This window comes from Pseudorca crassidens, chromosome Y (assembly GCF_039906515.1).
Source record: "Pseudorca crassidens isolate mPseCra1 chromosome Y, mPseCra1.hap1, whole genome shotgun sequence".
NCBI lineage: Eukaryota > Metazoa > Chordata > Mammalia > Artiodactyla > Delphinidae > Pseudorca > Pseudorca crassidens.
In genome coordinates, this window is record NC_090318.1 from 16,661,937 (window position 1) to 16,718,915 (window position 56,979).

The 56,979-nt window shown below is 41.3% G+C and overlaps 1 protein-coding gene across 4 annotated transcripts; it reads left to right on the forward strand.

The window, feature by feature from the left end:
• Positions 1–3,187: 3,187 nt before the first annotated feature.
• Positions 3,188–40,631, forward strand: LOC137217815 (immunoglobulin-binding protein 1-like). Of its 4 annotated transcripts, none has more exons than XM_067724775.1 (6): positions 3,188–3,415; positions 3,800–4,093; positions 12,898–13,093; positions 14,667–14,746; positions 15,443–15,555; positions 38,754–39,029. In XM_067724775.1, exons 1-6 carry the CDS (start codon positions 3,225–3,227, stop codon positions 38,888–38,890), a joined length of 1,011 nt encoding a protein of 336 aa, XP_067580876.1. In that variant the 5' UTR covers positions 3,188–3,224; the 3' UTR covers positions 38,891–39,029. The 4 variants fall into 4 exon arrangements, with proteins under 4 accessions (XP_067580876.1, XP_067580878.1, XP_067580879.1 ...); XM_067724777.1 differs by having other exon boundaries at positions 13,012–13,093; XM_067724778.1 differs by lacking the exon at positions 15,443–15,555 and having other exon boundaries at positions 38,754–38,946.
• Positions 40,632–56,979: the final 16,348 nt, after the last annotated feature.

The window sequence follows — 56,979 nt, forward strand, 5'->3', positions numbered from 1 at the left end:
CCAGCACCTAGAACGGTGTCTTGCACATAGCAGGCATTCAATAAATACACGTTGAATGAATTAATTACCTACCTTTTGTTGCATCCAACTGTAAGTTCCAATAACAGTGAAATGCTTCAAATTCCCTACACATCCTATCACCATTCAAGACTCAGTTTTGGCATCATCTCCTTTGAGATGTATCACTCTCAATGTATCACTATGTATCACTATAAAATCATATACCACTTTACATTGACTTTTTGTCTGTTTCCCTCACCTGGCAGTTAGAGCTTTGGGAGCAAAGACTATGCATATTTATATCCCAGCAGCTAGCACAGTGGTTGGCATATAATAGGTCCTTAATAAATATTGAATTAAACCAAATGCCTCCTTATTGCTTGCAGCACATCAAGTCTACACACTTCTGGCTGACTCCACATCCTCCATAATGTGGGCCAGCCTACTGATTCAGCCTTCCTTCCTTTTACTTTTTAGCACAATCTGTTACATGTTCATTTCCCCTTTCATTCTTCACTGGGTCTGTAATTTACCCCCTCTTTTGTAGTATAGTATAGTGGTTGAAAGCATGGGCTGTGGAATAGGATGTGGATTCAATGCAGTTGGGTTCAAATAATGTGGTAAGGGAACACTAAAGGGCCAGTTACTTTAACCTCTCTGAGCCACAATTTCCTCATCTGTAAAATAAGGATATAACAACACCTATTTCTTAGGGCAGTTGTAGGGATTCATTGAGAAAATGCATATAAAATACTTAGCACAGGCAGGAAATGAGCACTCAGAGAAGGTAAGGTATTATTGTTTGTAATTCATTTAACACTGAGTCCCTACCTAATGACCCCACAGTGTCAGGTGCTGTGCTGAGGTAAACAAAGTCAAACAAGACACTCCCTGACCTCAAGGAGCTCTCAGGCTAGTGAGAGACAGCTGTGAATAAAGAAAACCATAGTCCAGTACTGTCATAGGGAAATGAATAAAGTGCTGTAAGAGCTAAGAGGAGGATACCTCACCTGCAGGTAAACGAACAGGAAATGCTTTCTGGAGGAAGTGATCCTTCAGCTAAGTTGTCAGTACTAAATACAGATTTGCCAGGCAGACAACGGAGAGAAGGACATTGCAGGCAGAAGGCACGACCCATGTAAATGCATGAAGGCCTAAGAGGACATGATAGTTTGGAGAACTAGGAGAGTCAGCTAAAGGTGGAGCTTAGGATCCATGGGTGAACAGAATGAAAAGGATGTCAGCAGCAGGTCAAAAGGATCAGAAAGTCAGGTATGGAGTTTGACCTTTAACAGAATGCCCCCCTCAGGGCTAAAGTTATTCCCTCCATTCTTACCAAATTCCTATTTGATTACTTGTTTACTGGTCTTTCCCATTGAACTATGGGCCCCTTAAGGTCTCAAACCCAGTGTCTTGTTCTTTAAATTTCCAGTGCCTAGGATTTAGGTAGCACATAACTAATGTGGAAAGGAACGAACTTCTGTAAGGTCACACAGCTACTCAGTAGCAGACGTAGGACTCAAATATCAGTCTCCAGAGTGTTTGTAACTGTTTTACCACATTCCTCAGAGTTGGATATACAAGGAATTTAAATCTTTCATTTAATTCAGTCTTCATTGTACTGGAGTTTTTCCTTTCATGGCTTAATGAACTTCTTCATTCAGAAACAGGCTACTAGGGAGGCAAATTCAAATCTCAGAAATACTTAGTGAAGATAGTTTGAACACTAGGGATTAAGTCATTATTCCATATATAATTTTTGGCAAGTTACAGCTTGCTCTTGGCTTTACACTGTGCACAATATGACCTCATCTAGTGTTATTGCTGGCATTACAGGTACAAATATCAGTAGAACATTACTCGCTCAAGACAAAACAGCAGTAGACCAAAGAAGGTCTAAATTGCCAAGTGCCTCAATTCAGACAGGCCAGAAAAGGTCTACTATACCATTTCTCCCATGACTCACAAAATTTATCTAAGATAACAAATCTGTGTTGGTCCAAACATGACAAATGAACATCATTTCGATCAGAGAAGCACAACAGGAAATACTTGAAAGGTCATCTCATTTCTGTAGTTATGCATAGATTACTTAAAATTCTTTCTACTATTTTCCTGGACTTTAGTTTCTCCCCATTCCGACTCACTCTATATACTGTCGACCAGTTAGTCATCCTAGCTCTGCAACTTTGGGCAAGTTACCTAACTTCTCAGGGTCTCAGTTTCTTCATCTGCTAAATGAGGGGGCTGTGCTAGATTAGTGCTTTTTATACTGTGTTACTTAGAGCCCTCGAGCGCTTAGAGCCCTCAGAAGTGCTTTGGTGCCTTGTGTGCCACTGCACAAGTTGGGGAAAAGATGGGCTGAGTTGGAAGGCTTCTGTGTATCTACTTCAAACACAGCAGCCCTTTTAAAAACTATGGGCCTGTCTAAAATTTGGTTTGGAAAGAGTTCTGCTACTACAAAAAGTTTAAGTGACATTATACTTACAAGATTTCTAAGGGCCCTTCTGGTTCCCCAAACTAGGATTTTTTTTTTAAAATGTCTCATACACAACAGGGATTTAATGGGATAAAGTGTTTACACACAGAAACACAATAAATGACTCATTGTTATTATTACCTTTTTTCTAACCACTTTTTAGTCTTGGTATTATCTCAATAAGATGCAATGTAATACTTAAATGATGATGTGAATATACGATATGCACTGTGAAAGTAACTGGCGATTCTCATGAAGACTGTCATTTTGAAAGCCATAGAAAAATGGCTTACAAAGTTCAAGACCAAATTCAAATTCTGCATATTTTTTTTTCTCTTAGGCAACAGTAAAACTATGTCTTAATCCAAGCAAATTATCTTTAGTCTCACAAATACTGTTTTAGAAACAGCAGCCTCATCACACCCGCGCCTCAGAGCGTACGGCACTGCCCAGACCCGGATCGGCGACGAGTAGACACGCGAAAAGCAGCACCTAGGGTTTGCTTGTTTGTTCGCGCGTTGTGTGTCTGTAACAGATGCCTAATACTGGTAATAGCCTGGTAAAATGAGTCTACGGAAACAGTTGCTAGGTTTATCTAACAGCCTCTTCTAGTAGTCGACCGACGCTTAGGTAACAATGGAGCCACTGGACCAATGTTGCGCCACGTCCGGTTTCGTTGCTGGCAGCCCCGCCCATTTGTCCCAGGGCCGGAAGTGAGGTCTTCGGTGTTCTTCCCTGCCCCAAGATGGCAACGGCCGAAGACGAGTTACTGCCGCCGCGGCTCCCCGAGCTGTTCGAAACCAGCAAGCAGCTTCTGGACGAAGTGGAAGTCGCGACTGAACCCACCGGCTCCCGCATCATCCAAGATAAGGTGCTCAAGGGATTGGACCTCCTGAAGAAGGCTGCCGAAATGTTATCGGAGCTCGACTTGTTCAGGTATGGGGAGAGGGTAGTATGACTGAGAACGTAGGTAATAATAGTTACCAAGGGCGGAACCATTGATCATGGGTGCAGGAGACCTTTAAAACCCGGAGCCTTTCTTTCCTACCTCCCACTGCGACCTTGTGTACATTGTTTACATTCTCCATCTCTCTTCCGAGATAAGTATCACACGACTCTGCTCCCTAGTGTTGGCTATTTGCATAGGCATTGGGTGTGAGCGCACAGCCACTGTCAGTGAAGAAAACTGGCAGCTGTTCCCGGTGCCTCCTCCCTTTGTCCCACCCACACCCACACCCCAGCCCTTCCCTCCCCCAGGAAGACAGGGCCACAGTTTTAATGCCCAGCCAGACTTCACAGCCTTCTCTTTGCTCTTTCCAGCCGAAATGAAGATTTGGAAGAGATTGTCTCCAGCGATCTGAAGTACCTGATGGTGCCAGCATTTCAAGGAGCATTCGCCATGAAACAAGTCAACCCCAGCAAGCGTCTAGATAATTTGCAGTGGGCTCGAGAACGCTTTTTAAACTACTTAACTCAGTGCCAATACTATCATGTGGCAGAGTTTGAGCTGCCCAAAACCAAGACCAACTCCACTGAAAATAACACTGCTAATTCCTCCATGGCCTATCCTAGCCTCGTTGCTATGGCATCTCAGAGACAGGCTAAAATAGAGAGGTGGGTCATTTGAGGACTGCCCAATGGCAGTGCTGTTGGTGGGGAGGGGTGCATGTTTGTTTTTTTTCCCTGGGGGTGGGGTGGGAAACAATGGTGTGTGTCACTCTTTGGATTCTTATTTAGCATAGGCCCTGGTGAGAGCAAACTCCTGAGTTTCTCAAGAAACCACTGCCTTGGTTGAAATGATCATACCTAACTGTCAGATCCCTAGCACCTTATGGTTGCCAACAACAGCAATGTAGTTTAGCAGAGTGTCTCCCAGTCTCTCCCACATCACAGCACAGCAATACTCACATGGTACAGTGAGGTATCTCTGAAGGGCACAAATATCTTGTACCTATAGTCCATTTATGGTCAATTGATTGAGAAGCTCTGTTCTAACAATACTGGATGAAGTGTGTAACATCCTGAACTAATATTAGTACTGGCATACTTTATTATGTGACCTTGAACACCTTGCTTACTCTCTTAGTTTAGTTTTTTAAAAAGAGTGCTCACAGTGTTTAGGAGCTATGCTAGGCACTGGGGATTCAACCTAAGTATGGGCGTTTGTATGAATATGGGTGGTCTCTGCCTTGGAGGAGCATGCAGTGTGGTGAGGAAAAGAGGCATAGAAACAGTATAAATTATAAAATGATGTGATAGGGAAATGCACAACTTATCGGGAGAGCAGACAGGAGGGGCACCTAACCAAAGAGGGAGCAGGAGAGAGGAGAAGGCTCCCTGGACGAGGTGACTCCTGTGATGAGTTGTTTAAGGATGCATAGGAGTATCATCTAGAGGAAGAAGAAAGGAGGGCTTTAGCCAGCAGAGATAATAGCATTAGTAAAGCTACAGGGACATTAAAGACCACAGTGCTGGGGTGGGGAACAACCGTAAGCAATTAGGTGTTGCTAGGACACAAAGTGGGTGGTGAAGAAGGGGAAAGAATGGTGCTGAAGAATTTGTAGGGTTCACACCAAGGAGAGCTTGGAGTGCGAGGAAGGTGAAAGAATGACCTTGTTCCTGAGAACTTGGGAAGGGGGTTTGAATCCCAGCTCCAAAATTTAATCATTCTGATTTTGGGTAGGTTGCTTAATCCCTCAGTGCCTTAATTTCCCCAGATGTCAAATTGGATAATAATAGGTCCTATAAAATAGAAGAGAAAAAGCTCTTACCACATTGTCCGATACAGTAAGCGCTCAAAAGTCAGCTATTGTTGTATCTTTGTAACTGAGTACCGGTTGTGGAATGAGAGACCTGGGTTTGAGACCAGCTTTACTTATAAGACATTGAACTTTGGGTAACTTATGTAACCTGTCTGAGCCTCAGGTTTCCTCATATGTGAAGTCTAAGTAACAGTGGTACCTATCTCATAGGGTTAAGAGGCATTAATAAAATAAGCCACATAAAACAGCTAGCATAGTATGTGTTACATAGTAAATATTCTATAAATCTTACCTATTATTAGGCTATGCTAAAGAGCTTGAGATTTGTTTGTGACTAGGGATCCACCGGAGGTGGGTTTTTTTTTTGTCTTAAAGGGTAGCAAGGTCATATTTGCATTTTAACTGGCATACTCTGGCAGCAGTTAGGAAGCATTCTGAGGAAGAAGATTAGATTCAGTTACGTCACAGAGGTGATGAGACCTTACTACTGCAATGGCAGAAGGGATGGAGGGGATATATTTATAGGGTTGAATCTGCAGAAAATGATCAATTGGTTGTGACAGGTAGGGTAGAAGGAAGCAGCAAGGAAGATGTCCATGTTTCTGATGTAGGTGGGTGGCTGTGGAACTCATTGAGATGGGGGAATAGAAGAGGAAGAACAGATAGGGGAGAGTATGAATTGTATATTGAGACATGTTGCATTTAAGGTGCCTAGGAGACATCCAAGTCAAGGTATCTGTAGCATGAAGCTCAGAGGAGAGGCCTGGTCTAGAGACCTGAAAATTGATTGATTCAGTTAACATATTTATTGAGCCTTTACTGTGTGCTAAGTAATGGAGACCCAGACAAAGTCCATGACCTCATGGAGCTCTTGTTTTGGTGGAGGAGACAGACAGTAAGCTAGTAAATAAAAATGTGATTTTAGGTGGTAAGGGCTTTAAAGAATAATAAAGTGTGGTTAAGAGCTAGTGAGTGACAGAGAATGATTTTTGAGGAAATGGGATAGACTGATATGAAGTGGAATTCAGTATCATGTCCTTTGTAAGAAGGTAGGAAGCCCATTGGCATATAACAGTAGTTTAAACAGTGAGTTTGGTATCCAAATAATCGTAATATAACCCAAAAAAAGACTGTAAATGCACTAGAGAGATACAAATGGTGTTGTGGACAAAGACCAGGGAGTGATCACATCTGGTTGGAGGGTTAAGGGAAAGGTTTCCGAATGTAGTTGCATTTGAGGTGAGACTAGAAGGATGGTTAAAAATGCAAATTATAGGTTAGCCTGAATGTAAAAGTAATAATACTCATTGTAGAAATTTGGAAAACAGAACATTTTTTTAAATTAAAAATAAATCTTCATCCTAGCACTCAGAGATGATCTTTGTTAACTATCTGATGTATTTCCTTCCAGATATATAGTTATTTTAGTTAATAAATTTGGAAGAATACCATAAATATAGATTTTTTAATCCTTTTTTTTTTTAAACCTAACATCCTGTTTTGGTTTCCCAATGTCTTTTGACGCTGTGGTATTTAATAGTTAAATAGTATTCCAGCATAACAGTCATATCATAATTATTTAAACTAATCTTTTATTGTCATGCTTAGCCTGTTTATGGGTTGATTTGTTGATTTGTTGTTATGAGGAAACATAACTGCATCTGTCACTGTTCCTGTAGGACAGATTTCTAGAAGGACCAGTGGCTAAATCAAAAGGTTTGAATATTTTGGCTCTTGATGGTAATTATATTGCTTTCCACAATAACAAAGTTTCAAAGTATGTCCCACTGCAACAGTATTGAATGGCAACACTTAGAAAACCCAGATGGGCAAGCAGGAAAGATACCACATTGTTTTGGTTTGCATTTCTTTGGTTAGAAAGCTTGATCTGTGAATTTTTTTTTTAATGCCTGACAGATGAGATACCAACACTATCTTTTCGCTAATGGCTCCCATATTTATATCACTAACCCAGACCTCTCCTGACTTTGAACACCATACCATATGTGGATGTTTCACAGACATCTTAAACTTAACATGCCCTAAATTGAACTGCTGGCTTTTTAATCCCCAAATGTGCCCCCACACTCATGTCTTTACCATCTCAATAAACAGACCACCACTCACCCAGGTTTTAAGCCAGAAACGTGGGAGTTAGCTTCAGTTCCTCCCTTCTGAATTGCCACATCCAGTCCATCAACAAGGCCTGCAAGTTCTAGCTACAAAACGTACCTTATGTCCTTCTGTTTCTCTTTCTCCACTATCATACCTTCATCTAGGCCACCAGCATCTCGCACTTGAAATATCCAAAAAGACCTGGATGATCTGGCACCTGCCTCTCTCCAATCTCGTCATATATCATACTCCTCTTGTTCACTAGACTGCTGCCGTAATAGCCTTCTTTCAGTTCTGAACAGATCCAGTTCTTTCCTTCTACAGAGTCTTTGTACATGTTGTTCTCTTTGCATGGAATGCTCTTTATTTATCTGTCTTTCTGGGCTTTGTCTTTCTCCCCTACTGTAATGTATACTCCACGAGAGCAGTAGCCATTTCTCTCCTGTTCTCTGTGGTATGTCTAGCACAGGGCTTGGTATATAGAAGGTGCTCAAAATATATTTATTCTTGACAAGCAGGGGGGAATAACATGAGCAAAAGCCCAAGGCAGGGTAGTTGGAGGTATGTACAGGAAATGGAGAATAGTCTGATTTGGCAGAAGCTAAGAGTAGTATGGTTGGAGGACTATAAGGAAGTGATGTGTATGGAACATTGAAAGGGAAGAGAAGAGCAGAAAGACAAGTTAACGTGTTATAATAGTACGTCAACTGGGAAGAAGTGATAAAAATGAAGTTACAACTATCAGATGTTATTTTTTTCTTACATCTTTATTAGAGTATAATTGCTTTACAATGGTGTGTTAGTTTCTACTTTATAACAAAGTGAATCAGTTATACATATGTTCCCATATCTCTTCCCTCTTGCATCTTCCTCCCTCCCACCCTCCCTATCCCACCCCTCTAGGGGGTCACAAAGCACTGAGCTGATCTCCCTGTGCTATGCGGCTGCTTCCCACTAGCTATCTATTTTATGTTTAGTAGTGTATATGTGTCCATGCCACTCTCTTACTTTGTCACAGCTCACCCTTCCCCCTCCCTGTGTCCTCAAGTCCATTCTCTAGTAGGTCTGTGTCTTTATTCCTGCCTTACCCCTAGGTTCTTCATGACATTTTTTTTCTTAAATTCCATATATATCTGTTAACATACGGTATTTGTCTTTCTCTTTCTGACTTACTTCACTCTGTATGACAGATGGGTAAAGAAGATGTGGCACATATATACAATGGAATATTACTCAGCCATAAAAAGAAACGAAATTGAGCTATTTGTAATTAGGTGGATAGACCTAGAGATATCACTTTTGCAAGAAGCATTTATATGATTAGAAAACAAATTGTTCAAATCCTTGTTTAATTTCTGTAAGTCCTCTATCCCCCACCTCATGACTTTACACACTGAGGCCATCCTACATAAAACACCTGAATGGTATGTTCTCTCTCTCCCTCAAAACCTGTTTCTTCACGTATCTTCTCTAATTCCCATCTTTGAGGCATAAGTCTTGATTAACTGTACCTACATTCTTTCAACAGAACTGGAGAAGTAGAAGCTGGGTAAGTAATGAGTCTAGTTTTAGGTTTACTGAATTTAGGTCCTGAAGTGACAACTGGACAGCCATGTCCATAGACAGATGGAAACGTGTAACTAAAACTTATCAGACTGTTTTGCTACTAGTGCTAAAAATTCAGGAGTGTCACTGGGTGTGGATAGTTTGCCAAGAAAAAACATGTAGAGAGAGAAAAAAGTCAAGGATAAAACCTTGGGGCAAATTAAGGGAGAAGGAAGAGGAAAGAAAGAGCAGAGGTAAGAGACTCAACAAGGTACAGGTAAAAGTACTTACAGAAGCATGGGGAAGAGAGAGGACAAATGTCATATCCTCTTTGAAGCTTCTCTCTACCTGTCTCCCCTCCCAAATACTGTAGCACTTAGTTTATGTTACTTACCAGGCCATAACAATCTGTTATTTTCTAGACTTGGAAGTTCTAAAGGTCAGAGACCTTGACTAATTTTATCCTTAGTATCCTAATCATATCATTATATCCTTGGTACCCAACCGGTAGTTGGATCATAGTAGGTATTTGAGGTATCTTTGGGAAGGACAGAGTAGTCATCAGAAAGATGGAAACAATAGAGTATAGCAGAAAAAACCTGGGCTTTGGAGTCAGGCCTGGGGTTACCAGTCCAATTTCTGCCACCTAGTAGATGGGTATCATCTGGCCTCCCTTAACGTCAGTTTTTCCCATCAGATAACAATATATTGCTGCTTACAAAGCACTTTCATGAATATTGTTCATTTGACCCTCTTAACAGCCCCATGAAGCAGATATTATCCCATTTTAGAAATAAGGAAATGGGCTCTGAGTACTGACTTGTCCAAAGTTACATGGCTGGTAAGTGACCAGGCTTTATTTTTGTTTTTGTTTTTTTATGGTACGCGGGCCTCTCACTGTTGTGGCCTCTCCCGTTGCGGAGCACAGGCTCCAGACGCGCAGGCTCAGCGGCCATGGCTCACGGGCCCAGCCACTCCGCGGCATGTGGGATCTTCCCAGACTGGGGCACGAACCCATGTCCCCTGCATCAGCAGGCGGACTCTCAACCACTGCGCCACCAGGGAAGCCCCGCAGGCTTTAGACTCAGGTCTTCAAATTCCCAGTTCTAGTGCTGTTTAGAAAAGAGAGAAAAGTGGTCATTTGAAAAGGCAGAACATGGATTGAGGGAAGGTGTTTCTAGGATAGGGGAAAGGCACCAGTAGAGTAAAAAATTGTAACTGCTAATGACAGGGAGGATGATTGAGTGAGGCTTGGAAGAATGTGGGTGGGGACAGGATTGATAGCCAAAGTGAAATGGTAAAGACATTAGCTGCTTAAAGGCAAGAGGAGAGGAGGAAAGGTGAAGCTATAGAGATTTTAAGTTAAAAAGGGAAATTGAATTTGTACATTGGCTGGCCATCTGGTGAGCGTGATGGTGGCATGGAATCCACAAAAAAATGAGCAAAAAGATAGCTGAACAAGAGTGACCGTTCCACTGAGGTTTGATCATATGAATTTGTAGTTGACTCATTTGACACAAATTTGTAATTCGTTACCTCTCTTCAGCACCTTGGGAACAGAAAAGGGGAATGAATGATGAAAGTTGCCCAGAGTCAGAAGGGTGTCAGGCAGTGGGGAATTCTAGGGTGATAGGGAGTGTTTGCATGCAGCGGCTCACCATAGGAAATCTAGAACAGTGACAAAGGCCTAGGACAGTGGTTTACAATCTGTTCCTTCGAGCCCTAAGATTCCACCACAGTGCATGGGTAGGGGGCATGTTGGGAGCCCTCCTCTGATTTAACCAAGGTGGATTTTATCTTTTATTACTTTTTGGAGGTCCAAATAAGCTCTTATAAGAAGAAAGCGTTCTTCTGCTAAGACAGAAAGGTTTAAAAAACACTGGCCCCAAAGAATAGGAGTTCAGGAACTTAGAAGTCCCAAAGATGACTAGGAGCAAAGTCATAGAAGCAAAGGAAGTAGAGAAGAAGGAAAGACCAGAGAATGTGACTAGACCACATGCATGCAGAGGATAGGAAAGGAAGCACAGGAACCTTATTCAAAGGCCCAGTAGACTAACCAAGAATATACCCTGGATTACATACATTCTAAGGCCCTGATATGTGTGTGTGTGTGTGTGTGTGTGTGTGTGTGTGTATATGTGTATTTTTTTTCCTGACTTAGGTACATCCAGGAAAGAGGATGGGGGTAGGAGTGGCACCAGAGTTAAATGTTCTCAAGTGATATCTGTAATAGAATTCATGAAGTAGGAACTGACCTGTGTAGTGTTTGACTCAGAAGGCCACCTATGATGATGCTGTGACAGTTATTTGTAACATTACATAAAGTGCCCACTTATTGATTAAAAGGAGCAGAAGAGCCTAAAAGTTTTTATAATAAAGAATGTTTCCAGAGGGGAGGTTCTTGACGTTTTGTGGGTCGTGGACCTCCTTAACCTCTCCCCAGGGAGAAAAAAAAAAAGAAGAAGAAGCATACACGTAGAATTCTATACAAAATTTCGGGGAGTTCAAGAACATCCCTCCCTCCAAACTCTGTCCGTGGACCTCAAGTTAAGAACTCTAGATTTGGGTGAACACGCACAGAGGAGTGTCTGATTCTGGAGGTCTAAGTGTGGGGTTCCAGACATAGATATTTCAAGATACTTCTCTTGGAAGTCGTGGAGTTTTCTCTTGACTCCTGTCTTTGCCTCAAGACCTTACATCCAATAAATCAACAAATACTGTTATATTTTAATTGCGTCCACATCTCACCACCTCCCTATTTCACGTCACTGTCTCTCACCTGGATTGTGGCAATATCCTCTTACAGATTTTCGTGCTCCACACTTGCCTCCCCCCATTGCCCACAGTCTACACACAACAGAGTAGTCCATTAAAAAAAAGTTCATTTCATGTATTCTACTTTAAAGCTTCCAGTGGCTTTCTCTTCTCAAAATATCATGACATTTGATATTTCATGTCTTCTTGGCCTACAGGTTCTACAAATTATGGTCCTGGCTATCTCTCTGACCTCACTTCCTATTATTCTTCACGCCATGCCAGCCACACTGACCTCCTTGCTATTTCTCAAACATGTCAGGCCAGCACTCTCCCACCCCAGGCGCTTCATATTTGCTTTTCCCCCTTAGAACACTGTTTCACATACTGGCATGGCTTCCATCCTTATTTCCTTGAAGTCTTTCCTCAAATGTCATCTCTTCAAAGAAGTCTCTCACCCCTACTTTTGCACCATTACTCTATCCACTTTACCTTGCTTTTTTCCCTTCTTCAGAGCACTTCACCACCACCTGACTCATCTATTTCTTTTTCTCTGTCTTCTCACACTAGAATGAAAGCTTTAAGAGAACAAGGACTTTCTTGTATGCACTGTTGTGGCTCAAGCACTGAGAACAGTACCTGTCACACAATAGGTACTCAGTAAATAGTCGTCCAGTGAGTGACAGATGACGTACTAGAAGGCATCTTGAAAAAGGCAGGCGGGGTGGATATGAGTCTTCAAATTATACTAGGATGAGTTAGAGGAGCTGGAAATGTTTTGCCCATAAGAAAAGAAGAGATGACCATTTTTTAGGCTGTTTCACAAGGAATTCCAGCATCAATGGCAGGTAAATGACCCCTAAGATTCTATGACTATTTGAATCTGTAATTCCCAAATGGACATTGTATATACTAAGCACCCAACCTAGTAAAGGTTGATGTCATAAAGTTGCTAAGGCACTCCCATCTCAAAATATGATGGGAAGAGTTGCTCAGATCAGGTTACTTCGATCTTTTTCTGGTTTCAGAATGTATTTCTCAGCTTCTGCTGATCGCTTCATTGCCTTGTAGTCTTAAGAGAACTGCCTTGGTGGCAAATTCTGAGATATAGAATCTGTATTATTGCCTAAATGGAAAGCGGTGTACCTGGTCATTTGTAAAGGTAAAATTGTATTGTGGCCTTCTTTTGAAGGAACACCTCTTTATTTTTAAGTTCATGGCTAATGTGTTTCTGTGGAACAGATACAAGCAGAAGAAGGAGGTGGAGAATAGGTTGTCTGCAATGAAATCTGCTGTGGAAAGTGGTCAGGCAGATGACGAGCATGTTCATGAATATTACCTCCTTCACCTTCGAAGGTGGATTGGTATCAGCCTAGAAGAGATTGAGAGCATTGACCAGGAGATAAAGATCTTGAGAGGAGAAGACTCTTCAAAAGAGGTAAGCCTGGTTGCTGCCTATATCGCTAAAAAAGCTACTGTCACAGATTTGAATCTTCTACAGGAGAGTAATCGAATTAAAATCCTTTTAAGTCTCCATAAAATCATTGTTCTTATTAAGATTAGTGGAGGAAGGCTGAAGGTTCACTAGGATAGCTTTCTTTCTAGCTTATAGTATTGTTCCCCAGTGTTTTCTAACCTGTAACACACTTCCAGTCTTTTGTAATTTTGTGACATGCTAGGAGGGAAAGAGGCTTCTCTGAAGTGAAATTTGGTTTGGGCTGTGAGCAGTCATGACTGCTGAAGGAAGGCATAGGGAGGTGGGCCTTGAAAACCTATGCGTGACTGTAATAAACAGGAAGAGGGATAGGATGGGAATGAAGAAGAAGTGTGTAACTGGAGAAAGAGAAAAGAGTAAAAAGAAGATAAAGCAAAAGACATGGAATGTGTTTAGATTGGGGGAGAAACCAGGATTTAACCTTACACAGTGATACACTCTCACACCTTAGGTCACCCAAGTATGAAACACAGCAAGGACATCTCTGTGCACAAAATATTGGGCATATTGGTAAAGAAAATTTGTTGTAACCCCACTTTGGCTGCCTCTGAAGATCATAACCGTGTTTTGGAGCTGCTACTTCAAAATATTAGGCTCTGCTGCCACTTATTTTTTGGTTCAGAATATAACATGAATTGAGTTGAATTTATCAGCTAGTTGCAGGCATTTAAGTCCTCAGAGAAACCTCTTGCTAATTTGATTTGCACTAATTAGCTCAGGAGCTTTTGCCTCAGGGTAACATCAACCTAGTTTCTCCTGTGAAAGGATCAAAGAATGAACAATTAGTATTCTAAAACCTTAAGGCCCCTTGGGCATATCTAGATGAGTGGTTCACAAGCATCCTGAGGCTGGACTCTTCTGGATCCTCCCATCTCCTTAGTTTTTTGTTTTTATGCCCTCTCATTTGGTATTGGGATTGGCTCTGGAAGTGATGGAGTTTAGAAGCAAGTGAACATCTTTTCTTTGATCTTTTCTTTGGTGTGCCCCTGGACAGCCAAGTTTCCTTGAAACATTTCTATACACCTATATATGAAAGATAACTAACCCATTCTTCACCCCCTTGCATTTAGGAACATCCACTTCTAAAACACCCTAGGGAGCTCATGACAGTTAATAGCAAAATTACATTGGACAGGGTTTTAGCAGAAGGGTCTTCATAATTCAGCTTTAGCACTGAAGGCCAGGCTAAGGAAAGGGGCTTCAAATTCAGCTCAAGGGTTTTAGATGGAACATGGAAGAAGGCTTTGGAATCTTCCTCTTTGGAGGGGAGTATTTTAAAGTCAAGTAATTTTTCACTTGTGGTGAAATGGTTCCTGGGAGAGCTTTCTCTTCCTCCCTTTCCAGCAACATACTTGGGCCACCTCAGGAGAGCTAACCAACCTCCACCATTAGTATTCTGCATATATATCTTAGAGACTGATAAGTAGGGCTCTTCAAGCACCTAAACACATAAGAGCCTGCATAGTGGGGTGGGCAGAATGATAAGTACACTTCTGATAATTAATTTCCTTTTTAGGTATCAACTTCTCACTCATCTCATCAGGACAGGCCTCCAATGAAACTGTTTGTTCCCACTCGGAACATGGTCCAAACCAAGTAGGTAGTATTAAAAAGTGGGTTGCCTTTGCAAGCCCCCTACTTTTATGGTTCATTTACAGTGCATGAGTAACAGAAGGTAATGGCTTCACCTGGGGAGGCTGTTCTTTCATCAGAGGGATATTATCTCCTCTGATACTTTCTCTGTCTTCATCAGACATTTCCCTCACAAACTTGAGCTTAAAAATAGGCTAGAAAGGAAACCAACAAAAATTAATTAACTAATTAAAAACAGAAAAAAGAAAAGAATCTAAGGGAGAATTGTAGACCTTAAAATTGTTTCCCACTGTTTCCTTGAGCTACAGTTCTCAAAAGGACATGTTTGCCTATCTAGGTTTTAATTCTGAGTTTTGGGATGCTTTTCCATAGGGTGACAGAAGAGTCTTCTTCCTCTGTGTATCTTTTATACCCTCCAAGTATAAATACTCCTTCCCTCGTATCATCACTCCTCTATGGGGCGTTAGCCTCCAGGATTGCTTACTGGGAGATGATTCTGGGCTATGTATCTTCTCATGAAAGCTCTTGCCTTTAATTCTCCTTTTTTACATATCCTAACAGGAGTTTGCACAAATCCTCAGAAGATAGCTGGGTAGGGGAGCAAGGATGAAACAGACACAGACTTTATGACTAAAGAGAAGAGGCTTTTTAATAGAGCTATTTATGTTTACTTTTCTAAGTGCAGTGTGATTCTTGCAGAGTATTTGGAGCTGGTTATCCAGGTCTGGCATCTATGACAGTGAATGACTGGTATGACCAGCATCAGAAATTTGGAGCATTACCCGATCAGGGTATAGCCAAGAAAACATCAGGTATGGAGGGGTGGGAGGAGAGTAGTTATACTACTTCACTACTGGTCCCTAACTCTGGAGCAATTAAATTCAGACCAAGTATTGTTGCCCTTTAAAAGCAAAAGAAATCTGGACAAAGATTCTGAGTAATAGAACGGGTGGTTGCCACAGGAGAGGGAGGTTGGAGAGGGGAGATAGGTGAAGGGGATTAAGAGCTATACACCTCTAGTTATAAAATAAAGCCATAGGGGTGTAATATACAGCATAAGAAATGTGGTCAATAATATTATGATAACTTTGTGTAGGGACAGATAGTTACCAGATTTATGGTGGTGATCATTTCATAATATATGCAAATGTCAAACCACTGTAATGCACCTGAAACTAACATATTGTACATCAACTATATTTCGATTTTTTTAAAATTGGTTGAGATTAATAGATTGGCAATGACAGGAGAAAGGGTTGGTTAACTTGAAATAAGCCAATCTGGGGAAAAAAAAAAAAAGATTGGTAGAAAATGAAGAGCCTCAATGACCTGTGGAACAATGTAAAAATGTCTACCATATGTACAATTGGAATACCAGTAGGAGAGAAGAAAGAGAGAGAAGGGGCCATTAAAAAAAATTGAAGAAATGATGGCTGAAATATTCCCCAAATCTGTGAAACGCAAATTTTCAAATTTAGAAATATCAGTAAGCCCTAACTAAGCAGGTTTTAAATACAGTGAAAACCAAGCATAGGCACGTCGTAGTCAAACTGCCGAAAACAAAAGAAAAAGAGAATCTTGAAAGCAGCCAGAGATAAAGTACATATTACACACAGAAGAACAATGATACGAATTGTTGTCACCTTCCCATTTGAAACAGTGAGTCCCAGAGATAGTAAAGCAATGCCTCAATTAAACACTCCAGTTTTATTTATTTATTTATTTAACTTTTCATTACATTGGGTCTTCATTGCTGGGCGCGGGCTTTCTCTAGTTGCATCGAGCGGGGGCTGCTCTTTGTTGCGGTGTGTGGGCTTCTCGTTGCGGTGGCTTCTCGTTGCGGAGCACAGGCTCAAGGTGCTTGGGCTTCAGTATTTGTGGCACAGGGGCTTAGTTGCTCTGTGGCACGTGATATCTTCCCGGACCAGGGCTCAAACCCATGTCCCCTGCGTTGACAGGCAGATTCTTAACCAGTGCGCCACCAGGCAAGTCCCTAAACACCCCAATTTAAAAATGAGTAAAAGACCTTAGACACCTCACTGAAGAAGATTATATAGATGGGAAATAAGCATATGAAGAGATGCCCAATATCATGTGTCATTAGGGAGTTGCAAGTTAAAACAACAGTGATCCCACTACACCCCTATAAGAATGGCCAAAATCCAAAATACTGACAACACTAAATGCTAGCATGGATAATGGAGCAACAGGAACTGTCATTCATTGTTGGTGGGAATATAAAATGGTACAGACACTTTGGAAGACAGTTTGTCAGAATTAAACATTCTCTTACCATACTATCAAGCAGTCATGCTCCTTGGTATTTACCAAAATGAGTTGAAGTTAGGTCCACACAAAAATTGTACACAAATGTTTTTAGCAGCTTTATTCATAATTGCCAACATTTTGAAGCAACCAAGATGCCCTCAGTAGGCAAATGGATAAACTGTGGTACATACAGACAATGGAATAATATTCATTGCTAAAAACGAATGAGCTATCAAGACATAGAAAGACATGGAGGAACCTTAACTGCATATTACTAAGTGAAAGAAGCTAATCTGAAAAGGCTACCTACTGTATGATTCCAGCTACATGACATTCTGGAAAAGGCAAAACTATGGAGAGAGTAAAAGGGTCAGTGGTTGCCAGGGATTAGAGGAAAAGGAAGGATGAATAGGCAAAACCCAGCGGATTTTGGGGGCAGGTAGACTATTCAGTATGATGCCGTAATGGTGAATATATGTCATTATACATTTGCCCAAATCCATAGAATGTACAACACCAAGAGTGAACCCTAATGTAAACTGTGGACTTTGCATGATGATGATGCATCAATTTAGGTTCATTGATTATAACAAATGTACCACTGTGGCTCAATGTTGTTAGTGGGGGGAGGCTGTGTCGGTGTGGGGCAGGGGTATATAGGAATGCTATGTACTTTTCATTCAGTTTTACTGTATATCTAAAACTGCTCTAAAGCTAAGGCCTTTTTAAAAAAATAATGTAAAGAGAGAAAGCTATAAAGTCAATGGAGAAATTAAAAGGGAGAAAGGCAAGAAAGAATGGAGAAACAAAAAACAGATGAGATAAACAGAAAACCAATAGCAGAATGGTAAATCCAATTCAGCCATGTCAGTAATTATGTTAAATATAAATGGAGTAAACCTTCAAATTAGAAATCAGAGATTGATTACCAGACTCAACCACATGCTGTCTATAAGAGGTGCATTTTATTTGTTTTTTAATTATAGTTGATTTACAATATTAGTTTCAGGTGTACAGCAAAATGATTCAGTATTTTTGTAAATTATGCTCCATTATAAGTTATTACAAGATAATGAGTATCCCTGTGCTATACAATATATCCTTGTTGATTATCTATATTATACATAGTAGTTTGTATCTGTTAATCCCATACCCCTAATTTGTCCCTCCCCAGTTTCCTTTGCCCCCTTAGGTAGCCGCAAGTTTGTTTTCTATATCTGTGAGTCTGCTTCTGTTTTTCATATCCGTTCATTTGTATTACTTTTTAGATTCCACATTTACATAATATCATACAGTATTTGTCTTTCTCTGTCTGACTTATTTCACTAAGCATAATACCCTCTAGGTCCATCCATGTTGCTGCAAATTGCAGAATTTCATTCTTTTTTATGGCTGAGTAATAGTCCATTCTCTGTGTGTATGTATGTGTACATATATATGTATACCACATTGTCTTTATCCATTCGTCTGTTGATGGGCACTTGGGTTGCTTCCATCTCTTGGCTATTGTAAATAGTGCTGCTATAAACATCAGGGTGCATGTGTCTTTTCAAATTAGTGTTTTCATTTTTTCTAGATATATACCTAGGAATGGAATTGCTGGATGATATGGTAGTTCTATTTGTAGGTTTTTGAGGAACCTCCATACTGTTTTCCATAGTGGCTGCACCAATTTACATTCTTACCAACAGTGTACGAGGGTTCCCTTTTCTTCACATCCTCTCCAGCATTTGTTATTTGTAGACTTTTTGATGATAGCCATTCTGACAGGTGTGAGGTAATACTTAATTGTGGTTTTGATTTGCATTTTTTCTAATAATTATTGATGTTGCGCATCTTTTCACATGCCTGTTAGCCATCTGTATGTCTTTGGAAAACTGTCTCTTCAGGTCTTCTGCCCATTTATTGGGTTGTTTGTTTTTTTGATGATGAATTGTATGAACTGTTCATAATATTTGGGGTAGTAATCCCTTATGGGTCACATCAGTTGTAAATATTTGCTCCCAGTGTATAAGTTTAATTATGTCCCATTTGTTTAGTTTTGCTTTTACTTCTTTTGCCTTAGGAGAGAGAGCCAAAAAAAATATTGCTACGATTATGTCAGAGTGTTCTGCCTATATTCTCTTCTAGGAGTTTTATGGTTTTAGGTCTCCTAATCCATTTTGAGTTCATTTTTGTATATGGTGTGAGGGAATGTTCTAATCTCATTGTTTTACATGTAGCTGTCCAATTTTCCCAGCACCATTTATCAAAGAGACTGTCTTTTCTTCATTATATATTCTTGCCTCTTTTTTCATAGATTAATTGACCATAGCCTATTTCTGGGCTCTCTATTCTATTCCATTAGTCTGTGTGTCTGTTTTCGAGCCAGTACCATGCTGTTTTGATTACTGTAGCTTTGTAGTATAGTCTGAAGTCTGGGAGCATTATACCTCTGGCTTTGCTCTTTTTCCTCAAGATTGCTTTGGCAATTCAGGATCTTTTGTGGTTCCATATGAATTTTAGGGTTATTTGTTCTAGGCCTGTGAAAAAATATCATGCATCTTTTGATAGGTATTGCATTAAATCTGTAGATTGCTTTGGACAGCATGGCCATTTTAATAACATTAATTCTTCTAATCCAAGAGCACAGGATATCTTTCCATTTCTTTGTATCATCTTTAGTTTCCTTCATAAATGTTTTATAGTTTTAGAGTATAGGTCTTTCACCTTAGTTAAGTTTATTCCTAGGTATTGTATTCTATTTGATGCAGCTTTAAGCAGGATATTTTTTTACTTTCTCTTTCTGATATTTTATTGTTAGTGTATAGAAATGCAATAGATTTCTGTATATTGATCTTGTATCCTGCAACCTTGCTGAATTCATTTATTCTAATAGTTTTTGGGTGGAGACTTTAGGGTTTTCTGGATATAGTACCAAGTCATCTGCAAATAATGACAGTTTTACCTCTTCCCTTCCGATTTGGATGCCTTTTATTTCTTTCTTATCTGATTGCTGTGACTAGGACTTCTAATATTGTGTTGAATAGAAGTGGCGAGAATAGGCATCGTTGTCTTGTTCCAGAATTTAGCAGGAAGGCTTTCAGCTTTTCACCATTAAGTATGACATTGGCTGTGGGTTTGTCCTAATTGGGCTTTATTATGTTGAGATATGTTTCCTCGATACCCACTTTCAGAGTTTTTATTATTAATGGATGTTGAATTTTGTCACATTGGTTTTTCTGCATCTATTGAGACGATCATGTGATTTTTATCCTTCCTTTTGATAATGTGGTGTATCACACTGATTAATTTGCATATATTGAATTACCCTTGTGACCCTAGAATAAATTCAGCTTGATCGTGGTATATGATCCTTTTTATATATTTTTAGATTTGGTTTGCTAATATTTTGTTGAGGATTTTTGCATTTATATTCATCAAATATACTGCCCTGTAATTTCCTTTTTTTGTAGTGCCACACTGTGTCATGGAGTGAGCAGGGCCAGAACATTCAGCTTGGGCTGGGGTACACATGCAGCAAAGCAGCTGTGGGAGACCCAGCAGCTCTGCTGCCATAAGAAGTCTGGGCTGCTTCTGGGGTGCCTCTTGAGTAAATTCCAGCAATGGTCACCACTGCTGCTGCATCTGGGCTCCACCCCAGGGCCAGGTCACCTCTCCATCTCAAGGTCAAGTCTTTTCCCAGGTCCTGGCCACCCTAGATCCAGTGCCATGCATATGGCATGAAGTGAGCAGGGCTAGAACATTCTTTCAGCTCTGGCTGGAGAGCACAGCATGGCTGTTGCATGAAACCAGTAGCCTAGGGCAGCAGGCTACTGGTTTCCCTACCCTACCTGAGGGCAATCTACCCACGCAGTACTCATGAGTGGAACCCAGGCTTCTCTATGGACTTCTGTGTATCTTTCTTACAACCTTGGTTGTACAGGAGTCTTTCTGCCAATTTCCAGTTAGTTTTCAGTGAGAATTGTTCCACACATTGATATATTTTTGATGTGTTCGTGGGGAGAGGTGAACTCCACCTCTTCTTACACCACCCTCTTGATCTCCTGTCAAGAGATGCATTTAAATATAAAGGTACAGATTGGTGGAACGTAGAAAGATTTTCTAAATATACCATGCTAACAGTAAACATAAGAAAGCTGCAGTAGCTATGTAATGTCAGATAAAGTAGACTTCAAGACAAAAGGTGTTACTGAACTTTCAAAAGGACTTTTAGTGCTGATAAAAAGGGCAATTTATCTGGAAGACATACCAATCATAAACATGTTTGTGACTAATAACAACCTTCAAATCACATGAAGAAAAAATTGACAATTAAATGGAGAAATAGATGAATCTACAGCCATAGTTAGAGATTTTCATACTTCTCTTTCAGTAACTGAAAGAATTTCTGGACAGAAAATCAGTAAGGACATAAAAGATCTGGAGAAAATTCACAGCCACCTTAACCTGTTTGACATTTATAGAAAAATATATCCAGTAGCTGCAAAATACACCTTTTTTCAAATGCACATTGTACGTTCACTAACTTAGACCATATTCTCGGCCACCAAATAAGTGTCCATAAACTTTCTTTTTTTAATTAAGTAATTTATTTTTAAAATTAATTAATTAATTTGGCTGCATTGGGTCTTAGTTGTGGCACATGGGATCTTCATCGTGGCACGTGAGATCTTTCGTTGCGGCCTGTGGGCCCTTCATGGCAGTGTGTGGGCTTCTCTCTAGTTGTGGCGCATGGGCACTAGAGCGCACAGGCTCAGGAGTTGTGGCACACAGGCTTAGTTGCCCCATGGCAGGTGGGTTCTTATTTCCCCAACCAGGGATCGAACTCTTGTCCTCTGCACTGGAAGGCGGATTCTTAACCACTGGACCACCAGGGAAGTCCCTCCATAAACTTTGAAAGATTGAAATTGCACTATGCTCTCTGACCACAATCTAATTCAGTTAGCAATCAATGACATACAGGAATTCACTAAATATTTTAAAATTAAACAAGATACTTATAAATAACCCATCAGTCAAAGAAGAAATCACAAAGAAAATTAAGAAGTATTTTTAACTGAATAATAATGAAATACATTAAAACTTGTGGGATATAACTAAAGCAGTGCTGAGAGGGAAATGTATAACTTTCAGTAGTTATATTAGAAAAAAGAAAGGTAAAATCAGTTACTAAGGTACTAACTTAAGACGTCGGAGAAAACGAGAACAAAATTAGCTTAAAGTATATGGAAGAAAGGAAACAATAAAGATTGAGAACCTTGAGGGGGGTTGGTGGTCGTAGTGTTGCACAAGAGTCAAACATATGTATACCCTCATGACCTGGCAGTTTCACTCCCAGGTATATACCTAAGGGGAATGAGACCATATTTCCTCAAAGGCCTTGTACAAGAATGCTCATAGCAGCATTATTTGTAATACCCCAAACTGAACACTATTTAAATGCCCATACATAGTAGAATGGATAAATACATTTTGGCATATTCACACAGTGAAATACTATTTAGCAATAGGTTAAATAGACTATAGTTCTTATAAGTAACAAATATAGCTAAATTTTACAAACATAATTTGAGTAAAAAGAAGTCAGGCACAAAAGAGCATAAAGTTCAGACATGGCTGAAACTTATATGCCAGTTAAAAGCCAGTATGGTGCTCACCCTTAGTGGGAGATCAAGAATGGAACTGGATCTGAGGGGGACTTCTGAAGAGTTAGTAATGTTTTGTATCTTAATCTGGGTACCGATTACATGGATGTGTTCAGATGTGAAAATTGATTGAGCTATACTGTGTATATTTTTCTGCATGTATGTTATATTTCAGTAAAAAGACAAAAGAAAAAATTCATGGATAATATTTACAGCAAAACTAAGTGACAGTGTATCCCCATGAAACTCAAAATAAAAACAGTTAAGGGCAAATCATTCATAGCCACAAGATCAACAAGGAATGGACATCTGTGTAGGAGAAAGCACAAGGAGTTGACAGACCATGTGAAAGACCTGACAAATGGGAGAATTCCAAAACAGCAAACAGGTATTCACTAAAAAGCGTGGCATTCTGACAAGTGTGAGGTGGTATCTCATTGCATTTGAGGTGGTTTTGATTTACATTTCCCTTATGATTAGTGATGTTGAGTACCTTTTCATGTGCCTGTTGGCCATCTCTATGTCTTCTTTGGAAAAATGTCTATTCAAGTCTTCTGCCCATTTCTTATTCAGATTGTTTGTACTGAGTTGTATGAGTTCTTTATATATTTTGGATATTAACCCCTTAACAGACATGTTATTTGCAAATATCTTCTCCCATTCAGTTAAGTTGCCTTTTTGTTTTGCTGATGGTTCCCTTTGCTGTGCAAAAATTTTTTAGCTTCATATGATTCCATTTGTTCATTTTTGGTTTTGTTGCTGTTGCCTGAGGAGACAGATGAAAAAAAATATTGCTAAGACCAATTTCAAAGAGCATACTGCCTGTGTTTTCTTCTAGAAGTTTTATGGTTTCAGGTCTTACATTTAAGTCTTTAATTATTTTGAGTTTATTTTTGTAAATGATGTGAGAAAATGGTCTAGTTGCATTCTTTTACTTGTAGCTATCCAGTTTTCCCAACACCACTAAGCCATTAAAAAGAATGAAATCTTGCAATCTGTGACAGCATGGATGGACCTGGAGGGTATTATGCTAAGTGAATAAGTCAGACAGAGAAAGATAAAACAAATGAGTCCTAAAAAACCCAGAAACAGACTCATAGATACAGAGAACAAATTAGTGGTTGAGAGAATGGGAGGATGGGTGAAATAGGTGAAGGGGATTAAGAGATACAAATTACCAGTTATAAAATAAATAAGTCACAGGGATATAATGCAGAGCACAGGGAATATAATCAATAATATTATAATAACTTTGTATGGCACATAATTGACACAAATATAGAATCACTATGTTGTACATCTGAAACAAATATTATATTGTAAGTCAACTATACTTCAGTTAAACATTTTTAATGAAAAAAATAAAAGTGTGGCAGTTCAGTATAAGAACATTAGTTGAAATGGGAGGGGTTTTGCCCTCCAGTAAAAACTGAATGAATACAAGGAACCTGTGGTCAGAAGGTCTGAAAGGGATGGAGCAGGCTAACCCTTAATGAACTCTTGAAAATGAGCCACCAGATCTCCTGACTCATACACCGTCCCACACTGAGGAGAAATTGCTGATAATAAAATTCAGATTGAGCAGAACAGGGACAATAAAGAATAAGGAAAGAAAAGGTCTAGATAAGAATGGGAGACAGGACCAGAACCAAGAACTCTAATCAAGCAAGTCATCGTATTCCTTTAACATATATAAAAACAGCAGAAAGGGAGCCTCTGTGAAGTTAGAAAGCCACCCTGAACCATACTTTCTAAAAGCTCAGGAAAGCTTAGCACACATAAGAATGAGCAACAGATTGTGATGATGGTTCCACAGTTCTGAATATACTAAAAACTACTGAATTGTACATTTTAAATGTGTGAATTTTATGGTATGTGAAAAATATCTCAATAAAGCTGTGAGAAAAATGAATGGAAAATTAATCAAGGTCAGATCCCACAGAAAATTATCATAAGGAGAAAAAGAAGAGAATCAAAAGCATTCCGTGTTGCTTATCTTTTTTATGTATAGTAGTTTGTTAATCCCATACTCCTAATTTGTCCCTCCCTCCCTCCCTCCCTCCCTCCGTCTCTCCCTCTCTCTCTGCTTTGATAATGATAAATTTGTTTTCTATGTCTGTGGGTCAGTTTCTGTTTTGTATATAGATTCATTTGTGTTATTTTTTAGATTCCACATGTAAGTGATATAAAGGATATAAACTGAAAAAACAAATATATATAACTGAATCACTTTGCTGTACACCTGAAACTAACACAGTATTGTGAATCAACTATACTTCAACTAAAAAAAAAGAGAAAAAGGGGGGGGGGAAACATTCCAGAAAGACACACTCAAAAAACAACAAATTTAAAATATACTGTTTAAAAATAAATTGGAAGACCTTAACAAAATTAAATAAGACATGGAAGAACAATACAAAGCAGGATTAGAAAAACTCTGAAATGTAGTGACAACTTGGGGGAAGTAAGTAGAAAGAATCACTTGACAAATGAAGGCTGAGGGACTTCCCTAGTGGTCAGTGGTTAAGAATCTGCCTTCCAATGCAGAGGATGAGAGTTCAATCCCTGGTCAGGGAACTAAGATCCCATATGCCATGGGGCAACTAAGCCCATGCACTCTAGAGCCCATGAGCCACAACTAGAGAGCCCGTGTGCCGCAACAGAGAGTCTGCATGCCACAACTAAAATCCAATGCAGCCAAGTAAATTAAAATAGAAAAGAAAAGAGAAAGGAAGGCTGGGACTTCCCTGGTGGTCCGGTGGTTAAGACTCCATGCTTCCATTGCAGGGAGCGCAGGTTCGATCCCTGTTTAGGGAATTAAGAGCCCACATGCCATGTGGTATGGCCAAAAAATAAAAATAAAAAAAAATAGAGATGAAGCCTAGGGCAGAACACTCTATGACATAAATCGTAGCAATATTTTTATGGATCTGTCTCCTCAGACAGAGGAAACAAAAGCAAAAATAAACAAATGGGACCTAATTAAACTTAAAACTTTTGCACAGCAAAGGAAACCAACAACAAAATGAAAAGACAACCTACAGAATGGGAGAAAATGTTTTGCAAATTATACGCCCAATAAGGGGTTAATATCCAAAGTATATAGATAGCTCATATAACTCAATATAAAAAAAATAAAAATGGGCAGACGACCTGAGTAGACATCTTTCCAAAGAAGATATACAGATGGCCAACAGGAACATGAAAATATGCTACTCATCAACATTGCTAATGATCAGAGAAATGCAAATCAAAACCATAATGAGATATCACCTCACACATGTCAGAATGGCTATCATCAAGAAGTCTACAAATAACAAATGTTGGCAAGGATGTATAGAAATGGGAACCCTACTACGCTGTTGGTGGGAATATAAATTGGTGTAGCTACTATGGAAGGCAGTGTGGCAGTTTGTCAAAAAATTAAAATAGAACTACCATATGATCCAGCAATTCTGCCCCTGGGTTTTTATCCAAAGATAATGGAAACACTAACTAAAAAAGATGCTGCACCCCAATGTTCATAGCAGCATTGCTTACATTAGCCAGTATATGGAAGCAACCAAAGGTGTCCATCAGTAGATGAATAGATATGGAAGATGTGGTGTGTGTGTGTGTATATATATATATATATATATATATATACACACACACACACACACACACAGTGGAGTATTAACCCTAAAAAGAGTGAAACTCTGCCATTTTCAACAACATGGATGGCCCCTAGAGGGTATTAATGCTTAGTGAAATAAGTCAGAGAAAGACAAATACTGTATGATATCACTTATATGTGGAATCTAAAAAATAATCTAATAAAAAATATAACAAAACAGAACCAGACTCACAGATATAGAGGACAACCTAGTGGACACCAGTGAGGAGAGAAAAGGGAGGGAAGGGCAAGATGGTAGGGGATTAAGAGGTACCAGCTACTATGTATAAAATGAATAAGCTACAAAGATACATTGTACAGCACAAGGAATATAGCCAATTTTTTTTAACATCTTTATTGGAATATAATTGCTTTACAATGGAGTATTAGTTTCTGCTTTATAACAAAGTGAATCAGCTATACATATATCCCCATATCTCTTCCCTCTTGCATATCCCTCCCTCCCACCCTCCCTATCCCACCCCTCTAGGTTGGCACAAAGCACCGAGCTGATCTCCCTGTGCTATGGAACTGCTTCCCACTAGCTATCTATTATACATTTGGTAGTGTATATATGTCCATGCCACTCTCACTTTGTCCCAGCTTACCCTTCCCCCTCCCCATGTCCTCAAGTTCATTCTATAGTAGGTCTGTGTCTTTATTGCCATCCTGCCCCTAGGTTCATCATGACCTTTTTTTTTTTTTTTTAGATTCCATATATATGTGTTAGCATACGGTATTTGTTTTTCTCTTTCTGACTTACTTCACTCTGTATGACAGACTCTAGGGCCATCCACCTCACTACAAATAACTCAATTCCCTTTCTTTTTATGGCTGAGTAATATTCCATTGTATATATGTACCACATCTTCTTTATCTATTTGCCTATCAATGGGCATTTAGGTTGCTTCCATAACCTGGCTGTTGTAAATAGAGCTGCAATGAACACTGTGGAACGTGACTCTTTGAATTATGGTTTTCTTACGGTATATGCCCAGTAGTGGGATTGCTGGGTCGTATGGTAGTTCTATTTTTAGTTTTTTAAGGAACCTCCATACCGTTCTCCATAGTGGCTGTATCAATTTATATTCCCACCAATAGTGCAAAAGGGTTCCCTTTTCTCCACACCCTCTCCAGCATTTGTTGTTTGTAGATTTTCTGATGATGCCCACTGTAACTGGTGGGAGGTGATACCTCACTGTAGTTTTGATTTGCATTTCTCTAATAATTAGTGACGTTGAGCAGCTTTTCATGTGATTCTTGGCCATCTGTATGTCTTCTTTGGAGAAATGTCTATTTAAGTCTTCTCATTTTTGGATTGGGTTGTTTTTTTTTAATATTGAGTTGCATGAGCTGTTTATATATTTTGGAAATTAATCCTTTGTCCATTGATTCGTTTGCAAATATTTTCTTCCATTCTGAGGGTTGTCTTTTCATCTTGTTTGTAGTTTCCTTTGCTGTGCAAAAGCTTTGAAGTTTCATTAGGTTCCATTTGTTTATTTTTGTGTTTATTTCCATTTCTCTAGGAGGTGGGTTAAAAAGGATCTTGCTGTGATTTATGTCATAGAGTATTCTGCCTATGCTTTCCTCTAAGAGTTTTATAGTGTCTGGCCTTACATTTAGGTCTCTAATCCATTCTGAGTTTATTTTTGTGTATGGTGTTTAGGAGTGTTCTAATTTCATTCTTTTATATGTAGCTGTCCAGTTTTTCCAGCACCACTTATTGAAGAGGCTGTCTTTTCTCCATTGTGTATTCTTGCCTCCTTTATCAAAAATAAGGTCACCTATGTGCATGGGTTTATCTCTGGGCTTTCTATTCTGTTCCATTGATCTGTATTTCTGTGTTTGTGCCAGTCTTGATTACTGTAGCTTTGTAGTCTAAACTGAAGTCCAGGAGCCTGATTCCTCCAGCTCTGTTTTTCTTTCTCAAGATTGCTTTGGTTATTCGGGGTCTTTTGTGTTTCCATACAGATTGTAAAATTTTTTGTTCTAGTTCTGTGAAAAATGCCAGTGGTGGTTTGATAGGGATTGCATTGAATCTGTAGATTGCTTTGGGTAGTAGAGTCATTTTCACAACGTTGATTCTTTCAATCCAAGAACATGGTATATCTCTCCATCTAGTAGTATCATCTTTAATTTCTTTCATCATTGTCTTATAATTTTCTGCATACAGGTCTTTTGTCTTCTTAGGTAGGTTTATTCCTAGGTATTATTTTTGTTGCAATGGTAAATAGGAGTGTTTCCTTAATTTCACTTTCTCATTTTTCATTGTTAGTGTATAGGAATGCAAGAGATTTCTGTGCATTAATTTTGTATCCTGCTACTTTACCAAATTCATTGATTAGCTCTAGTAGTTTTCTAGTAGCATCTTTAGGATTCTCTATGTATAGTGTCATATCATCTGCAGTGACAGCTTTACTTCTTTTCTCATTTGGATTCCTTTTATTTCTTTTTCTTCTCTGATTGCTGTGCTTAACACTTCCAAAACTATGTTGAATAATAGTGGTGCGAGTGGGCAACCTTGTCTTGTTCCTGATCTTAGTGGAAATGGTTTCAGTTTTTCCCCATTGAGGGTGATGTTGGCTGTGGGTTTGTCACATATGGCCTTTATTATGTTGAGGTAAGTTCACTCTATGCCTACTTTCTGGAGGGTTTTTATCATAAATGGGTGCAGAATTTTGTTGAAAGCTTTTTCTGCATCTACTGAGATGATATGTTTTTTATTCAATTTGTTAATATGGTTTATCACATTGATTGATTTGCATATATTGAAGAATCCTTGCATTCCTGGGACAAACCCCACTTTATCATGGTGAATGATTCTTTTAACGTGCTGTTGGATTCTATTTGCTAGTATTTTGTTGAGGATTTTGCATCTATGTTCGTCAGTGATATTGGCGTGTAGTTTTCTTTCTTTGTTACATCTTTGTCTGGTTTTGGTATCAGCATGATGGTGGACTCATAGAATGAGTTTGGGAGTGTTCCTCCCTCTGCTATATTTTGGAAGAGTTTGAAAAGGATTGGTTACAGCTCTTCTGTAAATGTGTGTTGGAATTTGCCTGTGAAGCCATCTGGTCCTGGGCTATTGTTTGTTTGAAGGTTTTTAATCACAGTTTCAATTTCAGTGCTTGGAATTGGTCTGTTTATGTTTTCTGTTTCTTCCTGGTTCAGTCTCGGAAGGTTGTGCTTTTCTAAGAATTTGTCCATTTCTTCCAGGTTGTCCATTTTGTTGGGATGTAGTCACTTGTAGTAATCTCTTATGATCCTTTGTATTCCTGCAGTGTCAGTTGTTACTTCTCCTTTTTCATTTCTAACTCTATTGATTTGAGTCTTCTCCCTTTTTTTCTTTATGAGTCTGGCTGATGGTTTATCAATTTTGTTTATCTTCTCAAAGAACCAGCTTTTAGTTTTATTGCTCTTTTCTATTGTTTCCTTCATTTCTTTTTTCATTTATTTCTGATCTGATCTTTATGATTTCTTTCCTTCTGCTAACTTTGGGGGTTTTTTTTGTTCTTCTTTCTCTGATTGCTTTAGGTGTAAGTTTAGATTGTTTATTTGAGATGTTTCTTGTTTCTTAAGGTAGGACTGTACTGCTAGAAACTTCCCTCTTAGAACTGATTTTGCTTCATCCCATAGGTTTTGGGTCATCGTGTTTTCATTGTCATTTGTCTCTAGGTATTTTTTGATTTCCTCTTTGATTTCTTCAGTGATCTCTTGGTTATTAAGTAGTGTATAATTTAGCCTCCACATGTTTGTGTTTTTTACAGTTTTTTTTCCTGTAATTGATACCTAGTTTCATAGTGTTGTGGTCGGAAACCATACTTGTTTTTATTTTTCGTTTTTTTGTTTGTTTGTTTGTTTGCGGTACGCAGGCCTCTCACTGTTGTGGCCTCTCCTGTTGCAGAGCACAGACTCTGGACATGCAGGCTCAGCGGCCATGGCTCACAGACCCAGCTGCTCCGCGGCATGTGGGATCCTCCCGGACTGGGACACGAACCCATGTCCCCTGCATCAGTAGGTGGACTCTCAACCACTGCGCCACCAGGGAAGCCCTGGAAACCATACTTGATACGATTTCAATTTTCTTAAATTTACCATGGCTTAATTTGTGACCCAAGATCTGATTTCTCCTGGAGAATGTTCCTTGAGCACTTGAGAAGAAAGTGTATTCTGTTGTTGTTGGACGGAATGTCCAATAAATATCAATTAAGTCCATCTTGTTTAATGTATCATTTAAACCTTGTGTTTTCCTTATTTATTTTCATTTTGGATGATCTGTCCATTGGTGAAAGTGGGGTGTTAAAGTCCCCTACTATGATTGTGTTACTGTCTATTTCCCCTTTATGGCTGTTAGTATTTGCCTTATGTATTGAAGTGCTCCTATGTTGGGTGCATAAATATTTACAGTTGTTATATCTTCTTCTTGGATTGATCCCTTGATCGTTATGTAGTCTCGTTCTTTGTCTCTTGTTATACTGTTTGTTTTAAAGTCTATTTTGTCTGATATGATCATTGCTACGCCAACTATCTTTTGATTTTCATTTGGATGGAATATCGCTTTCCATCCCCTCGCTTTCAGTCTGTATGTGTCCCTAGGTCTGAAAGGGGTCTCTTGTAGACAGCATATATATGGGTCTTGTTTTTTTATCCATTCTGCCAGTCTATGTCTTTTGGTTGCAAAATATAATCCATTTACATTTAAGGTAATTATTGATATGTATTTTCCTATTACCATTTTCTTAATTGTTTTGCGTTTGTTATTGTAGGTCTTTTCCTTCTCTTGTGTTTCCTGCCTAATGAAGTTCCTTTAGCATTTGTTGTAAAGCTGGTTTGGTGGTGCTGAATTCTCTTAGCTTTTGCTTGTCTGTAAAAGTTTTAATTCCTTTGTCGAATCTGAATGAGATCCTTACTGGGTAGAGTAATCTTGGGTGTAGGTTTCTCCCTTTCATCACTTTAAATATGTCCTGCCAGTCCCTTCTGGCTTGCAGAGTTTCTGCTGAAAGATCACCTGTAACCTTATGGGGATTCCCTTGTATGTTATTTGTTGTTTTTCCCTTGCTGCTTTTAATATGTTTTCTTTGTATTTAATTTTTGATAGTTTGATTAATATGTGTCTTGGTGGGTTTCTCCTTGGATTTATCCTGTATGGGACTCTCTGCTTCCTGGACTTGATTTACTATTTCTTTTCCCATATTAGAGGAGTTTTCAACTACAATGTCTTCAAATATTTTCTCAGTCCCTTTCTTTTTCTCTTCTTCTTCTGGGATCCTTATCATTCTGTTGTTGGTGTGTTAAATGTTGTCCCAGAGGTCTCTGAGACGGTCCTCAGTTCTTTTCATTCTGTTTTCTTTATTCTGCTCTGCAGTAGTTATTTCCACTATTTTATCTTCCAGGTCACACTTATCCGTTCTTCTGCCTCAGTTATTCTGCTATTGATTCCTTCTAGAGAATATTTAATTTCCTTTATTGTGTTGTTCCTCACTGTTTGTTTGCTCTTTAGTACTTCTAGGTCCTTGTTAAACGTTTCTTGTATTTTCTCCACTCTATTTCCAAGATTTAGGATCATCTTTACTATCATTACTCTGAATTCTTTTTCAGGTAGACTGCCTATTTCCTCTTCATTTGTTTGGTCTTGTGGGTTTTTACTTTGCTCCTTCATCTGCTGTGTGTTTCTCTGTCTTCTCATTTTGCTTAACTTACTGTGTTTGGTGTCTCCTTTTCACAGGCTGCAGGTTCTTAGTTCCCGTTGTTTTTGGTGTTTGCTCCCAGTGGGTAAGGTTGGTTCAGTGGGTTATGTAGGCTTCCTGGTGGAGGGGACTAGTGCCTGTGTTCTGGTTGATGAGGCTGGATCTTGTATTTTCTGGTGGGCAGGACCTTGTCCGGTGGTGTGTTTTGGGGTGCCTGTGACATTATTTTGATTTTAGGCAGCCTTTCTGCTAATGGGTGGGGTTATGTTCCTGTCTTGCTAGTTGTTTGATATGGGGTGTCCAACACTGTAGCTTTCTGGTCGTTGAGTGAAGCTGGGTGTTGGTGTTGAGATGGAGATCTCTGGGAGATTTTCGCCATTTGATATTACATGGAGCTGGGAGGTCTCTGTTGAACCAGTGTCCTGAACTTGGCTCTCCCACTTCAGAGGCACAGCACTGACTCCTGACTGGAGCACCAAAAGCCTTTCATCCACACGGCTCAGAATAAAAGGGAGAAAAAGTAGAAAGAAAGAAAAAATAAAATAAAGTTATTAAAATAAAAAATAATTATCAAAAGTTTTTATTATCTTAAGAAGTAGTTAAAAAGAAAGAAAAAAGAGAGCTACCAAACAAAACAAATCCACCAATCATATCAAGTGCTAAAAGCTATACTAAAAAAAAAAAAAAAAACCCAAAAAACGGACAGACAAAACCCTAGGACAAATGGTAACAGCAAATCTTTACAGACAAAATCACACACAGAAGCATACACAGTCACAAAAAGAGAAAAAGGAAAAAAAAATATAATTGCTCCCAAAGTCCACCTCCTCAATTTGGGATGATTCGTTGTCTATTCAGGTATTCCACAGATGCAGGTGCATCAAGTTGATGGTGGAGATTTAATCTGCTGCTCCTGAGGCTGCTGGGAGAGATTTCCCCTTCTCTTCTTTGTTCACGCAGCTGCCGGGGTTCCGCTTTGGATTTGGACCAGCCTCCGCGTGTAGGTCGCCCTCTGGCGCCTGTTCTTCGCTCAGGCAGGACGGGGTTAAAGGAGCAGCTGATTCGGGGGCCCTGGCTCACTCAGGCCAGTGGGGAGAGGGAGGGGTATGGATGCGGGGCGAGCTTGCGGCGGCAGAGGCCAGCGTGACGTAGCACCAGTCTGAGGCGCGCCGTGTATTCTCCCGGGGAAGTTGTCCCTGGATCCCGGGACCCCGGCAGTGGCGGGCTGCACAGGCTCCCGGGAGGGGCGGTGGGGATAGTGACCTGTGCTTGCACACAGGCTTCTTGGTGGCTTTACGTAACAGCAGCCTTAGCGTCTCATGCCTGTCTCTGGGGTCGGCTTGCACCCGTCTCTGGAGCTCCTTTAAGCTGCGCTCTTAATCCCCTCTCCTCACACACCACAAAACAAAGAGGCAAGAAAAAGTCTCTTGCCTCTTCGGCAGTTCTAGACTTTTTGCCAGACTCCCTCCGGCAGGCTGTGGCGCACCAGCTCCCTTCAGGCTGTGTTCACGCAGCTAACTCCAGGCCTTTTCCTGGGGTCTGACTTCCGAAACCCGAGCCTCAGCTCCCAGCCCTGCCCGCCCTGACGGGTGAGCAGACAAGCCTCTTGGACTGGTGAGTGCTGGTCAGCACCGATCGTCTGTGCCTGAATCTCTCCGCTTTGTCCTCTGCACCCCTGTTGCTGCGCTCTCCTCCGTGGCTCCAAAGTTTCCCCCACCTCCACCCCTGTCTCTGCCAGTGGAGGGTCTTCCTAGTGTGTGGAAACCTTTCCTCCTCCACAGCTCCCTCCCACTGGCGGGTCCCATCCCTATTCTTTTGTCTCTGTTTTTTCTTTTGCCCTACCCAGGTACGTGGGGAGTTTCTTGCCTTTTGAGAGGTCTGAGGTCTTCTGCCAGCGTTCAGTAGGTGTTCTGTAGGAGTTGTTCCACGTGTAAATGTATTTCTGTTGTGTTTGTGGGGAGGAAGGCAATCTCCACTTCTTACTCTTCCACCGTCTTCCCAATATTTTATAATAACTCTAAATGGAATATAATATATAAAATATTAAATCAACATGTTGTACACCTGAAACTAATATTGTAAATCAATTAGACTTCAATTTGAATGAAAGAAAAGAAATGAAGGCTAAACTAGAAGAAAACAAGAATGAGTCAATATAACAGAAAATGCCTTTCTAAAGTAGAAAGGAAAATGTTTTAAATCAAAAAGAGGCAAAGATGAACAGATTTCTAGAAAAAGTGACAAATATGAAAGATAGCAAAGAAGACCTGACATATAGATAATAAGATTATCTGAAGAAGAATACCAAAGCAAGGAAAAAGAAAAAAATGCTTAAAACTAATATTGGATGGTTGTAGAGATTGTCATACAGAGTGAAGTAAGTCAGAAAGAGAAAAACACCATATGGTAATGCACATGTATGTAATCTGAAAAAACGGTACTGATGAACCTAGTGGCAGGGCAGGAATAAAGACGCAGATGTAGAGAATGGACTTGTGGACACGGGGAGAGGGAAGGGTAAGCTGGGACAAAGTGAGAGAGTGTATGTCCATATATACACTACCAAATGTAAAACAGATAGCTAGTGGGAAGCAGCCGCATAGCACAGGGAGATCAGCTCGGTGCTTTGTGACCACCTAGAGGGGTGGGATAGGGAGGGTGGGAGGGAGATGCAAGAGGGAGGGGATATGGGGATATATGTATACATGTAGCTGATTCACTTTGTTGTACAGCAGAAACTAACACAACATTGTAAAGCAGTTATACTCCAATAAAGATATATTTAAAAAAAAAAACTAATATTGAGGAAACTTTAGATTTGCTTTTAAAAAGCACACCGTGTACCTAAGAATTTTGCTCCAGAATGACCAACAGCAAGACACATTCTAATAAAATTACTAGACTTTCTTTTTTTAAAAAAAGAAATGCCTTGGATACTTCAGGAAAAACAGCAGGTGGATGGTAAAGGAAAGAAAATTAGATCATCTTCAAACTTTTTGACACCGACACTTTATGCCAGAACAAATGGAGTAACATTTAAGATACTCAAGGGGAAAAAAATGTGAGCCAAGAACATTATATCTGGTAAAACTGACTTTTAGGTATAAAGGGTACAGGTATTTATCAACATACAGGAACTCAGGAAATATTGGTCCCATGATCCCTTTCTGAGAAAGTTGCTAGAGAATGAGCTTAAGACAACCAAAGTGATGAGAGAGACATTGATATAAGTACTATCAGTCAGCATGAAATATATAGTTACTTGTAGAACTAAGACTAAATGAGATTTGAAAGAGAGAAAGTATTAATGCCTATATGCCCAGTGCTCTGGTAATATAGATATAATGCAACTTTTAATGGGGAAAGACTTTGCAAAAAAAGAACTGTTCTCAGCAATTATATTGGTATCAGTATTAGTGTTATTCCAGGACTGTGTAATGTGAGATAATATTAACTGAGTAATTATGAGATACTCTAATTCCATCATCCTCTGTCTTTGAGAGCCAAGACTATTAGTGTGGAAGAATACAGATGTAATTCAAAAGAATTTGAGTTAGAAACAAAACACCCCTTTAGTCCTGAATATGAACTCATGAGAAATTTTATTGAAAAGTACACACACACACACACGCACACACACACACACACTTTTGCTTTATCCACTGAAAAGGCTTAGAAACAATGACCAGCCCAGAAGCAATGAGCTCACCTAGTAACCCAGGTTCTGTTCTTGAAATACCATTCCCATTAAAAGAAATCAGGATTTCTTAGACAAATAGCTAATTCCAAGTTTGCAGCAGGAAATAAATAACATGAGCTTGGAACATCTTTTCATAAAGGTTAGGAAAGAAGCTTTCAAAGACTACTATGGTCATATCAAAAGGACTCAGAAGCCACTGGAGACGTTTGCACTGGCCAAAGACAGTTTGGCTTGAAAAAGGATAATTGCCAGTAGCAACGAGCACATCTAGTGCCCAGATCTTGGTGTCTAATACTATTCTCCAATTAAAGGGCTCCTTAGAGAAGTGGATAATTCTGGGGCTGGACAGGGAATATACAAGATGAATCTGAAATATCTTGTAGTACTAGAAAATAAAGGAGCACTCAAAAAACAACAGCAAACAAACTATTGAGGTATGTTAATGTGACACAGGGCCTTCTGAAAGAACTGTGGCCAAAACTGGAAGAATGTGAGCAGGAAAATAACAGTAGTGGATTATAACACAAGGAATAAAATGTGTCCGTGAGTCTATAGTGATAGAAATAAATGATTAAATAAATAGATGGGGGTGAAGAGACCAATCTCCCCTACAGAAAAATTATAAATAATTTGTGTATATACACCTGTCTCAAGGAGGTGCAGCATAACTCCTCACCCCTTAAGTGTAGGCTGTGTTTAGTTACTTGCTTCCAAAGACTATAGTATAGAAGGAGGGGGGAGCAGTTGGGAACCCTACAAACACTACCTGAAGTGATCCCAGTTAACATCAGCAGTGATAAGTCATGTTGGTGGTGTGTAGCCTTGGTTTGATGTGATAAGGAGGAAACTTCACTGTGTTATTCTCTTCCAAAAATCATAACCCTAGTCTAATTATGAGAAAAATATGAGACAACCCCAGGTTGAGGGACATTCTGCAAAATACCTGATGAGTACCCCTTAAAACTGTCCAGGTAATCAAAAACAAGGAAAGTGAGAAATTCTCACAGCAAAGAGGAGACGAAGGAGACAGAGGACTAATGTAATATGGAATATTTGATGGGATCCTGGAACCAAAAAAAAAGAACATTATGTAAAACCTAAGGAAATCTGAATAAAGTATGAACTTTAGTTGTTAGTTATGTATGTATCAGTATTGGTTTATTAGTTATAACACACAAACCATAGTAATGTAAGATGTTAACAATAAGGGAAATTGGGTATGGATGTATAAGAACTCTGTACTATCTTCTCAGTTTTTCTGTAAATTAAAACTAAAATTAGCTTATTTGAATATTTTTTAGAATTCATTGCAATTCATTGAAACCCATCAAGTGTGTTTAAATCCGTGAGTTCATAACTATAGTTAAAACAGAAATTGTTCAATTTCAGAGGATGATAAGGAACCAATTTAATAACTTGAGAAATGGTAAATTAAAGCAGAAGAATCAAGCATTAATCTTGTTTTCTTTTCCTGGGTGACTAAATAGTAGTAGATGAGGGAAAGCCTCTCTTTATAAAAAGCATTCTACTTAATAAAAAAAGAAATGTTAAAGAGTATCACCATTTTGAAACCCTGGGAAAATTAACGAATCTAGGCATTGAGCGTCAACAGCTGCTAACATCACAACATAGGAGACACAGATACTATGTGCCACCTGCTGAGGGAGGACAGCACCACCTGTATTCATGCGAAGGGATCAACCCTAAGTCATGTCAAGCTCCATGTCCGGTTGCCAATCTGCAGAAATACAGAAGAACGTGTTTGACTCCATCATGACTATGCGGTCGGCAAAAACCAGAGTTGGGGAAACTACAGGTCAAATGCCCCAGCCTCTTCAATAGAGAACTTGTAAGGAAAGAAAGGGATGGAAGAAGAAACCTGTAGATTAAAAATATATCAAAATATTTGAAAATGGGTAAGACTAACCTCAAAAGCATTTTGCTAAGTGAAAGAAGTCAGACACAAAAGACCACATGTTACTTGATTCCATTTATGTGAAATGTTCAGAATAGCAACTCTATAGAGATAGAAGGTAGATTGGTGATTTCCAGGGAGGGAAGGAATGGGAATTAACTGCCAGTGAGCACAGGGTGTCATTTGGTAGATGCTCATGGAGAAGCTTTGGGGATGGGTACAGAAAATGTATATCTTGACCCAAGTGAAGGCTATAAAGGTATAGCCTCCTTATCAAATTTTAAGTTATATATATTTTTGTGTGATTTCCAGTATCTTTTACTTTACAATAAAAGGGTTAAAAGAAAAGCAGAACACAAGACTCCTAAGCTGTAAGGAGAGATCAGATTCCCCACATATTTCATTCTTTGTCATGGTGATGAGAGTATTTCTTGTGAGCAAATTCAAGGTAGCTAGGAAATGTTCCTTTACCTCAAAAAGGAAAGAAAAAAATAGTGCAAAAGAGATGTAGTATTTGGTACACTGCATGACAAGTGCGATGTGGACCCCAGACTGTTGCAAACGTGCAAAATAAGACATTCTTTTCTGGTAGGTTCAGCTGCCCCCTGATTTCCAATTTTATACACACACAGAATTGTAGAACTGTAATAAAGGAAATAGATGAAGGAGGAGAAGTCACCTATAGTCCCACCTCCCTGGCAAGTCACAAATCATAAAATCATAAATATTTTTTACTTTAGTGTTTTTGTCAGGCGAGTGTGATAACCACTATACTATGGAAACACTTCACTGTTTTTGGTTTGCTGAGGTTCTGTTGGTCAGTTGGTGTTTTTGTTTTCTGTTGTGAGCGGTTGGCCTTTTTAGCAAGAATTCGTTCCCAAAATAGAATTCATTTTGAGGGGCAACTTTGTTTTTGCCTTCTCGTGAAAACCACTTAGAGGATCCTGTATTACTATTATTTAACATGTCACCTGTTAAGTAATAGTAAGTACTCTCCGCAGTTCTGCTGGCCCCAGGGTAGGCAGCTAGGTATATATTCCTTGTTCTCTTGTTATGTGGTCGTATTCAGAGTGGAGCTGGGGCCCATGACAGTCGCTCTTTCCCTCACCCTGCTTTCTCATTTTTCTACTTGAGCAGAGTTCAGAACAGCTCAGCAACAAGATCAGGAACAGGAGGAAGAGGATGATGAACAGGCAGTCCACAGAGCTCGGGAGTGGGATGACTGGAACGACACCCATCCTATGGGCTATGGCAACCGACAGAACATGGGTTAGTCTCCCCACAGCAAGACAGGACTACAGGGGCTTCTGTCTTCCCCACCAAGGAAAGCTGTGCAGTCTTCCCCTCCCTGGGCTCCTGCTTCAGCCATGTACAACGAAGGCAGAGATGCTTAATCTTGCCTTGCATTCATTAAAATGTCAAACAATTAAGTGTGTATTTCTACCCTAGATGATGAGCCAGCAATCTTGTCTTGGAATTACAATCCTCGTCATGATATATTCCATTTTTCTTAAGTGGAAAGCAAAGAGTACTGAGAAATGGTTCTATATAATCACTGGCTGTATGAATTCTCTTTGAAAAAGAAAAGTCCCGTCTATCATGTGAGCCTGTGCAGAAATATGAATATCAGCTGCTTTCTTCCAGGGGGTGAAGGGAGGGGGTCAGCTATGGTTCCCTGGGCTTATGGAGAGATCCTAGTCATCTCCCTTTGATGTGGGCAGTGAGTTACCCAGCATCAGAGCTGCCCAGACTGGCTGGAGCTTGCTTTCTCCTTTCTACCCCAGTGCTGTTAACTAACCCAACACTTGCTTTACAAGGGACAAGCACAAAAGCCGGGACTTGCCCTGCCACACAGCTCTATTTTCAGGAATTACAGCTGTCAATGAACAGAACATAACAATCCTATCTACCCAATCTTCCTTGCTTCAGCCATGAGAAATGAGGAAACCGATAAGGCACTATGAGAGCCATCCTTGTGTGAGCATCTGAGGCCAGGGTCTTTACTCTGGAACTATCTAGAACCTTGAGAGTAAGAGCAGCTCAGGCCATAGCCTAGCTCTTAAGTGGGCTGCTGGAAGACCACTTTGGCCCTCTTTGCCTGTTCTGTGCCATACCTGGCACAGTCCCAAGCGGTCAGTGTGCCGTGGCAGTCATTTTGCTAGTTAATAAGGTACCTGCAGTCATGCCTATAACTGGGAGTGGAGGAGGGGGGACCGCACAGATGACAAGGAAAGGTACCTACTTTCTGCAGTAAAGAGAAGACATGTCCTCAGCTCCCGGGTTGATAACCTAGAAAAGAAGCCTTGTGTTAAAACAAATGATCTCTATAGAAAACATACTTTTGTTCTGTGTGGCTTTGGTACACTTCATCTTCTTTTAAGATGACTCAGCCTTCCTATTCTAGCTTCTGCAGTCTAGCTTAGGACAGGGGTTTGAAAAGGAGACTCAGATCCCTCTGCTTTGTAGGGTGGTAAATGGAGGGCTGTCAGACGATGAGAAGGACGTTATGTTTAGTGGGAGATGACAGAAGACTACCAATAATATATTTATTGCTAAATATATACTGCTTAATAAAGGATTCATGTCACCCTCACAACATAAGCTCCTGAAACTGGTAGAGCACAGATGAACTTCCCCACTGATTTGGGAAGCAAGCATTCATTTGTAGTTCTCTTCCAGTTATTGCCAGGTTGCCTCTAGCAATGGCCTGTTTCGTGCCCTTGAAACTCCACCCTGAGCTCATTCTCAAAATGGGCCAGGTTGGGGTTATCCCCTTGGTCTGATCTATTTAAAGATGGTCCTTCTAGAAGATCCAGCCTGATGAAACCCCCTCACATTCTGATATCTAAGAGGCAAGCTAGACAAAGTGGGTTTGAATCCTGGCTTTAAAAGTTGAAAGCTGTGTGACCTTGGGCAATATAACTTCTCTGAACTGCTCCTCTGTTTTCTCTATGTTTATAGATGAGCTGTTTCATAGGGTTGTTTTGAGAATTAAATGAATAATGGCAGCCATTATAATAGGCTGAAGAATAAGTGTTTTCATTTGAGCTCAGTGACTATGGTCTGTCCACTAGGAAGGGAAAGGAAATGGACAGGTAGGTGTTGGAAACTCTGTTCTGTGCCAGGCACCAGACCCAACACTTCCACATGCTATTAATACTCACAATGACCCTTCAAAATAGGTAGCATTGTCCCCATTTTACAGATGAGAAAATAGGCCCAGAAAAGCTGAGTGATTTCTTCAAGTTCAGATTAGTAACAAGCTGTGCTTCTGTCATTTTCCATGTCCTTCCTAATTGCATGTGCTTTTAGTTCTGCATCTTAAAGCAGCTTAAAAAGAAGGAGCAGCTTGAAAAATCCAAACCCAAACCATCACTTATACGTTATTGGAGCTCTAGAAATGCCTTTTTAACTGACTCACCGAAGAAAAGGTTATGCCAGCCTGCTTCCCCGCTGCCATTTCCCCCTCAGCTGGGGGATAAGAAGACAGAGGCCGTGAGCAAATCCATCTTCCTCCATTTTCCTCCCCAGTTCAGTCTGCCTGCCTGGCAGCTAGAGAAAACAAAAATAGAACCACCTTCTCTACTCCCACCAGAACAAGGCGTTTCAGGGTCCTAGAGTGAGCTGGGTGTGGTGGACTGCAGCAAGCGAGGACTCAAAGCATTCTACGGATAACAGTACTGCCTCATCGTTTGCACTGTGCTTATTTTCATGTATGCTGCATATTTCATTCTCACAACCTGTCAGGCAGGAGATGATGCCTTCGTTTTACAGGGAAGGAAACTGGCTTGGGGAAATACAGTGAGTGACTTACTTCAGCACACATTTAATACATAGACCATGCAAACATATCAGTGTAGCCAAAATATTTGCCCTCTGTAGCTCTCACATGGAGGCCAATTAGTTATTTGGAAGAGGTGAACGCTGTGCACTACTTCTTTTAATGCCATCATGTGGTGATTTGTCCTTTCCACTCTTGTTCTTTTGAACACCCGTGTAAGACAGGGCAGGGGACTGAATGAGCTGATTTCAAGCCCAAGAAGTTGGAGTTAAGGATTCTGAATTGAGTCTCAATCCTCAGTGCTCTGCCCCTCCGTAGCCGGGTGACCCAGGGCCACCCAGGTCACTGGGGTCCCTGCTGTCATTTAAAACAACGTGCAAAGGATAAAACTTTTGAACATAAATCCACCTCTCTATGTTAACTGAATTCCGAAGTCCTCCTCTCCTTACTGTGGGCCTCTGGTTTGCTCATCAGCACAACAGATACACTGCCACCCAGCTCTTTCAGACACCCGACAACAAGAGGGCACTGTGACCTTTGTCTCCTTGCAAAACAGCTCCCTCCAACATCTGCACATCATTTCCTCACAGATTGCTTTTCACCCATTCATCCAAGGTTTAACCTGGCTCAGTTCACTCACGCTCCATAGCAAGGAAGTATGGGTTCTAATACAAGCTCTCTCAGTTTTAGCCCCTCCCAGATGCTGACTTACCTCACAGTTACCTCACAGTTCAGAGTAAGGAGCAAATGAAATAAAATATGGAAAAGCACTTTGAACAATTAGAAAACATGGCACAAATGTTTGTAAGTTTTGCGGCCAGAGGAGGGGATGCATTGTTTTTTAAATTCAGTATTTCACAACTTATTTTAACCCCTGCTCCCCTATTGCTTTCTCAGTCTTCTATATATATCACCACCAGTGAAAAGGTTTGTGAACATGCTTTCCTTTGTGTGCTGGAGAAGACCAGCACAGGAGAGAATTGTTACATGCAGTGGAAATTGAGAACTGGTTTTTACTTATCTGCCCATCAGGCCGCCTTTGACAAATGTATGTGAAAAGATGGTAAAAGATTTCAGTTTCTTGTCCCAACTGGCAATAAATCCCTCCAAGAGAGTACAACTCAGCAAAGACCTAGGCCATCCTATTCTCATGTGGTAGCAAAAATAAGAAGAATTCGTGTATTGAGCACCTACTGTATACTAGGAGTTGACTATATCTAATCCTCACAACAACGTCCCAAGGATATTATTATTGCCTCAATTTGTAAATGAGGAACTTGAGGCTCAGAGAAGGGACTTCCCAAAGATCACTCAGCCCTAAGTGTAGAGCTGGGCCTGGATTCCAGGTGGGCCTGATTCCACAGACCACGTCCTTCCAGTCTACCACACTCCGCAGGAAGCACAAAGCACGGGGGACATATGAAGGTGGTCAAGATACCCCACTGGCGCAGTGCTCTGGGAATCACCCCTCCCCTTTCTCTGTCTACATTTTGAGCAATGATTCTATCAGGTTTGCCGGATAGGTCCTTTAAGGGCACATCTGAGACCTGCTCACTAGGAGAATACCCTGGACTCAGAACTCTCCCCTTCCTGGGGCCCTACGTCCCTCAACTGTAGAATTCCTGCTCCCAGTGCCAGGCCCACCTGTTTCCTGCCCTATCCGATCTTGGTACAAGTAAATCTTTAAAACCCTGTCTCTATTCCACCCTCTCACTTAAGGGTTCCTACACATTTTCTGAGCCTGCCAAAGCCCCCCCTCTTGATCTACCAGGCCCTCCTGGACAATTAAGACAAGACCCACGTTGTGAGCACATGAGACTTGGCAGCCAGGGGCTGGGAGGGAGGATTTCTGCCTGAACTCTAAGGCCCTCCCACACTCAGAGACAGATACCACATCTGCTACCCTGGTGCCCTTGTCCCCGGCTCAGAGACATTGATTGGCAGAAAGACTCCTCACCCACTTTATGGAACCTGTTTTCTCCTTTCCTTTTCTACCTTCTGCCTGGGTGAGCTCACCCCACCTCCAGCTTCCATGACTCACCACATGTATACTGATGGCCAGTGCTAGCCCTGACCTTTCTGCTGAGCTCCCTGCAGATAGTTACCGGAAAAAGGAATCCACAGGCTTGGGACCTGGAGACAATCTTTAATTTTGAAAAGGCTGGTGTGCAGAAGCAAGCCTTTTAGCCTGAAACATAATAGATGTTCAGTAGACATTCATTTAATTAAACAATGAATAATAATAGGAAACACTTACAGTAATACCTCCTGTGTGCCAGGCCCCGTGCTAAGTGCTTTACATTCACTCACTCAATACTCAGAACAACCCTATGAAGCAGGTGCTATTATTATCCCCATTTTACAGTTGGGGAAACCAAGGCACAGAGGTCTGCCAACTTGTAAGTGGCAGAGCTGAGATCTGAACCCCAGCTATCTGGCTCTAAAGTCCATGCCTTTAGCCGCTAGAATGCCTCCCGACAACAGATCTAGAGAGACGGAACGATTCCCCCACAGCGTCTGGGGAGGAACTTGGCAGAGCCAGGACCAAAAGCCAGGTCTGCTCTCTGTGCAGTGCTTCTCCCAGGCCACTGGTACAGAACCCCTGGGAGTGGAGGCACAAGGAGGGATCTGAGAAGTCTAGATATTCATGCAATAAAAGGCTCTAGTCGACTAGGTGGTTCCCAGCAGAAGACAGGAGGAGTCAGAGCATCCACCAGGGCAGACTGCTTTTCAGAGATCCTATTTGAGGCCTAAGCTATTCCCTTTTCCTGCATTAATTTATCAGGGACCCCTCCTCCCCCACCCCACCCCACCCCCACACAGCTAGAACCAGCCCGAGGCAATTGAGCATCTGTGGGGAAAGGATGCATATTAGAGAGATTAGAAAGTATGATCTAAAGCCTGGTGTGTGTGTAGGAAGTTGAGGTGGGGAGAGAACAGGGAAGACTGGAGAAAAGGTTAGGTCAAGGCTAAAACCTCCAGCAGATAAAGGGACTCAGTGATGAGATTAAGGCAAAGCACCTGCAATCAGCTCAGCTTTGGAGGCACCAGCCTTCTTACCACAACAGAACAGCACCGTGGCCATGGCCTTCCTCTCCCATCTGGATCTTCAGGAAAGCCTCCAAACACTCTCTGTTTTGCAGTGGATCCCAGTCTATGCTTTTTTAGGTGAGTGAACCCCAGGGGTTGGAGAGCACAAGGGAACAGATGAAGAAAGAGACCAGGAATCTCCAGATGAGGGCTCCACAGAAATCATTTGGTTGGTCACTGTCTCTGGGAAGGACTGTGCCTCTCTACCCAGAGAGATTGCTATTGTTGAGTTCATTAGATTTCTCTCCTCCCATCTGAGGGGCATGAAGGCCATGAGTGAGGCTGCAGGTTTCCTGGTTTAAAGATAACCCCAGCCTTCTCTCATGACTGCCCCCTGTGAACTAGCTGAAGAGTCCTATTCAGGGGCAGGGGCAGAGTTGGTGTTACTGCGTAGACGTAAGGTGATTTTCCAGTATAAGACTATGAGAGAATTATGGAAAATCTGTGGGCTGCGTGAGTGACACTTTAGATATAATTTTGAGAAAGGGCCAGCTCTTCAATGCACTCAGAGAATGACAGTCATCGGTGCTGGGCAAATGGGCTAAGAGCTCGAAGCTTTTCTCAGTCAGAAACCAGAGCTTTGTGAGCAGCCAATTACAGGGGCAAGTTTGGAAACTGGAAACTGGAAGAAATGTCATCTTGAAGGACGAGACAGGTTAGGAGGCTGCCAAGTCCAATCTGTGGGAGGCTATATGACCCCGTAGAGCAGTGGTTCTTAACTAGGGACCTATAGACCTAGAATGAGGCAGGGAGGGACACCGTTGAATTTGGATGGAAAAAATTACCTGTTTATTTTCACTAATCTCATATTGAAATGATGAATGTAGTCAGCAAACCACAGAAATACCTGTGAATTTGTCAGTAATAGACATAACAGAGATTTACATTTCACATGCCCGTTGTTGCAGTAATCTCAAAAGTTCATTTATGCTCGTTACCCCTTCCAAATTCCAACAGTTATTGGAACTACCATTAGGTGTGGTTATTTAATGCATAAATCAAGAAGCTCATGTTACTGTATGACATTTTTGGCAATATTTTGATAACGGTGTTTTACTATGATGAGTTTCCTTTGTAAGTCTGTGTATTTTATTTTGTGCATTTAAAAATACTGTTCAGAAAAGGGCTTCACCAGACTGCCAAAGGGGTTCATGGCTAAATGCTCCTTACAGAAAAGTGTCCTTCCTCCCTTCCTCCCTCCCTTCCTCCTTCCTAATTCCTTTCTTCCTTCTTTTTCTTACCCTCCTTCCTTCATTCTTTCTATCTTGCTCAGAGCCTCCCTCAGCACTTCCTCTCCTTCCTATATGATATTCAGAATCATGGCTGATTACTGAGCACTACTGGGAGTGATGGGGGAAAAAGTAGGGAAGAGGGGGGAGAGAAAAGGCAGAGGGACAAGAAAGAGGAAAGAAACGAGGAGGGAAGAATGAAGAGATGATTTGGGGGAGATGTGGAATATAAATATTCATGACCCTTGGAATTAGGCAATGCTCCTGAGAGCCCCTCTGAGGCCCAGCTTCCAGTTAAAGGATGGCTCTCCATCTGTCTAAAGGATGGCTCTCCATCTGTCTCTTCTTTTCTGGGCTTGTTTTGCCATCTATCTAAACTGTTGCAAAATCCTCTTTCCTGGCCTTCTATTCTCCACCTTCTCCCATATATTCCACTGCCTACAGCCAGAAGAGTCTTTCAAATGCATCTTTGATTACAGCCCTCTGATGCGCAAAAATAGTCAGCAATTTTCCCTTGCCTACTTGAAGTACAAATGTGTTATCCTGGGCATTCAAGGCCCTGCTCCACTCTCTGCCTCAAACTCTTTACCAGCTCATCCCCCTACTCTTCCCCTAGGTGAATCTCGTATTCCAGGCAATCTATTCACAGAACAAATGCGAAGAGTACTTACTCTCTCACTCCTTCACTTCTGCTCTATTTCCTCCACTTGAAAGATTCCCTGATTACCCTTCCTGTACTATCCCTGGACAACCCCTCCTTTGAGATATTGCTCAAGTCATACCTTCTCTGGAACATTTTCCTGGCAACCTGAGACTGCATTATCTCTGAAAGTCCAGAGCATTTTGGAAAAATTGGTGGCATAGCAGCCTTTATGCCCTTTGCCTCCTCTACCCAATAAGCTCCATGAAAACAGGAGCCACGTCTTGTCATTGTTATATTTCTTGCAAGACCAGGCTTGACACTGTTGATTCTTCCAGATTTCTTCTCCTCAGTAAAGACCTTTAAGTCCACCTCTTGTTCTTTTTTCTGTCTCATGGACATCTTTTTTTTTTTTTTTTTTGGTGGGTCTGCCTCAGACAGACCAGGGCTGCCATTTACTTGTTATGTGAGCTTGTGCAAGTAAGTCATTCACCCTCTATCATTGTAGAACAGAGCTCTCAAGACTATTCTGATAATCAAAGAGGAAAGAAAACCCTCAGTAGATGTTCATTTTCTTTCTGTTGTAGAAAATGACATTGGAGCCCAACCACCCCACCTCAGAAGACGTTTGATCAACAGAATTAATGCCTTAACCACTGCACCACCAGGGAAGCCCTAGACAGTAAGCTTCTTGAAAACAGCCTTCAGCACAGTGCCAAGCACAGGAGGATGATTCAGGATAAATATATTTGTTACATTCAGTTGTAGCACAGGGAAGTTTGATTTCAAAATTCTCCAAGTGGCAGGTGAATGTTAGTTAACAGGGAAAGAAACACCAATGCCCTTATTCCAAATAAAGAAAGGCTTTCTGAAGTTCCAGGGTGTGCCTGAGTGTGTAAAGCTATGGGCAGCCAGTCATTTCTAGTGTAAAGCGAAAACCCGGCGTCTTAATCAGTTGGCTCAAAGCCTTCAGAAATCCAAGAATGTGGCTGGTTATGGGCTTCCCTGGTGGCACAGTGGTTAAGAGTCCGCCTGCCGATGCAGGGGACACGGGTTCGTGCCCGAGTCGGGGAAGATCCCACATGCCATGGAGCCACTAAGCCCATGCGCCACAACTACTGAGCCTGTGTTCTAAAGCCCGTGAGCCATAACTAAGCCCACGTGCCACAACTACTGAAGCCCGCGTGCCTAGAGCCCATGCTCCGCAACAAGAGAAGCCACCACAGTGAGAAGCTCATGCACCGCAACGAAGACCCAACACAGCCCAAAATAAATAAATTTATTAAAAAGAAGCTTACTGTCTAAAAGGCAAAGGGCCAGACATGTAAAGTACTACCTACACAAGCAGCAAAATGCAATCGGGCCAAATACATGCAGAAGTAATGTGCTGTGGGTGTGTAGAGGAGGGAACTCTTCATTCTGACCAGAGAATAAGCAAAGATATCATCCAGGAGGTATCATTTGAGCTAAGCCTTGATGGCTGAGAGAATTTTGATATAGACTGAAAGTTGGAGAGAGGATAGTCAGAATAAGGGAACAGCATCACCAAAGGCATGGAGAGGTGAAATCGCATGGTGGGTTGAAAGAATGGAGAGTAGACTAAGGTAGTTGGACCCCCATTTACCATTCTTCAGCCATTTGCATCTCACTTTCTGGTTCTTTCCACAGCTAAGTACCACGTATGCTATTATTAACATTTTTTTCCCCAAATTGACTCATTCCTGTAACCTAAATTAATATATTCTAACAGGAAACTTTACATTATCACCATGAATTCACTTTTATTCACTACACATTAAAATAACTTTCCATCCATGAGCCACTTCAGATCACCTTGTGTCCTTACAGTGGTGTGGATATGATCACTTCATGCTAGATCATAAGGGCTGTGAGTGCTGCTGCTGAGAGATGAGGCCAAGAAGGTGTGTGGGGCCAGCCCATGGAGGGCCTTAAACACCAGGTTAACGTGTTCGGACTTTATCCCGTCAGCAGTGGGATAATACTGACGGCTTCAGAGGAGGCAAACAACATTATGACTGTGCTTTAAAAATATATCTGCGGGGCTTCCCTGGTGGAGCAGTGGTTGAGAGTCTGCCTGCTGATTCAGGAGACACGGGTTCGTGCCCCGGTCCGGGAAGATCCCACATGCCGCGGAGCGGCTGGGCCCGTGAGCCATGGCTGCTGAGCCTGCGCATCCGGAGCCTGTGCTCCGCAATGGGAGAGGCCACAACAGTGAGAGGCCTGTGTACCGAAAAAAAAAAAAAAAAAAAAATCTGCGGCATGGAAAATAGACTGGAGGGGAAGAGACCAGCAGGCAAGAATAGACAAAAGGCTGCAGTCCGGACCAGAGGAGATCAAGTTCTGGACCACAGCAGTGACAATGGAGACAGAGGCAGGAGGATGAATGGGAGAGAGGTTTTTTTGGAAAGGGAGAGAAGTTAAAGATAGCTCCAAAATGTTGAAAACTGTGACATTTATCCTGAGGCCTGAAATATGAATAGGAGCTAGCCAGGCAATGAGCTGAAGAAAGAGTCTTCCAGGCAAAAGGGACAACATGCACAGAATCCCAGAGGCCGGGGAACAGAATGAGTTGAAGAAACTGACAGAAGAACAGTATGGTGGCATGCAGAGAACCAGGGGATCGCCAGGGTCTCCATCAAGGAGGACCTTGAGAACCAAGGTTATGAGACTGGACTGGATCCTAAGAGTCATAGGAAGCCATGTGAGTTGTTGAATTACTGAATTACCATTAACCCCCATAGGTTCTTATATTTATCATTAATTTTGATCCATTAAGTAATCACAGAGCCACAGAAATGTCTCTTTGACAAACCAACCATGTTTTTGGTTATATGCTATAGAAGGACAGAGATTTGCATTTAGCATGCTGGCTGCATCATGGCTCAAGTCAAAGGAGGTAACCTGTTGAGAAGACATTGGCAGTTGGCTTAGAGAGAGATAATGGTGGCTTGGACCGGATGGTAGCATGGAGGTGGAGAATAGAATAATTTGGAAGATGTTTAGAGGACAGAACTGATGGGAATTAATAATTGACTAAAGGAAAGCAATAATTAATTAGAGCTCAGTGGCAAAGAGTACAGTCTCTGGAGGAAGAGTGTGAGTTCTCAACTCTGGCTCACCCACTAGCTGGCTTTGTGACCTTAAGTGGTTATTTAACTTCTCTGAACCTGGGTTCCTCATTCACAAAATGAGAATGCTTATTGTCCTAATGGGGGCTTTATGAAGATTAAATAAAATACGCATGTAAAATACTTAGTTTTACATGATGAGTGTACAGTAAATGTTGGCTATTACTATATGGGGAAAGTGAGCAAGCAAGATGAATCAGAAATGAGTTGAAGAAAGGACCCACTTAGATTCATATTGGTACCATCTTTAACTTAAGCTAGTAATCATTAGTAATTTGAGGGTGTACAGGTTTCAATTTATTTTTTTTAAGTGAAGACCAAGGGTGAAAAAGGATATTACATAATGGTAAAAGGGTCAATTCACCAAGAAGACATAACTATCCTAAATTTCTATGCACCTAGCAATAGAGCTTTAAAATATATGAAGTGAAACCTGACAGAACTGGAAAAAAAATAGACAATTATATTTGAAGACTTCCTTGAAAACCACAAACAACCGAAACTCACCCAAAATGAAACAGATAACTTGTAACTATTAATTAAATTATATTTTAATTGTGGAAGGTTATAAACCTTCCAAAACAGAAATCTGCAGACCCAGTTGGTTTCAATGGCATATTCTTCCAAACATTTTAAAGATGATATATCACAAATCCTACACAACCTTTTTCAGAAAATAGAAGAGGAAGGAACACTTGCCAACTCATTTATGAGGCCAGACCCTGATACCAAAACCAGACAAAACAGTACAAAAAAGAAAACTACAGTCCAATAGCCCTCATGAATATAAATGCAAAAATCCTCAAAAAAATACTATCAAATCAAACAAAGATTAATATACCATGACCAAGTAGGCTCTATCCCAGAATGCAAGTGTAAATACTTGAAAATCAATCAATGTAGCCTAACATATTAACCACCTAAGGGAGAAAAAGCACACACAATTATATCAATTGATGTAGAAAAAGCATTTGACAAACTTTAATCCATGAGAAAATCTCTCAGCAAACTAGGAATAGAAGGCAATTTTCTCAACTTGATAAAGAGCATCTGTAAAAAAAAAAAAAAAAAAAAACAACCTGCAGGTAGTATCGTACTTAATGGTGAAAGACTGAAAGCTTTCTCCTTAAGATGGGCAGCAAAGCAAGGATGTTCACTCTCACCATTTGTATTCAACATCATACTAAAAGTCCTAGCAAGTACAATAAAGCAAGAGGAAAAAAAGAGAAAGAAAAGCATACAGATTGAAAAGTAAGAAATACAACTGTTGTGATTCACAGATGACATGATCACCTGTGTAGAAAATTCCATTAAATTAAATACTTTTAAAATCTACTAAAAAAAAAAAATCCATCTAAGGGTGTGGAGAAAAGGGAACCCTCTTGCACTGTTGGTGGGAATGTAAATTGATACAGCCACTGTGGAGAACAGTACGGAGGTTCCTTAAAAAACTAAAAATAGAACTACCATACAACCCAGAAATCCCACTACTGGGCATATACCCTGAGAAAACCATAATTCAAAAAGACACATGCACCCCAATTTCATTGCAGCACTATTTACAATAGGCAGGACATGGAAGCAACCTAAGTGTCCATCGACAGATTAATGGATAAAGAGGATGTGTCACATGTATACAATGGAATATTACTCGGCCATAAAAAGGAACGAAACTGAGTCATTTGTAGTGACGTGGATTAATCTAGAGTCTGTCATACAGAGTGAAGTAAGTCAGATAGAGAAAAACAAATACTGTATGCAAACACATATATATGGAACCTAAAAAAGAAAAAAAAAGATGGTTCTGAAGAACCTAGGGGCAGGATGGGAATAAAGATGCAGACCTACTAGAGAATGGACTTGAGGACATGGGAGGGGGAAGGGTAAGCTGGGACAAACTGAGAGAGTGGCATGTACATATATACACTACCAAATGTAAAACAGATAGCTAGTGGGAAGCAGCCGCATAGCACAGGGAGATCAGCTCGGTGCTTTGTGACCACCTAGAGGGGTGGGATACGGAGATGCAAGAGGGAGGGGATATGGGGATATATGTATATGTATAGCTGATTCACTTTGTTATAAAGCAGAAAGTAACACACCATTGTAAAGCAATTATACACCAATAAAGAAGTTGAAAAAAATTAATAATGATTCATATTTAACATTATCTGCGTTTTCTTCTGAAGATTACCCAGCAAATTTACCCTCATCTTTTATGAGGGTCAGAGGTAGCAAGATTTGTATCCATGGCAATCTTCCCATAAAATTCCTCCCCCTGCTATTTCCTATTTAATTAGTATGCTTACAACAACCACTTCAGCCAGCTCTTGTAAGGGGAATTCAGCCTATCACTAAGGTTTCTTCTACTTCATAACACAAAAATTTTTTTTAATGCCCATTCCATCTTTTTCCTGTTATTTTCATCTAAGCCCAAAATGCGAGAGACAAACCTGCTGGCAGGTAACTCTTGAGTTTCTTCCCCTTCTCTGAAACTTTTATCTACTATGATGTTATCTGGTCTAAGAAGTCATTCCTTTAGCTGGGTATTTTTTAATTCATGATATGTGTACTGAGCCCCTCTTTCTCATGAATGCAGATTTTAAAATGGAATTCAACTCCCACTGTTGCAAGATGTATCATGTCTGCATTGCACAGCCTGCTGTGACCCTTTGCTAACAGAGATGATTCTTCCCCCTTCTGAACTTTTGAGACATTTTGAATGGGACAAAATCGAACAAAGTAAAGCAGTTTCTAATATGTGTTTTCTTCTCAGCATCAAACAGCCCATACACTGCAAGCCGCCCCTCTCCACTGGAATGTGCTGAAAGAGCAGTTGCACAAAGGAAGGAGGGTTGAGCTTTCAGAAAGGACTTCCAGAGGTCTCAGAATGCGGATGTAAGCCACCATCCCAAGATGCTGTTTCCTTCCAGTTGCCAAGTAGTGCTGTCCTTTGACTCCAGCTGAGGACCTACTCTGAGAACATCATGGTTCTTCTGTTTCCTCAGTTAAGATATCAGCCATCAAGGGGACCCAGATCCAGGGACTCAGAGGTCATCCCAGACCAGAGCAGAGCTAGGAGTGGGGCAGGGAGTTGTGGGAGGATGAGGAGAGAAGAGTCTCACACCGGCTTGACCTGCTCCTTCACTACAGAGCAGAGGTCAGGGTTGTGAGAGGTGTATTAAACTTGAAGGGAACTGAAGGGCACGAACACTTTGCGTCCCCTCAGGAGCTATTCCTACTCTTCTTATACTCTACTTTCTGGTGTTCTCTAAGTTTGGGATGCTGTCCGTGCTCGCCTTAGCCTGGCTCGCCTATGACTGGAACACCCACAATCAAAGTAAGAAACGGGAAGAGTGGTAGTCCCTGTCTGTACCAAGGATGGAACCACAGGGCTGGAGTGGGGGTGGAAGGAGAAAGTGGGAGAGACAGAGGGAGAAGAGGTGGGGAGAGGAAAGAAGAGGAAAGAAGAGGAAAGGTCAGTGAGGCAAAGCAAGTGAGAGAGGGAGAGGAGTACAGGAAGGTAGAGGGAAGGGGAGGAGAGAGGAGGGCAAAGCTCAGCAAGGCTGCCCAGGAAGCATTGAGGCTGGTTTCTGGGCGGGTGCTCCCAGCATCCTACTACTTCCCTCCCACCTTTCTGACTGCTCCAGAGGAGCAGGGGCTTCCTGTGTCTTCTTGGAGGTTGGTTTCAGGGACAGTACCTATAGCTCTCTGTGCCCAAGATATGGAAATGTGAGAAGGAGGCCCCTCTAGTGACCTGAAGATTTTAGGAAGAACCCTCCACCTCCGGGAGAAGTAGAGGGATTGGCAAGATCTCACCCAGTCTTTCCTTCCTTTCTGTACCTGCAGGTGGTAGGCGTTCAACTTGGGTATGAAACTGGGCCCTCTGGAATTATTTCCAAATTACTTCCCAGTAACGGTGACTATGCTGCCTCTGGGTGCCCTCAGTCCCTGTTGCCCAGACACTTCCTCCCCATTCAGCCCCATGTTTTCAAAGGCTTTGGTGGCCAGCAGTGGACGTTAAGGCCCAGAGGCATAATGCAGAGTAGACCCAAGATGGATGGGCAGGTGGGGAGACAAATGGATAACACTTTGCCTCAGAGTGGCAGACCCAGGTCAGCCTCTCTGAGCATCATAACCCCTGGCAATCCTGTGACAGTGAAGATATCCCAGTGAAGAGGGATTTGGGGCTCCCCAAGGGAAACACAGGCTACCTTCTGGGATCTGAGTCCACATGTCCTCTCTTCCTTCTATCCACTAATCTGATTCAATCTCCCCCTAACAGCTGGTGAGGACTCATGACCTCTGTCCCAGTTTCATATAACTACTAAATTTTGAAGCTTAAATTATTTTTTGTCTGCCTGACTTTGTATCATATTAAATTACCATATGCATTTTATCTTGTAGACATTCATGTTTCTGTTTAAAATTATTTTAACAGTTCCACTAAAAAATAAGGTAAGTAGCATATTTGCATAGCAAGCAAAATGCTTCATAATCTGGTCCTCCCCATTTTTCATCTATCAAAAAATCTCTGAACTCTCCCTACTGATTATATGGAAATTCACATTATTCCCCCAAATTCCCTTTTACTTTTTTCTTTTTTTTTGTGGTACGCGGGGTCTGTTGAGTCTGTCTCTCCTGAGCAGGGCTTGGAGGGTCTGGTCTGTGGTCTCCCGCATTGGTTCTGGTATCCCATATGCTAAACGTGGACCTGTTAAGGTGTGGCTTATTCAGGTATGAGTCGAGTCCTAGTCCATCAGGTGGTTCTGCTGTGAGGGGAATTGGCCCCTTCTTTAGGGCTGTGACTCACTGAATTTGGCCTGGGATTACCTGTATTGTTCACTGTGATCCCTTGAACTGAATACAAATCTTCTGAGGAGTGCCTGAGTTCTCCTGTGTTGAATATGGGCCCACTGGTATATTGTTTGGGGGTGCCTGACCTGAGTCTGGGTTCTGTGCTGAGTCTGTGTGTCTCCTTAGGTGGGACTGGGATCGATTGTGGGCCTTGAGCTTCTACATCTGGGTTTGGGGCTGCGTAGAATTCGTCTGGGTCCATTCGGCATGATGTCTAGAATTCTGTGAGTTGAAACAGTGTCCTCTCTGAGGATCGCTGGACCCTCTGAGGTGGGTCCTGGTGGGGATGGCTGAACAAATTTGAGATGCTCAAGTGGTTGTAGGGTCGGCTCTCCAAGGTCTCAGTCTGGTTAGCTTAGACTGGAGGTCTTTAGGAGTGTCTAGGTTCCCTGAAGTATGTTTCAAGTGTAGGAAATGCCTGAGTGGCATTCTTGTGAGGTTCTGAGACCAGTAGGGTATTGGTTAGGAATACTTGAGCTGAGTATGGACCCTCTAAGGTAGCATTCAGGCCCAGAAACTGAGTCTGGGTCATCTGAGTTGGGTCTGGGGCACCCAGAGATTTGTTTATATTCTCTGAGGTGAGTCTGGGTCTCATGGAGATAAGCCACAGTTCCTGGTAGTCTATTAGGTGTCGCTAGAGTTGGGTGTTTCTCACCTGCATGAAGTCTGGGTGGATCTCGTCATGGGTCTGAGCCCTCTGTGGTTTGTTCTGTGTCCTATATATCTTGTATATTGATACCTGAACTGACTCTGGGTGTCCTTAGGTATGTCAGAGATTCCTGAGTTGGAACCGGAGTTCCCAGGGGTACCTGGCTCTCCCTGAGTTGTGTCTTAGATTCACTGAGGTGGATCTGGGGTCCTCTGAGGGGAATATTTGCACCTCTGTGTTATTTGTGTATGGCTTACCTGTTATTTCCTCACTTGAACGGTGTCTGGTTTCCCCTATGGGGGGGGTCTGTGCCTCCAGAAGTGAATCTGGATCCTCTAATGTGTTTCTGTGTTTTTTTGAGTTTGTTGTGGATGCCCCTGTGTTGGATCTGGAATATCCTTAGCTGAGTATTGGACCCCTGTGCTGATTCTAGACTCTCTGAGGTAGGTCTAAGACCCCTTACTCCTAGTGTGGATTTTTCAGGGTATTGGTGGTGGTTGCCTGAAGTGAGTCTTAGTCCCCTCAATTTGTGATTTTCTGTGGGAGGACTTGGCCCTTTCTTTGGGTCCTGAACTCAGTGAGTTTCTCTGGAGTCACCTGCTGTTTCTCAGGGCCTCCAGAAATGAGTATGGGACATGTGAGACATGCCTAGGGTTCCCTCACCTGCATCTGGGGACCGTTTGGGTGGTCTGAGTTCCTTTCTGTTGAAGGTTGACTTGGTGGGGTGTCATTTGGGACTGCGTGAGTTAGGCTGAGTCCCCTGTACTTAGTACGTATCACTTTGGGTGCATCTGGGATCCCATGTGGTGGGGTCCTTAGCTCCTTCATTTAGGTCTGAGACTCCCTGACTTGGTTTTGAGGCTACCTGGCATATTGTCTCTTGCACCCTGAACAAAGTCTGCATCTCTTGAGGAGTACTGAGTCCCTGCAGTGGGTGGGCTTTATCTGGAGATGCCTGAACAGAGTTGAGTGCTGTAAGTGGTGTGAGGTTTACTGTAGTAGGTCTTGCATCTCCTGAGCTTAGTCTTCAATGGTATTCTCCCTTGTTCCTTGAACTGAGTCTGCTTAACTTCAGGAATGTGTAGATCTCCTGAGCTGAGTCTGGACCTCTGAGGAGGGTCTGTGTCACCTAGGGTGGATCTAGGTTTCCTTGTGTTGAGTGTGAACACGTTCAGGTATTGTTTGGAGATAACTGAGCTGAGCTGATTGGGTCCCTGTGCTGAGTCTAAATGTCTTATGTGGATTTGTCATCTTCTGTGTTAGTTTTTCATGCATCTTTATGTGGATGGAAGATCCATAATTTGAGCTGGGAGCCACCTACCATGAAATTTGAGGTCCTCGATCTAAGTGTGGGTATCCTGAGAATATCTGGTTTACCTGCAGTTTTTAATGGGCCCAATAGGTTTTTGTTCCCTGTTATGGGTATGGGTATACTGTGGTGGGACTGGGTCTTCATATAAGGGTCTAAGACCCCTGTGATGTGGCCTGGGCATGCCTTAACTGAATTGGGGTCTCATAAGGTGGGTGTGGGATCTGTTAACATAGATCACTGGCCCCCAAACTGATTCTGGGTCACCTGACTTGCATCTGCAGTAACTACAGGTGCATTTGTGTTCTCTGATTGTGGCTTGGGATCTCTTGAGCTTACCTGGGGTATCTGAAGCTGTCTGTAGTCCCCTGAGGTGGGTATGTGATCCCTGAACTGAGTATGCAACCCCCTGATGTGGGTCTGGGGATTTTGTGAGTATCTGAGTCTCTCTGGTGTTTTTTTGAGGATTTCTGTGCCTTACTGATATAGCTGTGAGACACTTAGATGTGAAAGTGGACTCTATGGTGATATGACTCTGCATACCCTGAATTTGGCCTGTATTTTCTGAAGTGTACCTGGGTCTTTGGAAATGATTGTGTTCTATGATATGGGACTGCGCTCTTTTGAGGTGACTCTGCACCCCTCTGGTTTGGGTTGGA

Bases quoted from the DNA above. Each gene is read 5' to 3' on its own strand.
- LOC137217815 (XM_067724775.1), top strand. From the start codon at position 3,225: ATGGCAACGGCCGAAGACGAGTTACTGCCGCCGCGGCTCCCCGAGCTG. The intron at 3,416-3,799 runs GTATGGGGAGAG...TGCTCTTTCCAG, and splicing joins TCGGAGCTCGACTTGTTCAG to CCGAAATGAAGATTTGGAAG. The intron at 14,747-15,442 runs GTAGGTAGTATT...TGATTCTTGCAG, and splicing joins CGGAACATGGTCCAAACCAA to AGTATTTGGAGCTGGTTATC.